Source organism: Peromyscus leucopus, chromosome 2 (genome assembly GCF_004664715.2).
Source record: "Peromyscus leucopus breed LL Stock chromosome 2, UCI_PerLeu_2.1, whole genome shotgun sequence".
Lineage (NCBI taxonomy): Eukaryota > Metazoa > Chordata > Mammalia > Rodentia > Cricetidae > Peromyscus > Peromyscus leucopus.
This window is the reverse complement of record NC_051064.1, coordinates 30,899,084-30,971,172: the sequence shown is the minus strand read 5'-3', so window position 1 is coordinate 30,971,172 and position 72,089 is coordinate 30,899,084. Positions and strand designations below refer to the sequence as shown.

General features: G+C 39.6%; 1 protein-coding gene across 1 annotated transcript; it reads right to left on the bottom strand.

Moving 5' to 3' along the window:
- Positions 1–28,064: 28,064 nt before the first annotated feature.
- Alkal1 (ALK and LTK ligand 1) lies at positions 28,065–51,740 on the bottom strand. The gene is made up of 4 exons (XM_028858467.1): positions 51,557–51,740; positions 31,225–31,278; positions 29,646–29,726; positions 28,065–28,129 (listed from the first exon to the last, which is right to left on the bottom strand). Exons 1-4 carry the CDS (start codon positions 51,738–51,740, stop codon positions 28,065–28,067), a joined length of 384 nt encoding a protein of 127 aa, XP_028714300.1.
- Between the last annotated feature and the right edge of the window lie 20,349 nt (positions 51,741–72,089).

Below are 72,089 nucleotides of genomic sequence, written 5' to 3'. Positions count from 1 at the left end.
GAGCCCAGGACCTGGCACCAATGCACAGCTGCCTCCCAAACAGATCAAGCCAAATGACTGTCTCACCCGTTCAGGGGGCCTGATCCAGTTGGGGGCCCCTCAGCCTTTGGTTCATAGATCCTGTGCTTCCATTCATTTGGTTATTTGTCCCGGTGCTTTATCCAACCTTGGCTTCAACAATTCTCGCTCATATAAACCCTCTTCTTTCTCACTAATTAGACTCCCAGTGCTCCACCAGGGGCCCAGCCGTGGATGTCTGCCTTCAGATTCCTCAGTCCTTGGATGGGGTTTATGGCACCACTATCTGGGTGTCTGGCCATCCCATCACCAGAGTAGGTCAGTTCCTGCCATCTCTCGGCCATTGCCAGCAGTCTTTTGCGGGGGTATCTTTGTGGATCTCCGTGGGTCTCCCTAGCTCTCTGCTTCCTCCCCTTCTCACCTTTTCATGTGGTCTTCATTTACCATGGTCTCCTATTCCTTGTTCTCCCTCTCTTTTCTTGATCGAGTTAGGATCTCCCACTCTCTTTCCCTCGACTGTCGCCCTTCATTGTTCCCACTCATGACCAGGCTGTTCATGTAGATCTCGTCCATTTCTCCTTGTCTTTTTTTGGGGTCCCGTTTTCCAGGTAGCCTCACTGGTGATGTGAGTAGCAGTCCAGTCATCCTTGTTCCACATCTAGCATCTTCCTATGAGTGAGTACATACCATATTTGTCTTTCTGAGTCTGGGTTACCTCACTCAGGATGATTTTTTCTAGATCCATCCATTTGCCTGCAAACCATGTGATGTTATTGTTTTTCTCCGCTGAGTAGTATTCCATTGTGTATATGTGCCACAATTTATTTATCCATTCTTCAGTTGAAGGGCATCTAGGTTGTTTCCAGGTTTTGGCTATTACAAACAATGCTGATATGAACATAGCTGAGCAAGTGCTCTTGTGGTATGATTGAGCATTTCTTGGGTATATGCCCAGGAGTGGTATAGCTGGATCTTGGGGGAGATTGATTCCCAATTTTCTAAGAAAACACCATATTGATTTCCAAAGTGGTTGTACAAGCTTGCATTCCCACCAGCAGTGGAGGAGAGTTCCCCTAGTTCCACATCCTTTCCAGCATAAAGTGTCTTCAGTGTTTTTGATCTTAGCCACTCTGACAGGCGTAAGGTGGTATCTCAGAGTTGTCTTGATTTGCATTTCCCTGATGATTAGGGAAGTTGAGCAATTCCTTAAATGTCTTTCAGCCATTTGGGATTCCTCTGTTGAGAATTCTCTGTTTAGTTCTAAAGCCCATTTCTCAATTGGACTGTTGGTCCTTTTGATGTCTAATTTCTTGAGTTCCTTATATATTCTGGATATCAGTCCTCTGTCAGATGTGGGGTTGGTGAAGATCTTTTCCCATTCTGTAGGCTGTCGCTTTGCCTTGTTGACCGTATCCTTTGCTCTACAAAAGCTTCTCAGTTTCAAGAGGTCCCATTGATTGATTGTTTGTCTCAGTGTCTGCGCTACTGGTGTTATATTTAGGAAGTGATCTCCTATGCCAAGGCGTTCAAGACTATTTCCTACTTTCTCTTCTAGCAGGTTCAGAGTAGCTGGATTTATGTTGAGGTCTTTGATCCACTTGGACTTAAGTTTTGTGCACGGTGACAGATATGGATCTATTTGCAGCCTTCTACACGCTGATATCCAGTTATGCCAGCACCATTTGTTGAAGATGCTTTCTTTTTTCCATTGTACACTTTTGGCTTCTTTGTCAAAAATTATATATGTCCATAGGTGTGTGGGTTAATGTCAGGGTCTTCAATTCGATTCCATTGGTCCACATGTCGGTTTTTATGCCAATACCAGGCTGTTTTTATTACTGTAGCTCTATAGTAGAGCTTGAAGTCGGGGATTGTGATGCCTCCAGAAGTTGTTTTATTGTACAGGTTTCTTTTAGCTATCCTGGGTTTTTTGTTTTTCCATATGAAGTTGAGTATTGTTCTTTCCAGGTCTGTGAAGAATTGTGTTGGTATTTTGATGGGGATTGCATTGAATCTGTAAATTGCTTTTGGTAAGATTGCCATTTTTACTATGTTAACCCTGCCTATCCATGAACATGGGAGATCTTTCCATTTTCTGAGATCTTCTTCAATTTCTTTTTTCAGGGACTTAAAGTTCTTGTCATATAGGTCCTTCACTTGCTTGGTTAGTGTTACCCCAAGGTATTTTATGTCATTTTTGGCTATTGTAAAGGGTGATGTATCTCTAATTGCCTTCTCAGCTTCTTTGTCCATTGTATATAGGAGGGCTACTGATTTTTTTGAGTTGATCTTGTATCCTGCTATGTTGCTGAAGGTGTTTATAAGCTTTATCAATTCCTGGGTGGAATCTTTGGGGTCACTCAAGTATACTATCATGTCGTCTGCAAATAGGGAAAGCTTGACTTCTTCCTTTCCAATTTGAATCCCCTTAATCTCCTTATGTTGTCTTATTGCTCTGGCTAGCACTTCAAGTACTATATTGAATAAGTATGGGGAGAGTGGACGGCCTTGTCTCGTTCCTGATTTTAGTGGAATTGCTTTGAGTTTCTCTCCATTTAATTTGATGTTGGCTGTTGGTTTGCTATATATTGCCTTTATTATGTTAAGGTATGTTCCCTGTATTCCTGATCGCTCCAAGACTTTTATCATGAAGGGGTGTTGGATTTTGTCAAATGCCTTTTCTGCATCTAGTGAGATGATCATGTGGTTTTTTTCTTTGAGTTTGTTTATATGGTGTATTACATTGATGGACTTTCGTATGTTGAACCACCCTTGCATCCCTGGGATGAAGCCTACTTGATCATGGTGGATAATTGTTCTGATGTGTTCTTGGAGTCTGTTTGCCAGTATTTTATTGAGTATTTTTGCATCAATGTTCATGAGGGAGATCGGTCTGTAGTTGTCTTTCTTTGTTGCATCCTTGTTTGGTTTAGGAATCAGGGTAATTGTAGCCTCATAGAAGGAGTTTGGTAATGTTCCTTCTGTTTCTATTATGTGGAACAATTTAGAGAGTATTGGTATTAACTCTTCTTTGAAGATCTGGTAGAATTCTGCGCTGAAACCATCTGGTCCTGGGCTTTTTTTGGTTGGGAGACCTTTAATGACTGTTTCTATTTCCTTAGGGGTTATTGGACTATTTAAATAGTTTATCTGGTCTTGATTTAACTTAGGTATATAGTATCTATCCAGAAAAATGTCCATTTCTTTTAGGTTTTCCAGTTTTGTGGAGTAGAGGTTTTTGAAATATGACCTTATAATTCTCTGGATTTCCTCAATGTCTGTTGTTATGTCTCCCTTTTCATTTCTGATTTTGTTGATTTGGATTCTCTCTCTGTGTCTTTTGGTTAGTTTGGATAAGGGCTTGTCTATCTTGTTGATTTTCTCAAAGAACCAACTCTTTGTTTCATTAATTTTTTGTATTATTCTCTTAGTTTCTAATTTATTAATTTCACCTCTCACTTTGATAATTTCCTGGCGTCTATTCTTCCTGGGAGACTTTGCTTCTTCTTGTTCTAGAGCTTTCAGATGTGCTGTTAATTCACTAGTGTGGGATTTCTCCAACTTCTTTATGTGGGCATTTAGTGCTATGAATTTCCCTCTTAACACTGCTTTCATAGTGTCCCATGAGTTTGGGTATGTGGTGTCTTCATTTTCATTGATCTCTAGGAAGTCTTTAATTTCTTTATTTCTTCCTTAACCCATTGGTGATTCAGTTGAGCATTATTCAGTTTCCATGAGATTGTAGGTTTTCTGTAGTTTTTGTTGTTGTTGAAATCTAGCTTTAAACCATGGTGGTCTGATAGAACACAGGAGGTTATTCTGATTGTTTTGTATCTGTTGAGATTTGCTTTGTGGCCAAGTATGTGGTTGATTTTAGAGAAAGTTCCATGGGGTGCTGAGAAGAAAGTATATTCTTTCTTGTTAGGATGGAATGTTCTGTAGATATCTACTAGGTCCAATTGGGTCATGACATCAGTTAAGTCCTTTATTTCTCTGTTAAGTTTCGATTTGGGAGATCTGTCCAGTGGTGAAAGTGGGGTGTTGAGATCTCCCACTATTAATGTGTGGGGTTTTATATGTGGTTTAAGCTTTAGTAATGTTTCTTTTACATATGTGGGTGCCCTTGTGTTTGGGGCATATATGTTCAGAATTGAAACTTCATCTTGGTCGATCTTTCCTGTGACGAGGATGTAATGTCCTTCTTGATCTCTTTTGATTGATTTTAGTTTGAAGTCTATTTTGTTGGATATCAGGATGGCTACCCCTGCTTGTTTCTTAAGACCATTTGATTGAAAAGTCTTTTCCCAGCCTTTTATTCTTAGGTAGTGTCTGTCTTTGAATTTGAGATGTGTTTCTTGCATGCAGCAGAAAGATGGGTCCTGCTTTCGTATCCATTCTGTAAGTCTATGTCTTTTTATAGGTGAATTAAGTCCGTTGATATTAAGGGATATTAATGACCAGTGATTCTTCATCCCTGTTATTTTTGGTGGTAGTGTGTGTGTACTTCTCTTCTTTGGGGATTGCTGTTGTGGCTTTATCTATTGCCTGTGTTTTCAAGTGTGTATCTGACTTCCCTCGGTTGGAGTTTTCCTTCTAGTGCTTTCTGTAGGGCTGGGTTTGTGGATAGGTATTGTTTAAATCTGGCTTTGTCTTCGAATGTCTTGTTCCTTCCGTCTATGATGATTGAAAGTTTTGCTGGGTATATTACTCTGGGCTGACATCCATGGTCTCTTAGTGTCTGCATTACATCTGTCCAGGTCCTTCTGGCTTTCAAAGTCTCCATTGAGAAGTCAGGTGTTATTCTGATGGGTTTACCTTTATAGGTCACTTGGCCTTTTTCCTTTGCTGCTCTTAATATTCTTTCTTTATTCTGTACATTTAGTTGTTTAATTATTATGTGTCGAGGGGACTTTTTTTGGGGTCTAGTCTGTTTGGTGTTCTATAGGCTTCTTGTATCTTCATAGGCATTTCCTTCTTTAAGTTGGGAAAGTTTTCATCTATAATTTTGTTGAATATATTTTCTGTACCTTTGAGTTGGTATTCTTCACCTTCTTCTATCCCTATAATTCGTAGGTTTGGTCTTTTCATGGTGTCCCAAATTTCTTGGACATTTTGGTTCATGACTTTGTTGGCTTTAGTGTTTCCTTCGACTGATGAAACTATTTCTTCTACTGTGTCTTCAATGCCAGAAATCCTCTTTTCCATCTCTTGCATTCTGTTGGTTATACTTGCATCTGAAGTTCCCGATCTTTTACTCGGGTTTTCTATTTCCAGCATTCCCTCTGTTTGTGTCTTCTTTATTTTTTTCAATTTCCCTTTTCAGTTCTTGGACTGTTTCCTTTGTTTGTTTCATTACTTTTTCATGATTTTCTTTCAGTGCTTTATTGTTTTCTTGCAGGACTTTATTGTTTTCTTCCAGGAATTTATTGTTTTCTTGGAGGGCTTTATTGTTTTCTTGGAGGGCTTTATTGTTTTCTTGGAGGGCTTTATTGTTTTCTTCTAATTTGTTTGCCCTTTCCTCTAGTTGTTTACAGCGTTCTTCCAATTTTCTTGTCTTTTCCTCTACACAAGCCTCTACCTTCTTCATGAAGTTACTCATAAGGCTATTTTCTTCTGCTTCTTCCAATTTTTGGTGTTCAGGTCTAGATGTTGGAGGCGGGCTAGGTTCTGGTGATGCTGTATTGCTCTTCATTTTGTTGTATGTACTTCTGCCTTGACGTCTGCCCATCTCCTTGTGGTTCCTTCTTGGTCTTATCAGTGTACTTGTTTCACAAAGAGCTGACAGATTCAGGAAGACTCTCTCTCTTGTCCAAAAGGGAGTTCTCTTGTCCAACTCTCTGGTCCAGAAGGGAAGTCCGGGGCAGGCTCTGGTCCAGAATGGCAGTCGGGGACAGGCTGGGAGCTGGGGGCTGGTCTCTAAGTCTCAGGAAGTGGCTGTGGTCTCAGGCAGATGGGTGTGGGGGCAGGGGGCGGAGATTGCAGGGGCTGCCGGGGGCTTGGAAAAGGGGATCCCTCCCGGTGAGGCTAGAAGGGGAGCTGCCCGGTGGCCAGAACTTGGTGCCCAGTTGGGCAGGTCTTCGCGGAGTGGCTAGTGCCCAGGGATGGGGTCCGGGTTGGACCCAGGTACTCACCCCTGGTCCAGAAGAGAAGTCAGGGGCAGGCTGGGAGCTGGGGGCTGGTCTCTAAGTCTCAGGAAGTGGCTGTGGTCTCAGGCAGATGGGTGTGGGGGCAGGGCATGGAGATTGCAGGGGCTGCCGGGGGGGGGGGGCTTGGAAAAGGGGATCCCTCCTGGTGGGGCTAGAAGGGGAGCTGCCCGGTGGCCAGAACCTGGTGCCAAGTTGGGCAGGTCTTCCTGGAGTGGCTGGTGCCCAGGGATGGGGTCCGGGTTGGACCCAGGTACTCACCTCTGGACCAGAAGGGAAGTCAGCATAAATCTCCTTTTAACTACGTGGAGTGGCCTTAATAATTTCACCAATAGAGTTTTCCTATGTTAAAAAATGAAAAACACTATAATGATGGAAGGAGTTAAGTTTCTGTATGATTACACAATGGATGGTTTAAAAATGGAACAATTAAATGAAAGGATAATCAACCTACTGGGGTTGGCATAATGCTAATTATCATTTTCATAATTCTTGTTTTATCCCTAAAAGAGTTGGTTGATATGAATGCAAAGATACAAGTCTTAGAAAAACTTATTATTTAATCCCAGCACTCGGGAGGCAGAGGCAGGCGGATCTCTGTGAGTTCGAGGCCAGCCTGGGCTACCAAGTGAGTTCCAGGAAAGGCGCAAAGCTACATAGAGAAACCCTGTCTCGAAAAACCAAAAAAAAAAAAAAAAAGAAAAAGAAAAAGAAAAACTTATTAAAACATATCATTGAGATATTCAGACTCAGACAGGAATTTAAAGGAGAATCAACCTCACCATTACATTATAAAATTAGAGAGGAACAGCCCAAGGTTATCAAACAACCAACCTTAATTTATCCAGTCATGATATGGGAACAACTTACTGCCAAACAACAGGTATCCCCAAGGCTATATAAGAACTGATTGGACTCCTATGGAAATGTTAGATTTGAGGCGATTTAAGGAAATGATAGTCTCATGGTATGCATTCCCCTTTTGTGAAGCAGACGTTAAATTCATGGCAACTAATAACAGAATTGTCCCACAAGACTGGAGAGACGTGGTTACAGCAGTATTGGAACCTAGTCCTCAATTACAGTGGAGGGCCTGGTGGAAAGATGAGGCTGGGACCATTGAACAATGAAGTAGGACTAAAAATACTGAAATCTCCCAAGACCAACTTCTGAGAGAGGGTGACTTTGTGGATGTACAAAGACAGTCTCTACATGATGACCACACCCTGGCTCTATGCTGTGCAGCAGCTTTGAATGCTTGGGACAGAATTGAAGAAGTTAAAAAGAGAACTGAGTTATTTACTAAAGTTATACAGGGCCCAAAATAAACTTTCACTGATTTTTTTTTTTTTTACAAAGATTGACTTCAGCTGTAAATAAAATGATACCAAATTCAGAAGCTAGGCAAATAATAATTGAGCCTTCGGCTTTTGAAAATGCTAATTCACAATGCAAAGTGGCAATTAGGCCTTTAAAGTCAAGATCAGCACCCATAGAGGAATGGATCTTAGATATAGTCAATATTGAATCTCATAACCGTGATGATGCTTGGATAGGAGAGGTGATTTCCAGAGGCTTGAAAAAAAATCAAAATGTCAGGTGTTTTAATTGTGATAAACAAGGTCACCTAAAAATGGATTGTAGATAAGGCATTTCTAGAAACAATGTTTTTTCTAGGAATAATTCAGACAGAAGGTCCTTGCCTTCTGCAGTATGCAAAAGGTGCTGCAAATGTTGACATTGGACCAATGAATGCAAATCAACAAAGGACAGACAAGGTAATCCTTTGTCATTGGGTAATGCCTTGGGGGGGGGGGCTCTCACAGGTCCCCATGTCAAATTTGCTTCAGTCATTCCCTGTTACATTGGGGGAAATACCTTACCAGAACAATTAGAGGTCCTAATGCAAATTGTAAAAAACCATACTGCTCTGGATGGTAGAAGAGCTTTAAAAGATAAAACAAAAATTTCAGGAGAAACCATAAAGCAAATATTATAAAGACTAGATTTGAACAAGAGAGACTTCTTGATTAGAAGAGGTGATAGATCATCAACCAATGTGACCATTCCATCTAAACTAACTTATAAGACTAACAAATGCTTTTAATTTGATCAGATATAGCTCTCCAAAAGGGAAACCCCCCAAAGTTAGGGTTGGGACAGGGTTTTATTTTTGTTTTTCCAGGAGAATGAAGGCATTTGACTAAGGAATCTGAAGACCATAGGACAAATGAGACATTTGAAGAAAAAGGACAAATTATCCAGAGAAAATGTCCCAAGAAAAAGAGTAAATTGGCCTATTGGTCTATCACATTTCCAACAGGATAAAATTTCATTAGTCTTCCCAATGTTTGTTTCTGCTGTTCTCTACAGATACTTAACACAAATGGTCTTTAGGTAACACAAACCAAGAAAAAGAGTAAATTGGCCTATTGGTCTATCACATTTCCAACAGAATAAAATTTCATAAGTCTTCCCAATGTTTGTTTCTGCTGTTCTCTACAGATACTTAACACAAATGGTCTTTAGGTAGTCCCAGTTCAATTAAAAATTAAAGCTGGTTTTGGAGTTGGAGTATGGTTCTCTCCTTCTCTAAACCCAAGCATGCTTGTTAAAAGGAAAATCCAAGATCTCTTTCTTATGTCAGAAGAGCCACTTGATATGGGACTGAATGAAAACCAAAATTAAGGGACTATTCTATTGCTACTAATCTCATGATTCTTTAGTTTTATTTGAACTCTATAAAATTTTTGTTAAAGTATAGATATTATATCAAAATTTATAAGACTAATATGTATTATATATATTTTAAATTTTTTGTAAGGATATTAATGGTCATATAGAGATGTAATTTGATAAAAACGGCTTCATCTAGCTTCCTATACATGATTTTGGGTGTGAGTCTCTATCAGGGAACTAAGAATTAAGTTTTTTGTACTCTGGATGTACATAACAAATTATGGTCTTTTAACCTCTTTGAGATCTGTTGCATATGACATTTAAAATGTTTAAGTTTTTTGAAGTGAAACATGACCATGACTAAGAGCAACCTTTGAAGTCTCCAAAGAGAGGATGGGTTCCTATAATGACAATTCCACCTGGACTATGGTAATGCCATTAAGCTGACAAATACCACCTAAATATTGGTTTGGACTAGAAACTGCTAGAACAATTTCAAGGTGGCTGGCTGAGATGATCCAGCCTCATAGACCACTCTAGCCAGGACTTAAGACAAGTCCTGCACTTTCCCATTACACAGAGATTAGACGATAAATGATATATAGCTAGTTCTACAAGGATTTGATAATTATTCCAATTTTTTCAGGTTTCCCTAAAAATGCCATCACCCCAGACAGCAGGAAGTAATTTTAAGAACATGATGTCCATATTTCTAAGAGGTGGGGTGGATAGTTTTTGTTCATTCAGTGGGTTATAGATATTTATCATCATTTAAGGGGGTTGGTTACAAGTTGTTGTTGGTAATGGTCAAGAAAAAAGCCGAACAACGAATATTAGATTCAAGGATTTCATTCTAAAAAGAAAAGAGGGGAAAATGAAGAAGGATAAAAGGGTAGATTATTGAATCTACTTTTAAACCCAAAAAGCAACTACTAGTTTTAAATATTTTTAATTGATATAAATTTTTATATATCGATAAAAATTTAAGGTTATTTTGTTTAGAATATACTATACATACATTTCCACTCTTGTTCAAGGTATTGTATCTATACAGTTCATTTAACAATATAATGTAAATTTCTAGTCTTTGAAAGTTATTATTATAAACTATTTAGGAAAATAAAGAAATGCTAGTGAGTAGTTAGTCACCTATTACAATCAAACTTGTAGTCATGTTTGTAGTTAGGTATGTTTTCAAAGTCAAACAAAGATATAGTTTAGATAGACAGGTGGTCTTCAAACACTTCAGAGAGCTACAGAATATGGCATTTAAGATGTTTTAGTAACATAAAGTTCTTTTTTTTTTTTTTATGACAATGAGACATGTCTGCTCCTGGCAGCACAAATCTACTTCATAGAAGATGATGGGCATTGAATAAACTTCACATGGAGTTTACTTTCTTTGTGGCAAAAGTTAGTCACTGGGCAAGGACATGGCCTTGCCTCAACTGCTGAGAGTATGCTGTCCAAATTAGACAAGCAGGTCACAGAAGAAAGTGACTGCAGTACTTTGCCATGAAAAGGTGGGAAAGTCTTTCAGAAATTCTGCTTTGCAAATAAGTCAGATATTCTAGGCCTGAAGGCCAAGGATGGATGCCCCAACATTACAGAGCAACCTTGGGTGACTCTCCAGGCAGCCAGCTGTTTCTGTCATTTCTTATTTTTGGAAGTTGTTTGCTCTACACTTCCTGTTTACTCAGGTAATATTATATCCTTCTCAGATCTCTGAAGGAGTTGGAGACTAGCTAGTTATAGCTTTTCTTTTTAAGAAATTCAGAAGAGACGCTCACAAAAGAGGTATAAAGTACATGTTTGAGAAACATAAAAATTAGTTTGGGGCTGGCAATGCAAGTTAATATAGAAAGTGAATTAGGTACACTTTGGACTCACCAAGATAGGATAGATAATGGAGCATTTTCTCTGAATTTGTCAAGTTCTAATGGACTAGACATTGTTAATGTATTTATTGTCTGTATATATTTATGTATGTTATTGAACTTATTATATATAGTTTTTCTATGTTAGTTAAAAACCTTCACTTTTTATTTAGACAAAAGAGGAAAATTTTGTGTGATATTTTGACAAATAAAGCTTGCTTGGAGTCAGAAGGAAGAGCTAGCTACTAGTTAACCATAGAGATCTGGAGTCTGTACAGACAGGAGACAGGAAGTTTTAAGGCAGGGTAGAGACAGGATCTTGGCTCTTTTTGGTTGGAGGATCTGGAGAGGTAGGAAGTGACTGTGGCTGCTCCCTTGTTTCTCTTATCTTTCAGGCTTTACCCTGATATCTGACTCCTGGTTTTTACTGGTAGGATTAATTATATTTATACTTCATTTTCCTTTATAAGAGTGGCTGTGGTCATGATGTCTCTCCACAGCAATAGATACCTTGAATAAAATATTGCTCTTGAAGTATGACCTGACCAGTGCCCTCTTCAACTGTCTGCAGCTGTGACTATCTGCAGGACCTGCACAGGATCCTGCCCTCAACCTTCTGCCCAGGAGGGGAATGGGGCTTACAAGGCTCCACCTTCACAAAAGATTTATAGATGGGTAATGATTACTGATAGGAATTATTTTTTTCCTGTGCTGTCTATGCCCATGTTCCTGTAAGTGACCCCAATTAAATTTGTTGGTTCACTGAGCTACACTTGAGTTGAATCTTTATTTCTGTTTATGCCTTATATAGGGTGAATATCCATTTGTTCACCTTTACCCAGAAAGGGTTCATGCAACAAATGCTTTCAGCTTTCTGTGCTACGTGAGCCTGATTCAGTGGGGAGGACAGTACTGAGCTTGACAGGAACTCAGTCTTTAGCTAATCTGTGGAGTCCTTTTGGGTTTGCCAACTGATATTTTCTTTCCTAAACAAACATTTGGAAGAAGTCAGATTATCCTGTTCCGAAGTGCTTTGGAGCAGAAGAGGCTTGTTGTTCATATCTTTTCTAATTTGGAAGTACTTGCATACACATAATGCAAAACCTTGCAAATGAGATGATTTGTATACTTGATGTCAATAGTCTGAAAGCAATTTCATATGATAGTTTAGTCTGACTACATTTTGACTGTGACCCACAGGCTAGGTATGGAATTACTTGTGATCATGTCCATGTTGGAAAAGTATTAGCTTTGGGGAGTGTTTAAAGTTTCCAGTTTTCAGATCAGATTGAGCAAGCCTGAGTGACTCACTTCCAGCATTGCTAGTTATTGTTTGAATCTTAGATGGTCTTTTAATTAAAAAAAAAAAAAAAAAAAAAAAAAAAAAAAAAAAAAAAAAAAACCGAGAGCCAGATATCAGGGTGAGTGCTGAAAGATCAGAGAAGCAGAACAGCCAGTCACTAGTTCTTACCTCTATAAAACCATCAGCCTAAAGAGAGTGAGTTCCTGTTTACTCACACTTTATATACCTTTATCTGCCCTGCCATATTACTTTCTCGGATTAAAGGCATATGTGCTTTCCAAGCAAAGGCATGACATCTCAAATGCTGAGATTAAAGGTGTGTGCCACCACTACCTGGCTCTGTTTTTCTCCTATACTGGATCAATCTCATGTAGTCCATTGTGGCCTTAAATGCACAGAAATCCAGACAAATATCTGTTTCCTGAGTGATAGGATTAAAGGTGTGTGCCACCACTGCCTGTCCAATCCAGGGCTGTCTCTGTCCTCTGATCCTCAGGCAAGCTTATTAAGGTATACAATAATCACCACATTTCCTCTTTTTTGTCTAAAATAATAAAAGGTTATAATTAATATAAGAAAAACTATATACAATAAGTATATACAATATATACAGTCAAGAATTATATTAACAATGTCCAGTCCATTTGACAGATTCAGAGAAAATACTCCATTATTTATCCTATTTTGGTGAGTCAAAAATGTTGTACATAATTCACTTTCTATCCTAACTTGAATTACCAACAAAAAACTATCTTTTGATGTCTTCCAAACTTATACACTTTTTACATCTTTAGTGAATTTCTTTTCTGAATTTGTTAACAAGAAAAATTATAACTATCTAATCTTCAACTCCCTCAGAGACCTGAGAAGGAAATAATATTACCCAAGTACGCAGTAAGTGCAAACAAGCAACTTCCAAAAAAATGTGAGAAATGACAGAAACACCTGACTGCCTGGTCAGTCACTCAAGATTTCTCTGTAACATTGGGGCCAGGACATTTTCTTGCCCAGTGCCTAACTTGCCACAAAGAAAGTAAACACCATATGGAGTTTCTTTGATGCCCATAATATTCTCTGAAGTATATTGGTGCTGCCAAGAGTAGACATGTCTCATTGTCATTAAAAAAAGAATCTGTGTTATTAAAACATCTTAAATGCTATAATCTGCAGATCTCTGAAGTGTTTGGAGATGACCTGTTTATCTAAATATATTTCTGTTTGACATTGAAAACATACCTAATATGACTACAAGTTAGATTGTAATAACTAACTACTAACTTTCATTTCTTTATATCCTCATTAGTTAGTAATAATAACTTTTAAGAATGAGCAATTTTCATTATATTGTTAAATGAGCTATATAGGTACAATAACTTGAACAATATTAAAAAAGTATGTACAGTATGATCTACAAAAATAATCTCAAATTTGTATTAATATACAAAATTTGTATACAATATATAAAAATCCAATCCAACACAAAATATTTAAAACTAGTAGTTGTGTTTTAAAAGTAGATTCAATGATCTACCTTTTTATCTTATCATATTCATACTCTCCCATTTTTATTTTCAGAGTAGATTCAGTAATCTACCCATTTATCCTATCATTTCTATTTTTTTCAGAGTAGATTCAAAAATCTACTTTTTAATCTTATCATATCTTTATTCTCTTTTTTCTTTTTCTCTTTTTTCAATAAAGAGCCATGAATCTAATCTCCTTTGTTTGGCTTTTTCCCTGACCATTATCAATCAACAACTTGTAAACAACCATCCTAAACAATGACAATTGTCCATAACCTTTTGAAAGGCCCAAAACCACTCACCACATTTTTGGGCATGTGGGCATCTTGCTCTTAAAATTACTTCCTTCTGTTTAAGGGTGAAGTCATTTTTAGAGGATCCTGAAAAAAAAAAAATTGGGGGATAATTGTCAAGACCTGGGAGAGGTAGTTGTATCATTTGCTGTCCAGTCTCTGCATAATGGGAAAGTGAAAGGCTTGTTTCAAGTCCTTGCTTAAGTAGTCTGTTAGGCTGGATCATCTCAGCTAGCCACCTCAAAATTGTCCTGAGCAGTTTGTAGTCCAAAGCCAATCTTTGGGTGGTTTTTGTCATCTTTGTGGTATTATCATCATCCTGATGGAATTGTTGTTGTGGGGCCCCACCATCTTTTGTGAGACCTCAAAGTTGCTTTTAGGCATGATTCATTGCAGAAAACTGATAGAGACTCAAACTTGAAATTATGTACAGGAAACTAAATAAAATTTTTTTCTTCTGGAATTAGTTATTACTCTACATGACCATTAATAGCATGACAAATATTTAAAATATATGTATAAATCTTATGAATTTTTATATAAATTCATACCTTAAGAAAAGTTTTAAAGAATCAAAATAAAACCAAAGAATTATGAGATTAGTGGCAATAGAACAGTCCCTTAATTTTGGTTTTTATTTTGTCCCATATCAGATGGCTTTTTTGACATGACACAGAGATTTTTCATTTTCTTTTAACAACCATGCTTGGATTTAGAGAAAGAGGGAAGCATGCTCCAACTCCAAAGCCAGCTTTAATTTTTAATTGAGCTGGGACTACATAAAGACTACTTGCATTATGTATCTGTATAAAACAAAAGAAACAAACATTTAAGAAGATTTATTGCCATGGACTGGCCCACCAGGGGTACCACGACTGTAGGGGAACCAGGGCTTGGGTAGTCAGGAAGGCAAGGATTCGGCGAATGACAGACAGACAACACACTCAAAAGTGGTTTGAATCTGTTGTAATTTTACTTTTGTAAATCAGTAGCTTATATACAGAAAAGAAAACTAACAAGTCATACAAGGAACAACAAGAGTTTGGCAATAATTTAATTACATCATCTTTAAAAAAACAGCAAGCACACAATTATTAATTGGCGTTAGACATATCCCTTCACCCACAAGAACTTTATGACCCAAAGAGTAGTTTGTGTTTTTTAAACTTAGTACAGCCCCTAGACTTGTATAGACTTTTTTTGTGGTTGTAGTTGTATCCTTTATCTTATTTAGTTTATTATGTACTTTTATATTTTTTGGTTTTCATGACCCACTTAACCAATTTGGATGTTGTAGACCCTCTCTAAGTTTTTTTTTTTTTTTTTTTTTTTTTTAGTTTTTTTTTTTTATCACATATCTCTTTTAATATAAAACCTTTTTTACCTCTTAAAATATGGACTCTTGCACTTTTACGCCTATAAGGGAAAGGGGTTCTGTTGTAGTCCTTAAGTTTTTTATGCTGAACTGTCTCAATGGAGGGGCCCACCATCTGCCTCCTATGAGATAATGTCTTTTGTCATAAATCACTTTAGTTGGGATTCCTAAAGGATTCCTAGTGGGTGAGTGTTCATTCCCTAAAAGTGTCTAGACCTTTATACTTTTTTTATCCAACAACTTGGGGTCTTAAAAAATAGCTCATTCTGTTATATCTGATTAAGATCCAAGTCTCTCTTCCATAGTTTACAGCCCAAACTTCTATTAATTTTGACTGTGTTTCATAGATTAATTAAAATATTATAAAAAAACAGTTATACAAAACCTATAGCCCAGGGAGGTCATGATCTGTAAAGTACATCTTAAAAAAAAAAAAAAAATAACACAGACACTCTTTCAGGGACCTCCAGGGAGCTTAGTCCCATGGGACACGTATTTCCAGTCCACTATTATAGACATAATTGTTCATGTCACACGGATGACACTAAATTTGGTGTGACAACTTATGAAAATTTATCCTGTTGGAAATGTGATAGACCAATAAGCCAATTTGCTCTTTTTCCTGGGACAATTTCTGTTGATGTTTTGTCTTTTTTCTTCAGATGTCTCATTTCTCCAGTGTTCTTCAGATTCCTTAGCCTCCATTCTCCTAAAATACAAAAATAAAAACACTTCCCCAACCATAACATTAGGGAGGTTACCTTTTGGCAAATTATATCTGATTAAATGAGAAGCATTTGCTAGTTGTACAAGTTAATTTAAACAGAATGGTCATGCTGGTTGATGAACTATCACCTCTTCTAATTAAGAGGTCTCCCTTGTTTAAATCAAACCTTTATCAATTTTGATGGTATCCTTAGCTTTTCTTCTCCTGTGGAAACAAAAGCAAAACCTCTTCCCAAATGTAACACATATCCTGGTTTCCATTTTGAGGTCAGCACATCCTTAAAGTATATAGGCTGATTTAATTCTGTAGTTTTTTCTATTATCTGATGTCTCTCTGCAGCTGTTGTTCCTTTCTCATTAGCACTGAGAAAATTCAAAGTTAATAAAGCATTATGTAATCTATTTCTTGGGGGTTTGTTACCCCTTTCTGTTTATTTAGCATATCCTTTAGAGTTTGATTTGCTCTTTCTATGACTGCTTGGCCTGTAGGATTGTGTGGTATACCTGTAATATGCTTTATATTGTAATAAGTAAAAAAAACTTTTTCATTTTACCAGAGATATACACTGGAGTATTGTCAGTTTTAATTTGTACAGGTATACCTATGATGATCCTAACTTCTAGCAAATGCATGATTACCAAATCAGCCTTTTCAGAACTTAGAGTAGTTGCCCATTGAAATGTTGAATAGACATCAATGGTGTGGTGTACATATTTCAATTTTCCAAATTCTTCAAAATGAAACACATCCATCTGCCACATTTTATTCCTCTCAGTACCCTTTAGGATACATCCTGCTAATAGTGGAGTTTTATTATAAAAATAACAAGTAGGAAATATTCTTATAATTTCCTTGGCTTTTTGCCAGGTAATGGAACAATCCTTTTTTAAACACTTACTATTAACATGATTTTTTTTTTATGAAACTCCGAGGTCTCTAGTGCATTTCCTATCAAGAGTTGATTGATCTCATCATTTCTTTGTGCTAGAGGACCTGTCAGACCTGTATAAGATCAGATGTGAGTTGTATGTAAGGGGTGGTTTCTATTCCTAATTATTTCTTGTCACTGAATAAATAACGAAGTTAGTTCTGATTCAGCAAGGATAAATTCAGCAGTTTCAACATGTAAGATCACTCTTTCAGCACACAGAGTCAGTAACTATGTTAAGAGGTTCTGGAAAATTCAATACCATCAGAATAGCATTTAGTTCTGATTTTTGGACTGAAATATAAGGCCTTTTATAGGCGGGACTAACAGAGAGGAGAAATAAAAGAACAGGAAGGCAGAAGGGGTTACTGCCAGCCAACCTCCAGGAAAAGCAGCATGAAAAAATACTGGTAAGCTGTGTGGCAAGGTATAGATTTATGGGAATGGATTAATTTAAGCTATAAGAACAGTTAGCAAGAAGCCTGCCACGGCCATACAGTTTGTAAGCAATATAAGTCTCTGTGTTTACTTGGTTGGGTCTGAGTGGCTGTGGGACTGGCGGGAGACAAAGATTTGTCCTGACTGTGGGCAAGGCAGGAAAACTTTACTTAAATTTTCTGATTTGTAACCTGCCTTTCCTTAAATTTTATACAGTTTGCATCTGTATAAAATGTAGGGGTTCCAGATATTGGTCTTTCCCATACAATGTGAGGCAGGATCCAGTTAGCTCTCTTTGTGGCTTGAATTCTATCACTTTTGGGATATTTATTGTTAATCTCTCCCAAAAAATTACTGCAAGCTCTTTGCCCAAGTTCACATTCTGCCTATAATTTGTCAAATTTCATCATTAGCTAAAGGTGCGACAATTTCTGCTGTGTCTATGCTTGCAAATTGATGAAGTCTCAATTTTCCTTTTAAAATCAACTCAGAGATGTTTTTCCACATAAGTTTTAAATTTTTTACTCTGTTTATTTGGTATAAATATCCATTCTAACATCATATCTTCCCTTTGCATTAAAATTCCTGTAGAAGAATGCTGAGAGAATAAAATAACCAAAATTCAATCAAGCTCTGGATCCAAATGAACCACATGTGCATCCTGTATTTTCTTTCTTTCTTTCTTTCTCTCTTTCTTTCTTTCTTTCTTTCTTTCTTTCTTTCTTTCTTTCTTTCTTTCCTTCCTTCCTTCCTTCCTTCCTTCTTTCTTTCTTTCTTTCTTTCTTTCTTTCTTCCTTCCTTCCTTCCTTCCTTCCTTCCTTCCTTCCTTCCTTTCTTTCTTTCTTTTTTAAATTACACTCATAATATTAATCACATTTGTGGTATTCATAGATTACATTTGCAGTATTCATTCAAATATACATATATAATTTTAAATGTTGAATGTCATTTCTTGAAGAGGGTAGGAGGTCTTAAATACAGGCTTACAGCACAATGGGAGGACCCTGGAGGGCAGAAGTTTGCTACTGATGTTTCACAATCTTGCATCTAAGCTGTTAATGCCCATTATTCAGGATACACAGACAAGGAACTTCCCTTAAGCATTCAGGAGGGTGAAACCTGGCAGGGAATTAGCATTGGGAGGATATCAAGGTCAAGGTCTGCAAGCAAGGCAACAGTTACCCAAAATGGGGGCCAGGACCCTGCAGGTCCCCCTTTTATTAAAAAATGAGCTTCTGACTTGGGTTGCATGGGACGTCAGCAGGTCACCTTACCCGTCATGGAGACACCTGCCAAGGCCACACAGCATCCTGCATTTTCTTTTCAACCAAAGCAAATTCTCTCTCAGCTTCAGCTGATAATTCTCTTGGACTATTTAAGTCCTTGTCACCCTCTATAGTTTTGAACAAATTACTCAGTTCATCATTTTTTACCCCAATAGTGGTCCATAGACTGGAAATGTCTCCTAATGCTCCTTGAAAGTCATTAAGAGTCCATAATCAGTCTCTATTAGTTTGAACCTTTTAGGGTTGAATTTTTTTAGACCCACTTTATATTCTAAATAATTAATAGAATCTCCTCTTTTTATCTTTTCAGGAGCAATTTGTAACCTCCAAGAAGGCAATTTTTTTTTTTTTTTTACTTCTTCAAACATTCTTTCTAAAGTATCTACAGTTGAATCAGCTAGTAAAATGTCATCCATGGAATGGTAAATTATAGATTTAGGGAATTGTTTATATATTACTTCCAATGGCTATAGTACAAAAAATCAACATTGACACAGGGTTGGGCTATTTAACATTCCCTGTGAGAAAACCATTCATTGATATGTCTTGACTGGCTGGGAATTTTATAAGTAGATACTGAGAAGGCAAAGTTTTCTCTGTCTCTTTCTTGCAAGGGTATTGAGTAGAAACAATCTTTGAAATTGATAACTATAAGAGGCTGTCCTTTAAGTAACATAGTAGGCAAAGAAATTCCAGATTGTAAAGAGCCCATTGGCTGAATTACCTTGTTAATTGCTATTATCTCTGTTACCATTCTCCAGTTACCAGATTTCTTTTTAATAACAAATATAGGAGAATCCCAAGGGCTGGTTGATTCTTCAATATGCTGAGCATTTAACTGCTCTTGTACCAGCTGTTCTAAGGCCTGTAGTTTCTCTGTTGTTAAAGGCCATTGCTGAACCCATACAGACTTGCCTGTTAACCATTTTAAAGGTAGAGCTGTTGGTGTTTTTGGAAGATCAGTAGCTGTTGTGCCCTGTTCTTGTGCAATCTGGGTGGTTGGTGATTGTTCTTTATAATACATTACATTCTATTATTTTTCTCAGAAACATATGTTAGGTTATGGTTTGTTTCTGAGATTGGAGGAATGTTAATCTGGGTATTCCATTGTTTTAATAAATCATGTCCCCATAGATTCATAGTTATGTTAGTCACATATGGCTTTAATTTTCCTCTCTCTCCTTCTGGCCCTATACAATTGACCTATTTTGTTTCACTTGAGATAATGTTCCAGTCCCTAAAAGCTGAACATTTACCTCCTGAAGAGGCCAATTTGGATGCCAAGATTCTGGTGCAATTATTGTTATGTCTTCACCTGTGTCTACAAGACCTTCAATGAGAATGCCATTTGTTCATATTTTTTAAGTTTGGTCTTTCTTCATTTATAGAAGTTTGCTCAAAAAATTCGCTTTATGGTTTCTCCCAATTTTTTTGTTCTGACTTCTATATCTATTCTATCACCTGGAGCAGTATGGTTTTTTACAATAGGCATAAGGTTCTCTAATTGCTCTGAAAAGGGATTCTTCTATGATTGCAGGAAAGGATTGAACCAAATTTTTCATGGGGGCCTGCAAGAGGCTCCTCAAGGAGTTTCCCAATGGCAAAGGCAAAGGATTACCTTGTCTCTCCCTTGTTGATCCACATTCATTAGACCAATGTTTGCCTTTACCACACCTTCTGCATATTCCAGACGGGAGGAGTGTTCTGTTGGGATTATTCCTTGAAAATACATTGTTTCTAGGAATGCCATGTTTACAGTCCCTTTTTAGGTGACCTTGTTTACCACAAGTGAAACACCTGACATTTCTTTTTTTTTTTTTTTTCAAACCTCTGGAAATCACCTCTCCTATCCAAGTATCATCATGGTCATGAGATTCAATATTAAATATATCTGGGATCCATTCCTCCAGTGGTGCTGATCTTGCCTTTAACAGCCTATTTATCCTTTTGCACGGTGTATTAGTATTTTCAAAAGACAGAGATTCAATTACTATTATATTCAATTAGGTTGTAAATTTGCTATCATTCTATTTACTGCTGAAGTCAGCCTCTGTAAGAAATCTGTGAAGGTTTCTTTTGGGCCCTGTATAACTTTTTTAAATCACTCAATTTCTTTTCCTACTTCTTCAATTCTGTCCCAAGCCTTCAAGGCTGGCATTCAGCATAAAATTAAGGTGTGGTCATCATATAAAGATTGCCTTTGTATATTAGCATAATTACCTTCTCTAAGAAGTTGATCTTGGGAAATTCCATAATTTAGTCCTACATCATTGTTCAATTGTGTTAGCCTCATCTTTCTACCAGGTTCTCCATTGTGTCTGAGGAACAGCTTCTAGGACAGCTGTGACCAAATTTTACCAGTCTTGAGGGATAATACAAGTTGACCACGAGTCTGCTTTGCAAATAGAGAATGCATACTATACGAGACTATAGCTTTCTTGATCTCCTCAAATCTAACATATGCACAGGAGTCCATTCAGCTCATACACAGCCTTGAGCATTTGGCAGTTCCTGTGCTGGATAGATTAAGGTTGGCTGTTAGACAGACTTAGGCTGTTTCTCTATAACTGTAAAATGCAATGCTGAGATAAGTTCATCTTTAAATTTCTCTGTCTGGATCTGAATCCCTCTATGATCTGTTTTAACACATTTTTTCTAAAACTTTTATCTTGGCATTCTTATTAACCAACGTTTTAGTGATAAAACAAAAATTATCAGACAAATAATATTTATAATTAGCATTATGTAAATCCCATCAACATTAATTATCCTTTCATTTAATTGTTCCCTTTTCAGACTGCCTAATGTGTTATCAAACAGACACCAAATTCCCTCCACTGTAAAAATGTTTCCTGTTTTTTAATGTGCGAAAAAATTCTCTTTTAACTAATTCCTCCCTTTAAGAAATCTTTATTGACTCACCAAATTTGCTGATAATGTCGATTCAGATTATGGTGTGGCAGCAGCCTGAAGAGGGGGCCCAAGGAAAGCTAGAACCCACCAGGAGAGGAAAGAACCAAATAAAGTCAGCTAATGTGTGAAAGCAGCTAATTCTGGGGTGTTTGGGGCTTAAGCCTGGGGAGTTTGCTGCAGAGAGGCTGCAACAGAAACTTAGCTGGGTTTAGGTACTCCCAGCCCAGGTGGAGTGGAGATTCCAGCAAGCAGCCTTTTCCCGAATTTGTGCCACAAACTTTAGGGTGCCAAGTGTAACATGAATCTTAAAAGGTCTTATTAATAAAATAAAAACCTGGAGCCAGATATTTGGGTGAAAGTTGAAAGATCAGAGAAACAGAACAAGCCAGCCATGTTCTTACCTCTATAAAATCCTCAGCCTCAAGAGAGAGACTTCCTGTTTACTCATACCTTATATACCTTTCTGTGCCCTGCCATCTCACTTCCTTTCTAGTGCTGGGACTAAAGGCATGTGCCAGACAGACTTTCCTGGCTCTGTTCCCAGTGGGGCCTTAAACTCGTAGATCTGGATGGATCTCTGCCTCCATAATACTAGGATTAAAGGCATGTGCTACCACTGCCTGATCTCTATGTTTAATATAGTGGCTCTCATTGTCCTTTGATCCCCAGGCATGCTTTATTGGGGTACACAATATATCACCACAGTAATTTGTCTATGAAATCAAGTCTTTTTAAAAAATTGCTCCCAAATTTAATATTGTTGACATGCAAATTTGTTTTTACTAATTCAGATACCTAAGATGAATCTGCGTTTTTTCATCCTTGTTCTAGAATCCATCCCTCTCTACTCCTCAGAAAAAATGCCTCAACTGCTTTGTATTTCTCTCATTAGTACCAACAAATCTACCAAGATGTCCCTGAGCTGTGCCTTTAGCTCAGCCCCACAGTCTCCTCTCTATCTTATTTACTTAGTTCCTACTTCCTAACCAACAACCTGTGCCCACAACCCACTTCTTATCCCTACTCATTCCTCAGCTCCACTACCCTGGAACCCTTGCTAAACTCACTGTAATTGCTTGCTCCCAATCTGTCTATGTTGAAGTCCATACAATGAGAAACTGTGTATTATGAAGTAAAATAAACAGCATCTTAACAGGTGTTTTTAATTACCTGCGTAGATTTTTTTAATTATATAGCTTAGAATAAATTTTTGAAGTAAACTAGTCATCTATGAGAATGTTCAAAATCTAATCTCATAGACTAACATCTCAAGTAACTTACCACTTGAAAATATACTAATCACAAAGCCCTTTAGACTGCTTTCTGTCTCTGTCAGTTACATCCCACCAATGAACTCCTATTTTTCATTATCGAATAGCCTCTTCATTTCTCTAGCTAGTAATATGCTGCGGGCCGCAGGATTATATCATAAAGACTCAGCTGGTTATGGTAAAGTCACAACCTGGAGGGATCAAGGATTTCCTCCAGAGGAAGCCAAATTCCAAAAAGCTTTTGGTGTTATTTGGCTTGTTATATATCAGCTGTCTTCTGTTATGAAAATCATGTGTGCCTTCATAGTTTTCCCAATTGACTTTTCCTTAAGAAGGGCTAACAGCGTGGACTGATCACTCTCTGGACATACACATTTCAGGTATTTGGAGAACAGCCTCGGGAAAGGCTTTCTCTGGAATCAGGTATCTCCCTTAGCCACTTTCAAGGACTAGCAGTAACAACAGTCCACATGAAAGTCTGATTTAAGGTAAATTCCACAAGGAGACACCACCTAGGTCAGGTGGATGTTAAGTAATAGCTTTACACAATTTAGCTCAGATCCTCCTTTCTTACAGCCTTACTAACGTTATAGACCTTTAACTCCTTACCATTAACCACTTCTAGGAATATTTAGATAACTTTCTGTGCTCAGCCAGAACCCCAGTTCATCATTGGCAGCATCCAGCTAGGTCTATCCCCATATGGAAGAAAGTATCTTATCAGAGATAACTCTACTCTCTAAGAACAGACTTAAGCATCCAGGTTACCTGTTTGAGAAGGCCTGACAGATGTGCCAATTAAGCTTTACTTCCTCCTTTTCCAAACCTTACTTCTAGTTCCAGATCTCCCTTTAACTATCACCAGAGGCATCTAGCTGTACACAGGTTGCCAAGCAACAAAGCACACTTTCCCCCACCCTGCAGAAAAAACAGCAGATAGATTGGACAGATAGGAGCCACAGGAAAAAAGAAGGCAGTTTTATTTTCTCCCATTGGCCTAGCAACTTATAGATTCTTAACATTTTTTACCAATTACCTTTAAGACTATAGTTGAGTACATAAGATCCCTCTTCTTAGATATTACCCAAATTTAGTTTTTATTTAATTCATTTCCCCATTGGTCATGGGGTTGCAAATGATAATTAATGGTTACTGCCCCTCTGTGATTCTTATCACCCCTCCACTTGACCCTGGAAGCCTAGCTTTGCACTGCCAAAGAATTTACTGTTTGTAAGTGTATATATACCAGGACTTCCAGGGCACAAGGGACAGAAAGAGAAAAGAGAATGGAAGAACTAGATGGGTAAGAACTTGAGAGGAACAAACTGAGATGGGGAAGAACTAGACTGAAGGGCTAGAACAGAGTACTAGAGGAATGAGATGGAAGATGAGGAAGAAGAGCCAGTTGGGAAAGAACAATATGAGGAAGAACAAGATGAGAGAGAAGGAGATGAGAGAGGAGCTAATATGGGAAAGAACTAGATGGATGAGAAACTAGAAGGGGCAGAACTAGTTGAAGGAATTAAGATAGAACCTGGAGGGGACAACAGATAAATGTAAAGAGAAACTGGGCAAGAAAGGAGCTAAAACTGAGAGCAGAGTATAAGCTTGTAGAGGGAGAACTGACAGAATAATAAAGTGTATGGACTAAGGAATTTCATGTACAGAGATTCATTTCTTTTCTTCAAAGATTAATTATCAGCTGGCTGTAGATTCTTCTTGGACCCTGGGAGGGGACTATCCAGGAGCTGGACCCCCATAATCTTGATAGTTATATGCAAAAATACTTCATTTTCCAAAAGTAGTACATATAATTACTGTGATAAATATAATTAAATTGAAAGCATAATATTCTTTACCATCTATGTTATATAGCATTAGTGCAGATATAATGTCCACTCACATCTCTCACTTTTGAGACTGTGTGTGATGGCTATGCTTGGTTTTCAACCTGAGACACCTAAGAGGGATCCCCAGTTGGGTAATTGCCTCCATCAGATTGGCGTGTGGGCATTTTCTTGATTGCTAAGGAAGACCCAGGCCATTGTACACTGTACCATCCCTAGACAGGTGGGCCTGTGCTATATAAGAAAAGTAGAGAGGGGTCTGCAGAGATGGCACAGCATCAAGAACAGCACTTGTTACTCTTGCAGAGGACCAGGATTGGTTCCCAGCATGTACATGGCAGTTCACAATCATCCATAACTCCAGTTACAGGGAATCCTTCACATTCTTCTAGTATTTGCAGGCACCAGCCATGCATGCAGTGCACTTACATACGTGCAGGCAAAATATTCATGCTGTCTTAGTTAGGGTTTCTATTGCTGTGAAGAGACACCATAACTATGGCAACTCTTATAAAGGAAGACATTTAATTGTGGCTTGCTTACAGTTCAGAGGTTCAGCCCACTATCATCATGGTGGAACATGGAGGCATCCAGGCAGACATGGTGCTGAAGAAGTAGCTATGAGTCCTACATCTTAAAGGCAACAGGAGGTGGTTTGAGACACTGGGTGGTATCTTGAGCATATGTGAGACCTCAAAGCCCACCTCCACAGTGACACACTTCCTCCAATGAGACCACACCTACTCCATGAAGGCCACACCTCTGAATAGTGCCACTCCCTTTGGGGGACATTCCTTTCAAACCACTACATATGCATAAAATAAAAACAAAAATCTTTCAGAAAGAAAGAGGTGGGGGGGGGCGGAGAAAATCAGTTGGCTGAATGTGAGCCTAGGAGCAAGACATGCAGTGTTCCTCCATGGTCTCTCTTTCAGTTTCTGCTTCAAGTTCCTGCCTTGGCTTCCCTTAGTGATCACAAGTAAGAAGAAATAATCCCTTCCTTCCCCCAGTTGTTTTAGGTCAGTGTTTTATTACGTCAAAAGGGAAATAAACTAGGACAATGGGTCTTGCTATATAGTCTACTCTGGTCTTGGACTTATGACACTCTTTCCTCAGCTTCCAAGGGATGGTACTTCACATATGACTGCCATGCCTGGCTTCTCTGGGGTTTCTTGAATATGATTATTTGTAAATATTTGCCTATAGGTCAAAGAAAATAAAGGTTAAAATTTATAATGTATTTCCATAATATTTTTGAAACCAAAGGCACATGTGATTGTGCCTTTCTCTGATGGACAAAGGAGTGTGCACATAAACACACAAATACATACCAAATACTCAGTGATAGACAAAGCCAAAGGTGCTAGAAAGTGGGAGTGGGACCTCTCATGTGACATAGACCGACAGATTTTTGTGACACAATATAAACTATTGAAAGGTGATTAAAACAACTTCCAATATTTGTGCTGAGTGTGGCATGGTGGTTCACACTTATAATATCAGCACTCAGGAAGAAGAGGTAGGAGAATCTGGGTTAGAGGTCATCTCTGGCTACAAAGTAAGTTCAAGGCTGTCTTGGGCTACCTGAGATGGTTTCTCAAAACAAAAATACTCAGCATTTGTACTGTTGGTGCATCACTAAGAAACTCAGGTTTTGTCTGTTCTCTGAAAAGATAGAGCTTTTGAAGTGTTTTGTTGTGGATTTTTCTTGTTGTAATTAAGTGAAGGTAACTGAACTCATTCAAGTATGTTTTTTTCTCCTGTTCAAAGAGTGAATCCAGAAAGCACATAATCATCTCCCTCCTTGACATACATATCCACTGTCCAAGAACACCTGGATTTTATTCTAAGTTAAGATGTCAAAACCATGAGATTTATCTCTCAAAACAAAAGCTATCTCAGTATACTTGTTACTGATAAATATGTGTGTGTGTGTGTGGTTGCAATAGTACTGCTTTACTCAAATACCTTTCATTAAAAGAAATGACATTTTTTCATATACCTGTTTTAATAAAATTCACAGTTCAAATTAATGCAATAAAGACAACAAATTATCAATAAAGGCTTTTAAATATTAAATAAGAATTACAAAACTGAACACAGTATACAAATATCACTAAAATCATATACAATAAAGTTATTATTTTTCACCAGTACTGAGATATAATTTTCACAATTAAATGTTTCCTATGCAATGTTAACCATATAAAAATAATATTTCTAGCAAAATATGACATAGTTTTAAATATTCTATTTAAAAATATATTATTTAAAGTCTCTTTTAAAAAAATACTATGAATTTTTGTTTACATAAAGGTAAGCGAAGAAAGCCTCCATTCTCCACAGAACACCACTCATCAGTTAAATCAAGAAAGCTTCCATCCTGCTGCAGGAAGCCACTCATCATTTACTCCTGGGAAGTTACTATATGTAGATTCATATGAAACTAAACATTAAATATGATTCCAGATACTTTTTCTTCAAATTAGATTTGCATCTTATAAAATGTCTGAAGGAAAAAAAAAGAGAATAAAAATAGTAAGAACATGGTTTTAAACACACATAAAATATTTTGACATAGTTACATTTTATGATATCTTTTTTGAAATATAACCCTGAGAAAGCAGGCTCATGTGCCGACAGAAAGGAGAGAATTTTGTGCAGAAGAAAAATGATGCTCTTCCTATTGACAGCAAACAAATAACTCACAAAATATTCCTAAAACATATTTAACCATAATATTGTGATGATAATCTCTTGATAAATAATCTGAAACAGGCCTGGAGAGAGGACTCATCAGCTAAAAGTACTGGCTGCTCTTCCAGGGAGTCCGGCTCTATTTCTAGCCCCCACATGGCTGCTCACAGCTCCAGTGGTAGGCATACACAAGGGTAAAAAAACCCATACACGTAAAAGTAAATATAATCTCAAATATATAATAATCTGAAACAGATATTTACACAGAATATTATCTTACTTGATGTAACTGCTTAGAGGACATTTTAAATTAACTGAGCAGAATAGCACATTTAGAATCAAGTTTGAAGCAGAGTAAAAAAGCCCATTAGTAAGTGCCACAGATATTGTGTTATGCTAAGGTTAGCTCCTGGGCTTTTGGACTTTTCAAAATTTTCTCTTTAATTTTTTTTTTGTTTAAGTTCTTAGTTTTTGAGACAGGGTCTCACTAATAATGTAATGAGGTCACTCTCAGACTCCCCTGACTTAGTCTCTTGAGTGCCAGAATTTGGAATTTGGGATTGCAGGAAAATTTTTCTTAAGACAGAGTATTAGGGCTGGTGGTACAACTTAGCATTTGTCTCCTGTGTGCACATCCTGAATTTGATCCCCAACACCATGGGGGTGGGTGAAAGGACAGGAAATAGGAAACAAAACACTCTGAGGATAAGAAAAATAAGTAAATAGATACTCACAGGGTAAGTTTCCTAGGTCTGGGAGCACAGTGGACTCACAGCTAATCTCATCAGCAATCTAGCACATCTTTTATAATCTAGAAAAGCCATTTAAAGGTAGTAAAACATTAGTTAATCATCTCAAATGAGAAAGAAATAATGTTATTGTCATTGATTAACCATAGCTTTAAAAGCACCTAACATTTTAAGTGCTTAACATGGGTTTTGTTCTTTCATCCCTCTGAAAAGATATGGAAATTTGATGCCTTCACTTTATAGATGAGAAACCACCTTCAAATGTGACTTATCTCATAATAGTTAAGTGGTTTACTTCTCAAAACTGACTTTTCTCCACCAAACTATGCTGTCATCCAGTGTCATGGCCTTGAATCTCTTGCTGGCAAGTTGAGTTGGTTTTTTTTGTTTGTTTGTTTCTGTTTTTGTCAATGTGATACAGACTAGAGTCAACTGGGAAGAGGAAACCTTAGCTGAGAGATCACCTCCATTAGGTTGTCCTGTAGGTAAATCTGTGGCGCATTTTCTTGATTAATGATTGACAAGGGAGGGCCTAGACCACTGGGGTAGGTGTCAACCCTGGAAAGGTGTTTCTGGGATGTAGAAGAAAGCAGCAAGCCAATGCATCAAACCAGGAAGCAGCATTCCTCCATTGCCTTTGCTTCAATTTTGGCCTTGATTTCCTGTTGGCTTCCGTCAGTGATAAAGTGTGATGTGGAAGTGTAAGCTGAAATAAATCCATCCCCACATCACTCTTTATCAGTGTTCTATCACAGCAACAGAAAAGCAAACTAGAATCAATCTAGTGTGCTTAATTTTCCCTAGTCACTAAATGTAAGAGTGTTTTCGTTTTGTTTTGTTTTGGGTTTTTTTTTTTTGTGGAAAAAAAATAAAAATCTGACTCAACATTCTAAGTAAAGTTAAATACTCCTCAAGGTCATCTAGATGACTAGAAACAAAATGTTCAGAAGTCACTCACTTTAAAAGGAAATTTTAGATTTAGAAAGGAATTGGAAACAGGCGACTCAACTACCATACATTATCATAACTGGGTATTTTGAATAATAGCTCTTTCATGCTATGTTTGGAATTATTATTAACTCCATTAACTTAAGTATTCAAAAGAACTCATTGCCCAACAGGCTATCATCATTCAGGGAAACCCAGCACACACTGTACAAATGACATTATATAAAAACATTTACTTCAAAATAACTTCAGAGGAGATGTTGACTTGCACTTTATAGTCAGCTTACTTTTTATTTTTTTTTCATTTATATGAGAAGTCACTTTATTTATACCAAGGAATTTGAATAATGATAAAAGGTTTCTGTCCTGACAAACATTCTAGTCTTTAAGAAAACTTTGCTATTTTCAGATTTGGAAATGCTCCCAACCAGAATCTGATCTCTCCTTATAGTTTCAACAGTACATACAACCTTGAGTGCTGAAAAGTTATAAATAGCATCCAATGCAATGTTTAGTCTATTGTGTCCCACCCAAAGACAGTTGAAGCTTGAAATTATATGCATTCATTTTTGGATCAGTTTTTTTTTTTGTTTTTGTTTTTGTTTTCTAAAATCTGCCCAGGTAACTTACAAGTTGGCATTGAGCAATCCCTGGTATTGTGATAAAGTCGATGGAAGTGTTTGCTACATTCAGCTGAAAATGTAACAGGCCCTAGAGAAAGGGAAAGAATGCTTATTATAAACACAGGCGTGTTTCCCAAACAAGTTTCTAGCACTCTATGGACTGAGATGGTGTAACTGTAGATTCCATCCTTCCTGCCCTTTAAAGAACTGGCCTGAGAATTCCTTCCTTTACCCAGACTCTATGGGAGGCACTGAACTTTGATCTAAGTTCACTCCACATTCTCAGTATCTCACATCATGGAACCTTCTGGACTAGTAGAGCTCTGGAGGAACTGAAAGGGGGCACTCCAGACAGAAGGGGAATGCAGAGAGCAAACCAAGAGGGATGGCTTTCTGATCCCTTGATTTTTTTTTTCTACTTAATGGGAAGTAATGTTTCTAGTGATGACATTTGTTTTTAATTGAAGAAATGTGTGTTCTTTAGTGGAAGGAATTACTGTGAAGGGGGTAGGGCCTTGAAACTGCAGCAAAACTTTCCTCCTTCTACCTGGTCTGCAGGCAGCTCCCTAAAACTCAGTGCTGCCTTTCTCATCAGCAGGTGTCTCTGTGTGATACTCAGAAACACCATTTGAAAGTTACCAGCTGGGTATAGTTGTGTTGGACTGTAATTCTAGAACTTGGCATGGGAAGGTAGACCATGAGGTTTCAACAAAGAAATGCAGGCAACTGAGGAAAGCTGTGAATAGGAAATGTGGCCCTCCCCAGGGAAGAACATACCAATTGGTTGTTCAATGCCAAACGATTAGCCCCCAAAACATGCACACAGATAACATTATATGGACTCAATAGGTTATATTTAAGAATGTATATATACATACATATATGCATTCAATAGCAATTGATGAAAAAGGGGGTGATTGATTTAAAGAAGAGTGGGTAGAGGTATATGAGAGGGTTTGAAGGGAGGATAGGAAAGGGAGAAATGTTATAATTAAACTGCAATTTAAAAAGTAAACAAACAAACAAACAAAAAAAGCATCCAAGATGTGTGTGTGTGTGTAACATAAGCTCATCTGTCTCCTGTTTATAAAGCCTCGATCACTGGCTGAAGCACCGTCTAAATTCTTCAGCATGCTCCAGGTTATTTGCCATCTGGTTTTGTTCACACACCTTCCTAGCACACTAGCCAAATGCACCTCCTTTTTAAGTTTACCCTTCATACCTAGTCCATCCACACCATCTGCCTGTCCTCTCCCACTATAGCCTTTAAGTCTTGCTCAGTAGGTTCCTCATGACCAGACTCTCCTACTTTAAAGTCAAACTTAGAAAGCATGTCCCACTGCAAGCCCTCATAGTCAGAACTCAGTAAATTATCCTTTATACTTTTCTTTAAAATATCTTTTATGTTCTATTGCTTATCACATTCTAGTGCATATTACAGATCATACAAGTTAGTAGTTGACTGAAAACCCAGTTGAACTTAAGCCTCTTCTAGACATTAATCTCCATAGTTTCATTGTCTTATGGATTCATTCTATATAAAACCTTTCATTTGTAACTGAGTCACTGAAATAGTATATGCTTACCTGTGAAATGCTTTATGAATTTGTCTTTCAAGGTCAAGTCTCTTGGGAATATTTCTGAAAAGAAAGAAAACTTCGTAATTTCCAGGGTAGATTTCCACTATTAAAACATAATTATAGCACTAAATACATAGATCCATGCAGTATGCACAGCAGATCTCAAATCCCTGGGGTCTGGCCCTAACCATTCTCCAGCGCTCTAGAGCTATAGCAGAACTTATTGCTTCTCTACACCTCTCCCATAGAACCCTATAGACCTCTCACCAATGTAGAGATACTTCTGAATATCTGATTTTGGGGCTTCCCAGAGCTTCCCCAACCTGTGTTCTCCGGCCTCAGTGAATGGTATCATTCTTTAACCCTTGCTTAGCTGTGATGATTTGAATGATAATTGCCCCAATAGGCCCCCATAGCATGAAATAATGCTCATTGGAAGTGGCATTATTTCAACGTGTGACCTTATTGGAGCAGGTGTGGTGTTGTTGGAAAAACTGCATCACTAGAGGGTGGGCTTTGAGGTCTCAGACGCTCAAGCCGGGCCCAGTGGCTCACTTGCTCTTCCTGCTGCCTGCCACTCCAAGTGTAGACTCCCAGCTACCTCTCCAGCACCATGTCTGCCCACATGCCACCATGCTTCCTGCCATGACAATAATGGACTAAACCTCTGAACTATAAGCCAGTCCCAATGAAATGTTTTCCTTTATAAGGGTTATAATGGTCATAGTGTATCATCACAGCAATAAAACCCAAACTAAAATAATAGCCCACCTCACCGAGTTATGCTTGACTGCCCCTTTTCTTCTCCACTTCATCTAATTGAGTTAGTTTATGTACTCCATCTCCAAACATTCTTCTGGGGTCTTGCATTTCTATCATCTACTAACTGTGGCTGGCCCAGCTATCATACTTCTGTGAGTATGCTTGGAAAACAGCCTCCTAACCTGTCTTGTCCTCTCTATAATGCTTTCTCCAGAACAGCAGGTAGAGCAAGTGAGCTGAGATACTCTTTAGGTCATTTATGAGATGGACCCATTTACAAGCTTTAGCTTGGAGTGAAACACAACTCAAAGGTCAGGCTTCACTTCAGACTTCACTGGTACTTGCTAAAACATGCCATCCAGAAAATGCAGTTTATAATGCATTAGGAGCACACACAATGAATGTAGTAAAGGAGAAAATAAACTTAATAAATACTTGAACCTCAGGGTTTGTTGCCAGTTGTCTATTTACTTTTTCTTAAGGATATGATTTGCACTTACTGTCTTAGTTAGGGTTTCTATTACTGTGAAGAGATGCCATGACCACAGCAACTCTTATGAAGGAAAACATTTAATTGAGGTGGCTTAGAGTTCAGAGGTTTAGTCCATTATCATCATGGTGGCATGCAGGCGGACATGGTGCTGGAGAAGTTGAGAATTCTACATCTTTGATCCATAGGCAACGGGAAGTGAACTGAGACACGGAATATGGCTTGATTATATATGAGACTTCAAAACGTGCCTCCATGGTAACACAGTGCCTCCAACAAGGCCACACTACCCCAACAAAGCCACGGTTCCTAATAGTGCCACTTCCTTTGAGCTTGTGGGGGCCAATTACATTCAAACTATCACATTCAACTCCTTGGCCCTCATTAGCTTGTAAAAATATCATAATGCAAAATTCATTTAGTCCAACTTCAAATGTCCCCATAGTCTATCACATTCTCAACAATGTTTTAAGGTCCAAAGTTCAAAGTTTCTTCTGAGATTCATTCAGTCTCCTAAATGTAATACCATAAAAAATAAAAATAAAAAATAGATCACATTCTTCTAATATATAATAGCACAGGATATATATATATATATTACAGTTCCAAAATGTAGAGAAGGGAGCATAGTGAGGAAAGACTGGACCAAAGCAAGACTAAAAACCAGCTGGGCAAACTCTAAACTCTGCATGTCCATGTCTGATGTGAAAATACTCTTCAGATGTCCAATTCCTTTCAGCTTTGTTGACTGCAGCATACTTATTTCTCTTGGGCTTGTTCCACTCCTTGTTAGCAGTTTTCTTCAGCAGATACCCCTCGACTCTGGCATCTCTAACATCTTGGGTTCTCCAAGGCAATCCAGGCTTCAACTTCACAGTTTCATACAATGGTCTCTCTGGCCTCCATTCAGGGACACCCCTGACACATACCTGACCTCAATGGCTTTCCTTAGTTGAGGAAGTAAATTCCATAGTCCCTTTCTTCTATCCTTAACACCAGAACTATGTGGCCAAAGCTACCAAGTTCTACTGCTTACTGGAGCTGGAACATATTCCTCTTGTTCACTTATATCTTCACCAACTTTTTTTGCTGCCTAAACTTGGCTGTCCTTGAACTTGCTCTGTAGACCAGACTGGCCTCAAACTCAGAGATTCACCAGCCTCCACCTTCTGAGTGCTAGGATTAAAGGCATGCACCACCACACCCTATTTTAAGCTTTTCTTTAATTCCCTTTCGCAAATTGGAAAGTTAGTTGGGTGGGATCTTACTCTGAGGTCACCATTCCCTTCATTTCATTTCTTAATCTGTTTACCTCCTTGAATACTTAGCTCCATTCCACTTCCTGGTGCTCATTTTCTACTCAAATTGTACATTTTGTGTTTTTCCTTGCTGAACTTGCTCCTTTTCATTATAAATCTGTATAAGAGTGACCAATAATAACAACACAACAGAGTCAATACTAGGCTGTTTTGAGATATCCTCTGCTAACAGAATTAATTCAAAATTCTTCACTTTAGCTGGGTGGTGGTGGCACAAGCCTTTAATCTCAGTATTTGGAAGGCAGAACCAGGCAGATCTCTGGGACTTTGAGGCTAGCCTGGTTTACAGAGCAAGATCCAGGACAGGCACTAAAACTACACAGAGTAATCCTGTCTCGAAAAAAACAACTCTCCACTTTAGCCTCAAGAAGACTCTTCTGAAAAGGATAACGGGTAGCCACTTTCTTTACCAAATATTACAAGAATGATCTCTAGGCCACTTATTTATATCCTTTTTTTCTGAAACCTCTTGAATCAGGCCCCCACAGTTCATCAAATCACACTCAGCACCACTGTCTTTCATGTTGTTACTAGGATGGCCCATTAAGCAGCATTTGAAGTATTCACAACTGTTTTTCTAATCCATAGACCCATGGTTCATATTCCTTAAAACAAAAGCATATCACAGCAATGCCCCAAGCCCTGGTTCCAAATTCTGTCTCAGTTAGAATTTCTATTGCCTCAAAGTGAAGATACCATGACCATGGCACCTCTTATAAAAGGAAAAAAAATTAATTGAGGTGACTTACAGTTCAAAGGTTCATTTCATTATTATCATGGTGGATCATGGTGGCATGCAGGCAGACATGGTGCTGGAAAAGGAGCTGAGAATTTTACATCTTTGATCCATAGGCAATAGGAAGTGAACTGAGACACTGGGTGTGGCTTGGGCATATATGAGACCACAAAGCCCACCCCCGACAGTGACACACATCCTCCAACAAGGCCTTACCTACTCTAACAAAGTCACAGCTCCTAATAGTGCCACTCCTTATCAGCTAATGGGGGTGGCAATTACATTCAAACTACTACACTTGTGTATGCTTGATATAGCATGCATATGGAGGTCAGAGAACAACTTTCAGGTGTTTGGTTCTCTCCTTCCAGCATCTGGGTCCCAGATATTAATCTCAAGTTATCAGGCTTGACAGCAAGCACCCTTACTCACTGAACCATCTCACTGGCCCCCACCAATTGTACATTTAGACTTATGACTTCTTTATAAACCACACATAACATGAATACAGCATGGAAGACACTTTTGTCACCTGTAGATGACAGAGTTCATGGAGATGGAGCAATGTTGATTGAGTCTCAGGGGGACTATGACAGCCCTTTATATCCCAGGAGGGGTGAGGGGTGGATGAGACCCTTTCTGATAGAATAGCTACTATTGCCAGAAGTGTATAAGTTCAGAGCATGAGTGAGTGAAGCAAGAGGAGGCAAGAGTTCAGGGATCCAAGCTTTGCTTCTATGTGACAACAAAAACCTACATTTTAGAAATAATCAAAAACTAGTTGTTTGGAGCTGGAGACATGGATGAATGGGTAAGAGCACTTGCTGTGCAAGCATTAAGATTGAGTTCAAATCTCCAGTTCCCATGGAAAAAAACTAAGCACTGGTGTTTAAACCTATAACCCCATTACTGGGGCAAGAGATGGGCAAATCATTGGTACTCACTAGCTGACAGACCATCCTAACCAAAAAAACATGCTTCTGATTGAGACCCTATGTCAAGGAAATGAGGCAGAGAATGATAGAGGGAGATACTCAATATCCTCCTCTGGCTTATACATGTATACACATGGATGCACACACCTGCACAACCACATGCATACACAAGACACACTGATACAACAGTGCTATCTACATAGTCTGCAAATTACATATATGATAGCAAATGGATTGCTTCTTATCACACAAAGTTTTACTTATTTCTACATGTCCCATTGACCAATCAGAGCATTTAGGAGTTTCTTATAAGTACATCAGATTTTGTTTTTCAATGGAACATGGTATGCTTGAAGCAGTTCCTATGTTGTATACAATGACAATGTCTGCTTGGGAGCTACAGAGGAAGAGTAGAATAGTTGTAGCCACTTTCTCAGATACTACATATAGATAAAAATAGATGCATTTCCCCTTAGAAATGACACAATCCAGTTAAACGTACACATCTGTGATTCTTGCATCTTGAGACTTAACCACTGTATACTGAATATTTGGGAGAAACTGTGTCTGTACCAAGTGTGTGCAGACCTTCCCCTTGTCATTATTCCATAGACAATATATAATAATACCTATTTACATAGTATTTAAATGGTTTTCAATGTTATAAGTAATCTAGAGATAATTCAAATAGTCAGGGAGCACATATATGTAATATGTAAACACTTATACAACAGACTTGACCATCTGTGGCTTGTGGTATCCACAGAGGATTTTTGAACCAGTACCCCATAGATACCTAGGAGAAACTGTACTGTTTTAGTTTCCCAGAGCTACCATAACAAAATTCCACAAATGGGACGTGACACATTTCCAGGAACTTATTGTCTCATAATTCTGGAGTCTAAATGTCTGAGATCAGGGTATGAGCTAGGCAAGTCTCAGTGAAGGCTCAAGATAAAGCTCTCTCCAGTCTGTTTTCAGTTTCTGTTGTTGTTAGAGCTCCTCGCATTCTGTGGTGCCACTCCAGTCTTGTTATTGTTTCCATGAGGTAACCTCCTATGGCTTCATATGGCCATCATCTTAAAAGGATTCCTATGAAGTTGAACTAACAGTCCTCTCTACCACACTCTGACCTCATTTTAACTAATTGCCTATACAGTTACCCTACTTCCCAATAAAGTCATTTTCCAAAGCAGGCTTAGAACATATTTTGGGAGGACATACAATTCAATTCATATGGAAATCTGAGCCCACTAAACAAACTGAAGTTTTATGATGTGAAGTTCTATTACCATTCTTTGTAAAAAGAAACTATCATTGGTCAAGTTGGCTACTCTGTGCTGTACAGAATCACCCACCTGCAAATATTTACCCAGTGAAAGACTCCTTTTAATAGAACATGGTCTATGATCATCATTATTGTTTTACCATTTGACAGTTCTGTACATTTACATAATGTAGAACATATTCCAGGTCACTTAGAGTACTTTAGAGTGTTTCAGTCACAATGTTTAGGTTTGTACTAGGTTTCTAAAAGCCTTCACAACTACCTTTAAAGAGACAGAATTATTAATACTATGAAAAACAAAATGTTGAAGATCTCAATCAATTTTAAAAGAGTTTTTTTTTTCATTTTTGATACTCCTTGACAAAGTCACATACAAATACAATGTATTTAGATTAAATCCACTTCATTTCCTCTCTCCAACTGATAAAGAATCTCCCCCATCCTCCCAACATCAAGTGCTATATTTTTATTTTTAAATTTATTTGTTCATTTTTATGTGTATAGGTATTTTGCCTACATACTGCATCATTCCTTATGCCCAAGGAGACCAGAAGAGAAAGTCAGATGCCCTGTAACTGTAATTATAGGGAGTTGTGAGTTTTCATGCTAGTGCTTGGAATCCAACCCAGGTTGTGTGCAAAAGCAGCCAGTTTTATTTATCACTGAGCCATTTCTCCAGCTCGAAACTGCTATATTTTTAAATAAACTTTTGTAGAGATCCACGGCTAGGCCTCAGGTGGAGCTCCGGGCAAGAAAAAGAAGGGTTTATATGAGCGAGAATTGTTGAGACCAAGGTTGAATAAAGCACAGGGACAAATAGCCAAACGAATGGAAACACATGAACTATGAACCAATGGCTGAGGGGCCCCCAACTGGATCAGGCCCTGTGAATAGGTGAGACAGTTGATTGGCTTGATCTGTTTGGGAGGCATCCAGGCAGTGGGACTGGGTCCTGTGTTCATTGCATGAGTTGGCTGTTTGAAACCTGGGGCTTATGCAAGGACGCTTGGCTCGGCCTGGGAGGAGGGGACTGGACCTACCTGGACTGAGTCTACCAGGTTGATCTCAGTCCTCGGGGGGGGGGGGGAGGCTTTGCCCTGGAGGAGATGGGAATGGGGGTGGGCTGGGGGAGCTGAGGGGGGCGGGAGGGGGGAAGAACAAGGAAATCCGTGGCTGATATGAAGAATTAAATTATATTGTAAAATTAAATTAAATTAAATTAAAAAACCTTTTTATTATTGAGCAGTTTTAGAGGTACATAAAATTTTACACTGTTTGGTATTCCTAAGCACTCTACACCAAATGTGGATACAGTACATTCTTGCAGTTAGTGAACGCATATAGATAAGATACTGGATCACTCATTAAGGTCCTTATTCTCTGAATTTTCAGGTATGCTTACTTTTCACTCAGGGTCTTATTTCCATCCTAGAGTCTCATGTTACAATCATCATGTCTTCTTGGATTCTTCTAGCTCTGATTTTTCAGTTTTTCCTTTTGCTGTTGTTACTGTTTGAACAGGATGATCAGCTGATCTAGAAGTTGTTATGCAGGCTAGGTTACCCTTCTACTTGTGATCTTTGTACTTTAGGCCCTGAGATCTCAGGTTGTTGATATCACAATCTGATATTTCCAGAATCTGGATGACTTCAACAATTTCATGTAGTCCTGGTAAAGAATGTAGCAGAATGCCCATTTTTATTTGTGTTTTTCTAATGATTAGACTGGAGCTATGAGTTTAAGGAATATCTCACAGGTAACATATAATTTTAATCGAATCATGGGTACAGATAGCATAACTATGGTTGTTGATGTTAGCCTTGTTTATCTAGTATATGTATCATTGGTCAGGCGTGTTTCCATGGTAAAGTTTCTGCTTGCCCTTCTCTAAAAGGATATCACTATATTATGTATACTTGTTGGGGAGATAGGTTCTTATTTCCTTTGAGTATGCTTTATATGAACAATTTAGAATCCTGTGTGGAACATTTCTCCCTCAGTCAGTCATTTATTTATACCAATGTTGACCAGTAGATGTTTATTTTTTACATTGGGTTACAATCTATCATTATTTTCTTTATTCTGTTGCTGAAATAAAATAGATGCAGTTTGGGCCATTCTGGTTTTTGACATGTTTGACATTGTAGGAGTTATTGTTATTGTTTTGTATATACTACTTTCTATTTTATTGCTCTCTTGGAGGCTCTAGGCTCATCCAGCACAACTAACTACCTGCCCTGTGGTTTCCCTATTCCTGGAATCAGGTTTGTTGACAGGGAAACCTGGTTCCTCTAATTGTAAATGGTTCTAAAACTCAAGAGCTGGATGCTTAGGTGCTCCTCACTGCTGGAATATGTAATTCTGTACCCTCTCAGCTGATACAAGGGAGCATGTAGTGTGAAGGAGTGATCTGATTTTATGGTATTCAGTGTTTAAATAACGTCTACAGTTCCATTAGGGTTGTAGATAGGATATACTTTTAAGATGTATAGAATTTGCAACATTTCACTGGTAATATTACAAAGACCATATAAAATAACTTAAAATGGTCTAACCCCAAGTACACAGTCATATTTGTGCAATGTTGAGCCAGCACTCTGTACCCAGCAGTGTCCTCCCTAAGACCCACAGGCAAATTTTCTTCTTCAGTCAAATTAAAGTTCTCATCAAAGTTTTCTTCTATGCATTGAGATTGATAAACTTGATCATCTTCAAGTCCTTCCAAGTCTTATGTTACAACATATGAGGACAAAATGCTAATCATAGTGCACATAGACCAGACTACTTAAAAAAATGCACAATGAAGTTTCAATGTAAATTTTCTTGTTTATAAATTACAGGAAAATTCATATGTAATGTAAACTTTAGCTGTTTAATTAGAAGACTGATTTCATGAAAACAACTTTTTAGTAACTAATTTAACATAGTTAGACCCCTCTTGATTAAAAATTATCATCTCCATAGACTCATGAAAATAATATTTTTATAAAAATGTTAAACACTTCAGACCAAAAGGAATTACAAATAAGTGAGTGACAATAGAAAGCTGTGCGTTAGAAACCACAGAACCAGGCTAGATGTGGTGGCACATACCTTTAATGTCAGCACTTTCGAGGCAGAGGCAAGTGAACCTCTGTGAGTTCAAGGTTACCCTAGCCTACATAGTGAGTTTCAGGACAAACAGAACTACATATTGAGATCCTGTCTCAAAAAAGAGGAGGAGGAGGGAAGAAAGGGAGGGAGGGAGAGAGGGAAAGGGAAGGGAAGGGAAGGGAAGGGAAGGGAAGGGAAGGGAAGGAAGGGAAGGGAAGGGAAGGGAAGGGAAGGGAAGGGAAAAGAAACCACATAACCTACTGACTGCTGAGGATGCTTTTATTAGTCCTGGTAGGTAGAAGCCTTAGGAATAGACTTAGCCACTGGAAACCAGAAGAGGCTACTGATCCAGCAGGAAATAGATGTGCAGTCTAGGACCACTGTGTGGATTAATGAAAATGGCCCCCATGGGCTTATATATATGAATGTTTGGTCCCCAGTTGGTGGAACTGTTTGGGAAGGGTTAGAAGATGTGGCTTTGTTGGGGAAGGTACATCATCAGGGATCTGCTTTAAGGACTCAAAAGACCACACACATAGCTCCCAGCTCTCAGTCTTGTGTTTGTAGATCAGATTGTAAGCTCTCAAGTCCAGCACCATGCCTACCAGCCTGCTGCCATGCTCCCCACCATGATGGTCATGGACTCACCCTCTGAAACTACAAACCCTATTAAATGCTTTCTTTTACAAGTTGCCTTGGTTGTGGTGATTTTTTTTTTGTTACAGCAATTGAAAAGGAACTAAGACAACCACAGTGTCTAAGAAGCAAAATTTTGGGTTTACTGGGCTCAGAAACAAAGAATAGAGAATGAAGGTTACTGTGAGAAAAGGTCAGGTATAAGGTTCCTGTATTGAAGACACAAAGCATGTAGTTATGCAAATGTAGAGAAAGGGAGGAAAGAGGAAAGGAAGTATCCCTTAGAGGCAACAGGTAAAACTAGAGAGGTGTACCTGGTTATACAGAGGAATGCTCTGAGAAGCCTGGATGACTGAAAGCTTGTCAGAAAGGCAAGTAGGAATAGGCACTGAAATTAGGGGTTCACTTAATGAAAGCAAGGAGGGGTCAAAAGTACCAAAGCTTTCTGGAGGCCAAATGAGATAGAGATCAACTGCTCACTGCCCACCAGGAGTGCTGCCATGCCCACTCTGTGAAGAATATTTCTACTTCACAGGCAGGCACAGGTTGGGAAGGATAGATTTGTGGGATAATCTCTTTGTACACTCTGAAGATGTGTGTCTGCCAAAGCACCTTCTTATTGGTTTAATAAGGAGCTGAATGGCCAATAGCTAGGCAGAAGAGGATAGGTGGGACTTCCCAGGAGAGAGAGGAACTTGGGAGAAGAAACTAAGAGGTAGAATTTTACCAGTGAGATGCAGAGCAAGTTGGATGTACAGTTTGGAGGAGGAAGGAGAGGTAAGGAGCCACATGACAGAACATAGATTAATATCAACGGGTTAAGTTACAAGAGCTAATTGGGAACAAGCCTAAGCTAAGGCTGAGCTTTCATAATTAATAAGAAGTCTCCATGTCATTGTTTGGGAGCTGGTGGTTTAAAGAAAGTCTGGCTACATAGACTCACAAGTGAAAATAGCAAAGAATATCAGATTTTTGTCCTGTGAAAGGTTTAATCATGTTTTTTTCTTTTCTAGATTTCCTTTTTTAAATTTTTTTTTAATTTAGATGAAAGTAGAGTTAGTTCACATTTGTCTGTAACATACTAAGTACATTTTGTGGCATAACAATACATCTTTTGGGAGTTTAAACACACACACACACACACACACACACACACACACACACACATCTCTATTTTTTAAGTAAGTGGCCTAGACAATCAAACATAATGGTTATGCCATCTAGAATAAAATAAACTACTTATTAGATTCATGTTTAATCATCTTTATTTATAAATCACCATCCTAGTAATTGCAATTGCATTAGCTTGGCCACGGCCAAGAATATAACCACCTATGACTGCAATTACTCACTGAAAATGGGAGAGGAGTCAAAATTACTTCTGAAGAGAGTCAAATGCTGTCAGATTTCTAGCTGTCATTCTGAAGGTTCCAATTCCTTTGGAGATGGAATCCACCCTGAATGGAATACAGATCAGGAAGGAAAGGCCCCCCCAAGAAGGGCAGGAGGAAACCTCATAGTGAGCAGATTCCACTGCACACTTGAGGTGGTCCACAGAAATTTCTTGGTGAGAAGCCATCTCTAGAAGCTTCGTACATGTTTCCTATGGGAGGGGGAGGGAAAAGAGGATCCCAGTTCATCAAAAGTGTCCTTGGATCTATTGGAAACCATGGACCAGAGATGGGATGAAGAGCTGAGTTGGCAGAACAAGACCAGGACTAGGTACTTTGATTCAGCATGGAGAGGGCCATAAGGACATGCGACTACCTAGGTCACTCTTGTTATCAGTGCTCCTGGATTCCTCCTCTAAAGACACTGGCTCATGACTTATCCAAAGGAGGCCTAGGAAAGCTTCTGCCAGAATTAGAATAAAATGCGCTGTGTTTTTATAGGGTAGAGCTGGAATGGGATGTGATTGGTCTGGTGGAGGGGTCATTGTCTGGCTTTGTTCCCACAGAGGTAATGGAGGTGCAATGTCAGCAGGTGCTGTCCGAGGATGAGCCAGCCCATCACAGGTGAGATCTCCTTGGTTGCTAATCAAGTGGTGCAGAGCATCTGCTGTTCCTCCACCTCTTCCTCCTTCCTGGAGCAAAGCTAGAGAGAAAAGTTCTTGTTGCTGAAAGTCTGTTCCACAAGGCAGGACTGCATGCAGGGTGAGCAGCCAAGTGCAAAAATCACTCTGACATATGCCATATTTAGAGCATCAAGGGTGTAAAGATCTTTGCCTAAACATTCAAATCTAAAGACCATTTCAGTCAATTTTTGTCTGGTGTGAGAATTTTCTCTTCTTAGAACAATGAAGTTTTTAGCACCCAAGCTGCTAATGGTGATGTATCTTTTCCCCTCTTTGATGTCACCTGCCCTTGAAAAGAAGAAATGGTTCTCTCCAATTTCTTAAGATCATGACTTTCACTTTCTGTGGCTCTCCAGCTCTTCAGATGCTTGGTGCTCTGTTCTACATTGTAAATTTTCTCTTCTGATCTGGTACTTTCCTCTCTTAATTTGCTGTGGGATTTTGTTTTGTGTCCGGAAAGACTTCAGCTTTACTTTATTTCTGGCTAAGCCTCTGACCCTCACTGTGCATTTCTGCTGCGAAGATGCCTCTTCAGTCTGAAAGGTTTTACTGTTCTCCATAAGGTAACACTTCACTCTAGCTCCTTCAGATACCTGCATGAAACTTGCCTTCTTCCTCCTTCTGGGGATTTTAAAGAAGCATCTAACTCTGTTGCATGACTCTGTTCCTTCTGAGTTCCTTTTGGCATTGAACTGAGCACAATTTTGTGATTCACTCTACATTCGATTCCAGTTTGCCGTCAGAAGCCACACCTTATTCAAATGTGGCAGCCCAATCCTTATCATTGGCCAGCTAACACAGAATGACTGGAGGTTGCTTTCTTTATCGTGACAGCTTTTCTGCACATTATTTGAACTCTTAGTGTGCTTTCTATCTATTCAGATCACCTGTTCTCATATTTCAGCTTTTTGTAGAAGCCTTTTCTGGCTTTCTTGAAGTTGGTAACTCTCATTCATGGTCACATTCACTGATTCTTTAGGTCATTCTTCATTTATTTAAACTACCCTGAGCATCATTTTGGATCCAGCTATTTATGATCTGGGAGCTTCAGCCTATCTACTAGTGACAGCATCCTTTTTAAAGTACCAGCCATCAATTCATCCTGTGTAGAATGTTCAGACATCTTTTCTCTAGAAATTGAATTTCATCATATTTCAGTGTGGACTTCTCTTTCCAGCTTCTCTCCATTTGCCTCCAACTTCCTACTTCTGTTGACTCCTTCCTGGGTGCCTCTCAGCCTTCTTGTTCTTTTCAAGCAATCCTACCTTTCTCAAGCAGTTCATATTTTTCTTCACATTTTCTTCAATGAGTCCTAAAAGCTCTAGAACAAGTGTTCTCCTTCCACATGAAGCAGCCTATTATGGAAAGCCTCTCCATACAACCAAGGGAGCAGTAAACAATAATGACATACAGCATCAATTGCTGTGAGAAATGTTAGGGACTGTGGTTTTGTCTTCACACAGTAGTGCCACACCCTGCACAGTTCTCCTAGGACCAGCACCAGTAGGGTTCTGGGGGAGCCCTGGGCTCCTGTGTGGGGCCAAGCAGCTGCATAGATTGCCTGGGCTGCCAGTGCCCACCAGGATACAATAGAGAGCACAGAACATATAACATTACCATCAGAACTCTGGGTGATGCTGGGGTAAGGGGCTCTCTGTCTGTGAAAACTAAGATTAGGGATACGTATTACTGTGCCTGTCTGTAAGTGGGTTCTGGGGATTTAAAGGAGTAACTTCTAATGCTTGCACCCACTGAACAATATCTCTAGTGACTACTGCTGTAATTTTCCATCCATCTTTTTTTAAATTTTCATTTATTTATTTTATGTGTATGGGTGTTATCCCTGCATATATATCTGTATACCATGTGCACATAGTGCCATCAGATACCAGAAGAGGGCACTGGATCACCTGGAACTAAAATTTCAGACAGCGTGAATCACCATGTGGGTGCTGAGAATCAATCCTGTGTCCTAAGATCAGCCTGTACTTTTAACCATTGAGCTACCTCTCCAGTCCCCTGTAATACTTTTAAATCCTGATTGACCATAGGTATCAGAACACTTTAAAAGTGACACTAAGCATAAGGCCAGGTCTACTGTACTTTACATCCACAGTGGTTCATGCTGCTACAGAGACAGGAGGGAAACATCATTTGCCTATCTGTCTCCTAACAGCAACCTTAGAAATCTGCACCTAAACATTTGAGAGTTTACTTACAACCATAAAAATGAAAAGCAAAGAGGAAAAAGTATAATTAAAATGGGATTTTAGGGCTAGCAAGATGGCTCAGTAGGTAAAGGTACTTGCTGCCAAGCGTGATGACCAAGTTCAATCCCTAGGACCTACATGGTAGAACTGACACATACAAGTTGTTCTTTGACCTCCATGTGCATACACATATGAGCACACATAAATAAAAATAAATAAATAAATAATGAATGAATGAAAGAAATAAAAATTTTTAAAGGAATTTGAAATTTTGTAGCTTCCTTAGATGATCTCTGATAAAAAAAAAAAAAGTAATGTTCTAGGAGAAGGAAGCAATACTGGGTGATTCTATTAACTCCCTGCATGGACTTTCTCAACTTTCCAGTGAGATAAATGGACCCTTCAAGCAGATAACTGTTACTGCCAGAAGTACTGTGAATGGGGAGAAATCCATTCATGTAAGTGAGCTCTGGCCACTCATAATGAGTGTTTATGATTGGAGTACCTGGCTACTGAGCCCAACAGACAGCAGACATCTGGTTAAAGCACCTGCCAAATACAAAAGTAGAACAAAGTCATATGTGTCCTTTCCACCTTGACTGCTTCCCACACTCACAGTTTTCAGTCAAACAAATAACTCTAAGCAATTCTACAAACATTAACATGTGTTAAAACCAAAGGGGATGGACATGCTTGTTTGACTACAGTAATCATTTCCCTCTGTAGATGTATAATAACTATCAGGCTATGAACCTTAATTATGTTTAATAAAAATGTTTTAGGAAAGAACCCACAAAACTAGGCATGATGGCATGTGTCAATAATCCTGGCACTCAGGAAGCTGAGGCAGAAGGATTGGAGTTTAAGGTTTGCCTGGACTATAACAAGACTGTCTGAAAAAAACAAAGCAACAACAACAACAACAACAAAAAACCCAACAAATTATACATTCTATCTTGGTAATATGCAAAGCAGCAAAAAAAAAAATGTTTTCATTATTTCCCATTTGGAAGAAATTGTTAGGCACCAGGTATTAAAGTAAGACTGCCTAATTGGGCAGAGGGAATCCTCACAGATTTACAACAAAGGTAATTTAAATTGTACAAATAGAATTCCATTATTATGCAAGTGCCAGCAGTATCCAAATACATCTAGGTTTTTTGAGATTTTTTTTATGAATATAACTATGGTACATGTTTAGCTATTTTTGAAAACAGAGATATCATAAAGGAAGAGAGATGTGATACTAGGAAATACATACTGTCTCTTCAGACCTGCTTCCTGATATACAATCCTAGGAATCTCTAAGATGACACTGTCTTTTACATGCTAATGATTTGATCAAGGACTAGTAGCCTTTAGAGTACTCCAGGATGGGAAGTGGTCACCAGAAACAAGAAGGCAACATAGAGGACTGGTCCCAGGGAAGTGGGGAGAGCTGAAAGTTTAGTTGAACACCAACATTCAGTAATTCAATCATTCCTACCTATGTAATGAAACTGTCACTAAATCCATGAGATGGTGGGATTTTAGAGTTTCCAGAGAGCTGGGCATATGGAGACCAGGGAAGGGTCACTTCCACTCAGAGGGCATGGAGGTCAGTGGCTTCCCCAGCCTTCATCTCTTCAACCCTTTTCATAACAAATGAAGGTGGATAGAGTGTTTCCCTGAACTCTGTTAATTGCTCTAGCAAATTAAACCATTTAGAGCCCAGTTTGTAGCTGATTGTCAGGAAAGTCAGACTGGAGTTAGCAGTTGTGCAAAGCACTTGAAGTGGAGCTGGGAGGTCATGGTTAATCACATCTCAGATAGGTGCATGCCTGAACCTTAGAATTGAATTAGGCTGCAGACATTGTGCTATCCTGTCTTCTACCCCACTCCCCCACAGAATGTCACATCACACACACACACACACACACACACACACACACACACACACACACACACTGGCCAAACCCCAAACCAGTTTCCTGAAATAGTTAATTCCTGACTTTGTACTATGGCTTCTTTCTCTTAGACCAGTTGCTTTCTTGTATGGCAAATTCTGCCAGCTCAGGCCATAAATGCCTAACAAATGACCCATTTAGAGTTAAATAAATAAACTATTTTGTAAAACTTTGGGGCACATTTTCAAGATGTCTTGATTTTGTATTTTCCCATATTACAATCCTAATTAGCCTCAAATTAATTTAATTTTCTGTTTGTGAGTAGGTTGACTTCACTCACATTCAATAGTCAGAATGTCAGATTCTGAGAGTTGAGACTGGGTGTGAAAAGGAATCACTCTTGAAGTTGGATCCTCCACATAGAGAGCATCAGGATTGAGTTGGATTCAAAGACACCAGCTGGTGTCGACTGCAGAGTAGACTGCTTGTGGGGAGAAAACCCTATGCCTTTTAATGTCACAGAAGTCTTCCATTTTGGTTGCTTGGGCAGAAGAGAGTGAAAAGGTAGTTGTTTTTACCTCAGAATCCAAAATGTGCAAACAGAATTCCATCAGGCAAAGGTAAGAGAAGCACATTTGGGGACACTGAACAGCTGAGGTGGAATAGGGACAGCATCTGTACGGAGTCAGCACTGAGCCTGAGACTGCCACAACCATGGAAAGAGAAAGAAAATCAGTCAGAAAGGATAGGAATGTCCTGGAGAGAGAGCAGAATCCATCTTCACTCTTCTTAAATGTTTAAATGAAATGTACATCAATCTTCCTAGAGCCTCCTTTCCCTTTCTGTTGCCTGAAGGAGATCTGTCTGATTCCCAGTCTCTCATTGCCTTTGAGAGGACTTAAGACTTCTTGGAAAAATCAAGAGAAGCCAGTGCAGATTTATGACTGGAGAGGGACCACATCCCACACTACTTAATACAGACTGTCATTTGTAATTGTTTAGAATAACTTTCCCAATGGGATCTTCAGTTTCTCTGGAGGCTCCACCATCATCCTGGTCTTACATTTAAACAACCCCTATGAGACTCCAGCCTTAGAAATTCTGTAGAAATAATGGAAGTGTGTATAAGTCATAAAGCGGGGGGGGGGGGGCATAATAAAGTCAAAACTTCCCTTTTTTATTTCTTTTCCCCATATTTCATGTCAATTTCCTTCTGATCTCAAAATCTTCCAAATCCATTGCCTATTTTCAGCTTTCTGATCTTGTCTACATGTCCATGGAGAACCCCCTTTTCCTGGCAAAGTTTGGGGTAGGGTTCCATTATGTTCCTTTCTACTACTGTGATGATGGACAAAAGAGCTGGTTTCAGAGGGCAGGAAGAGAGGCTATGAAAATGGGACACTGAAAGGGCTTGGAGACAATCTGGAAAGTCACTGCAACATAATGGCTTGGACACGAGTGGTGGGAAAGACAATAAAATGAAGCAGCAGGGTCTAGGCATTTGAGGCACCAGTTATTAGCTGACTGAGCTGAAGAATGACAACCAAAAAAACTCACAATCAAAAGTCTATCAAATTGATCTCAAACATTGTTGAATGGCTAATTCAATTGACAAGTACATTCACGAGTGGCAGACATAAGGATGAAGATAATACCACAGGTGGTTAATCACCAGTGTTCCCAGGAGCCTAATACCCCTCCCCCTTACTCAAACAACAATTCTAGGGAGGGAATCCTGGTTGGCAACCCTTGTCCCAGGCTTTGGATTTACTGTCCCTTCTGCCTAGGAATGGCCCTCCCACCTCCAGCCTTGCTTCTGACTTGGGGAAGCTGGCCAACTTACTGAAAAGGAATGATATATAACTCAATGTCATGATACTGTGTAATACAAGAGTTGGCCTTCCTGGCATAAACCATAAACCCCTTGGAATCTCAGAAATGATAGTGTGTTAAGAAGTTGACTAAGGGTTGGCAGTTTCTAAATAGCTTCAGAATGGGTCTAGATCACCACTGCCAGTGATTCAGTCTTATCTATGTAATGAATCTTCCACAAAAACTCAAAAGCACTGACTTCAGAGTTCCTGGATAGTTGAACACACAGATTCAAGGAGTTGGGGCTGGAGTGGGGTGGGGTATTTGCTCACACATGCCCCTTTCCCTATACCTCATCTTATGCATCTCTTCCTCAGTATCTTTTTATAATACCATTTATGAGCTACTCCAGCAAATTAGTTCAAATCTGAGGAGAGAGTATGGGAAACATGATTCTTAGCTAGAGACTCAGAACCACAGGCATGAACACCTAGGATCTACATTTGGCACTGGAGGAATTCTCAACTTGTGGGTTCTGAGGCTCATCTTCAGGAGATAGTAAGTGCCAGAACTCCAGAACTAAGGTAAATTAGAACCCCAGCTGGTATTTACTGCAGAACTGCTACTGCAGTGTCAAGGCACAGGTCAAGGCACAGGAGGAGAAACTGGGTCTGAGATAGTTTTTTCTACTTTCATGGACAGCAAGGATTCCTAGACTTAGGCCTGAGAACACACGGGTGGGGTGTGGGGGAAGAGGAGAGAAAGTGAAATGTGGAGCACAAATGTGGAGACTTCTGCTACCCTCACATGAGAGTCCAGTCGGATTTCCAAGGTATTCTCAAACAACCCCTGGGCTTCGTCCTCTCTCTTCAGAATCACAGTGGGAAAATCCAGGCTCATCCGCAGGGATGACAGTCCTTGGCCTCTAGGACCTAGGAGATGTTTCCTTCTGCATGAATTATGATCCCTGCTGCTCCTCTGAGAATATCCACATGGGAACTCGTCTTCTCTGTATTTATGTCCTTGTTTTTCCCTGATCCATGTCAAGAGTTCCATTCACAGATAGCTTAGATGTAACCAGCCACCCTCTCTCCCCATGTAAACAAAATACAGTAATCAAAATATTAGGTCACATCAAACAGCTATAGAAAGCAATAGATTTTGAGGATGAGCCATAGCTCCTCTTTTTTCCCCCAACTACATTGTTTTAAGTCTTCTCTGTCATTTGAGTGAGTACTTCGGGTTAAACATAGGGTCTCACATCTGCTAAGAAAATGTTCTACCACTGAGCTACATCTCCCAATTCCCTTCACTGTCTTTAACTAGAGAAAACATGTTAAACTAAATAAAATAATAAAATAAAACAGGTAAAGTTCATGTGTTAACCATAAATGATTTTGCAATTTGAGATTTCCTCACATTTTTTTTCATTTTCCAAAGTGACACTGGATCCTGACTTAAATACTTTTGTTAGCAATAATTTTTAAGTCAAAGTGTATAACCAATGCCATCGTATCATGGTACACTCCCTCCTGTGGTGACCACCCCTATATCCTCTTCTGGAAGGCTCTCAGATGAGTGGGCTTGGCCTAGAGACACACATTCACCTCCCATGCCTTCCCATCACTTTCGTCTGCTGCTCTCCTCACCTGGCTTACTCAGTTTGTTCATGTCCACTGCTCTCCCTGAAATGTGCATGAAGGGCAGATGCGCACCCAGCTTCCTGCCAGTCTGCATAGACTCAGCTCTCTGCATGATGGGTAGTTCTTAGTAGAAGCTGTAGAGTGACTAAGTATCCCCTTATGCCAAAACTGTTAAGAGACATATGATTCATCTGTTACCTTAGCACTTGGAAGACCGAGGCAGGAAGATTTCTGCAAACTCTAGGCCAGAGTAAGTTCCAAGCAGCCTGCGCTGTACAGTGAGACTATTGACAGAGAGAGAGAGAGAGAGAGAGAGAGAGAGAGAGAGAGAGAGAGAGAGAGAGAGAGAACCAGAAAAGAAACTAAGAATCTCCCCACCCCCTGTGTTTTCTTAAAATGAAGCCTACACTACCTAGGGTGGTATGTGCCTGTGACGCTAAAGCTGAGCCAGGAGGGTGAGGAGTTCAAGGCTACAAAGTGAGACCCTGCTTCAGACAAAAGGGGAAAAAAATGAAATGGAGGGAAGGGAGACACGAGGAAGGAAGGAAGGAAGGAAGGTGGGCAGGAGGGAGGGAGTCAAGGAAAGAAGGAAAGTAGGGAGGCAGGGAGGGAGGCAAGGAGAGAAGGTGGGAGGCAGGGAGGGAAGTATGGAGAAGAGGCCTTGGCTGTAGGAAGAACTCCAGGGCATTCCTATGCTTTGTCCTCTCAACAAGCTCAGTGCAGGCCAGGGAGACAGGTCTCTGCCTTGCTCTGTGTCTACAGACTTAAGCAGAGACACCCCAGTGGCTCCTCTCTTCCTCACCACCTTGTTTCTTTCCAGCACCTTGCACGCTCTCCCCATTAGTCCATAGCGCTTCCTGTTCCAGGCTTTCTCTTTCCTTCTCATCACACATCTCTGTGTGTAGGTGTCCCATGGTCCTCTGTCCTGACTTTTCCTACCTTCTTCCTATGCATCTTAGCAGCAGGAATGTCCAGAGCTGGCATGGGTGCTTCTAACTGACCCAGGAAGAATGTAAGCCAGCATCAGCCATGATAGCTTACAGAATTCGCATGCCAGTCACCCATTCCCTGAGGCTAGCTTGAAAAGGGAAAAGGGGGACATTCTAGAATGTTCAAGTGACTAATAACGGCCATGTTAGTTAAACTCCAAAAGACTCAGAGCTGAGGTGTTGACAAATGCGTAGGTTGTCCGGCATCCTGGCAGGTGAGGCTGCAGCCCAGGTCTAGCAAGGAGCATATAAAGCTGATTTCTTTGCCAGCCAGGTTTTGTTATTGACATCTCAACCAAGGCAAATCTAGTAAGCTGTTTACTTCATTCCCAGGGAAGATTCCTGAGAATCTACAGGTGTCCACCCTCTGCTGTGCTGAATTCCACCTTACCAGCACCAGCTTGGCCAGCTGTAAGAGTGATGAGGCTCAGGAAAGGGCAGGTCAAGAGGGTGGACTGGGCTTACCTGAGCTCCGGGAGGCTCTGGGAGCCTGGTGAGTCCCAGTCACCGGGAGGAAAAGCTGTGGCTTAAGCTCGGCTAGACGTATGGCTCTGCGTCCCCGGGGCCGTCCCTGGGTCCCGGGTGGGGACAAAGCCAGCGCCAACAGCAGCAGTGCGGGCAGCGGGGCGCTGGGCTTAGCGAGCCGCATAGCCTTGGCATCCAGAGCGGAGAGCGGCAGGCTGGTGCGGCACTGGGACTTAGAGGAGCGCGAAACAAGATCTATACGCTCTGGGGCGCGGGGCGGGGACCGGAGGCGGGGCGGTGCTGGGGACCCGGCGAGCGAGGGCGGGTCAAGGCACAGGACCCTCAGAAGCACAGGCCGCTTCCCTTGGGACCCTTTCCTTGTCTCCAGGGTTTGGGTCAGGGATGGCACCAAAGTCTCACAACGAGTCCCAGGGTTTCTCCCGGGTCCTAGACCTAGATTGTGGGTCTCTGGGTCATGGCCTCCGCTGACCCTCCGGATTGAAAGAACCCACAACTTCTAGTTCTGGACAGGAGAAAGGAGGATGAGGTATCTCCTGGCAGAGGCAAGATGAAGAGGTCTTTGGCCAGGAGCCCTGCTCTGCCCCAGAGCTGGCCAGGTGGGCACACCTGCTGTCCCTGCTCAGGTACCAGAGTCCCCATCTCTACATGGGCCCAGAGGAGCCAGAACCGGGGTACCCCCAGAAGATCTAACGAATAGCACTCAGGACAACAAAAGCCAAGAGATGCCAAACCAGGGTACACCAGGGTCCCTCTGGACAGGTGACCAGAGACCCACATGACTGGCATTTTCAGGTTATGGAACTCGTACCACAAAGTTCTGGTGCTTAACATCGATAACAGGAGGCAGGGCCCATTCCTTTAAAATGAGAGCATTTCTGTTGAAGCAGTTGCGATTTGAGCCATTTCGTCTGCCTGTCTTACTGCGTTGTATTAAGTATATATGTGGACATGCCCGTGGCTTGATTGCTAATTATCTTCTCATAACTAAAGGCAATAGAAGGCTCTGTGGTTCCTTAGTCATTGACTGACTCAAAATTTCTCTTCAAAGATATCTTGTCTGTCTCAAACTGAAAAAAATAATCTCAATTTACTCATTCAGTTGGCCTAAGCATTGTTTTCAAACATGAGCAGGAAATCGGGGTGGGAAGCACAAAGAGCACTTTTCTAAGAGCTTTATAGAGTCATATCTTTGACTGGAACTCTTTCAAGAAAATTGTTGCACAAAGACTCAGGATGCTTGAGGAAGCACAAACCCCCATGTTTCCTAAGCAGGCACCATGGAGTGTAAAAATGGCTTCCAATTCCCAGGCAGCCTTAGAGAGTCCTTAAGAGACCTTAGTAGAAGACATAAACTTTCTCACGTCTCATCACAAGTGAAATGATGAAACATTACAAGTTCACAGGCATGAAAAAAATTCACACTTAAATTTAATTAGAAGTATCGGAAGTTGGGTATTACTCTGGAAAAAAGTCACGAAAAGCAGGGACTGGGGTGCCAGAGTGTGAAATAATGCTGGAGAAAATACAGAAGTGACAGACATGCACCTCAAGTCACTACACGTGAAGAAGGCTGATGACTTTTTTTTTCTTCTCCATGCCAAACGCAAAGGAAGGCAGCAAACCAAGGAACTTCACAGAACTTAACAGTTGGTGAGGCTTGTTGCTCAGTTTGGGCAGTATGAGGCAGAGCAAGCCCCATGTTTTCTCTCAGGCTGAACTTTAGTGGCCTTCTATACCACATGTGAAAGAGGGCAGATTCCAGAGCTCCATGTGGTGGCACAGGACGGTGGTATCATGTTGGAGTCTGAGAAGGCAGGATTTCTTGATCTTGGGGGTTTGGAACCATAATGGGCAACATAGTCAAAACTCCTCAGAAAATTTAAAGATATTTTAAAAAGCAGACTTCCACTCTTCTTGGCATTCAGTTCTGCTTGAGGGACTGGTAGGCAGGGTAGGTTTAAAGCAAACAGGCTTTCAGTTTGGTAGAAATTACTTGACTACAAGCCATTGGCCAGGCAGGGTCGGAGCCACTGCAGTAAATTAGACAAAAAATCCTTGTCTCTGTGAAGCGTTAGCTTCATGGATTTAGCTGCCCAGCATTAATGGTTTTGACATGAATAAGCAGAATGCCCACAGTGAAGTAACTCTGTTTCAAGACTTGACTTGGTGACTTACAGCCATCTATTTAGAACAGGACACATAGTAACCAGAATGGTCCCAATATGCTCATATATTTGAATGTTTGTTCCCGTTAGTGGACTGTTTAGTGATGATTAGGAGGTGTGGCCTTGCTAGAGGAAGTGTGACACTGGGGGTGGATTAGAGATTTTAAAAAGCCCACACCAGGCCCCCCCTCTCTCTTTCCTCTCTCTGTCTATCTCTCTCTGCCTTTCTGCCTGCTGCTTATGGATGATGTGAACTCTCAGTTACTGCTCCACTACCACGCCTGCCTGCTTCTGCTGTGCTCATGGACTAACTATCTGAAACTGTAAGCTAGACCCAATTAAATGCTTTCCTTTAAAAGTTGTCTTGGTCAGGGCATCTCCTCACAGAAATAGAACAGTAACCAAGACAATAACTCATGTTTTAATAATTCTATCTGATTGTTTTGTAGGCAGGGTCTCACTCTGTAGCTCTGGATAGACTGGAACTCAATAGGTAGACTAGGGTGGCCTTGGAGTCATGGAAATACTCACATGTCAGCCCACTGGGTTTTAGAACTACAGAAATTCTGCACCCAGCTAAATAATTCAAACTTGGAAGTGTACATTTATAAATATACTTTTTAATCCTCAATGCTCAAGGTTTCTTCTTTGTTCCAACAGACTCACACTAAGTAATAAGGGTCAGTATAGAATTTGCAATTCTCCTACCTCACACCCTTAGTGCTAGTGTTATAAGTGTGCACCACAAAACCCAGCCATTTATTTTCTTTTAAATTATCTAATAAATAAAACAAGTTACATTCCTCTACATTATTGGCACCAATGCTTTCTGGGCTGGGACCTGATTGGCACAATATGACAAAACACAGCAAAGGGCCAAATCATTCATAAATGCTAGGCCAGCTCTGGTGCCTCTCCCCTGCCCCCCAAAAAGGCAGAAGGAAATTGGTGAATTCAGTCAACATAATAAGTACATTTTCTCCCTGTGTGTTAAATCAAGATGAAAAAGACAGTCTGTGGCTCCTTCGAGGCAACAGAAGTCAGTGGTACCTGAATCACTTTGCTATTGTGGTCAAGTGCTCATCAGAAGACTGATGTAGAAGACAAGTAGAATCCTGTGTAACAACTAAAACATACCTAATGAAGTACTACACAAACCTTATTCACCATTGCAAATTATGGTCACAAATTTAATACATCGAATTTGACAGGTCAAAATAAAAAAATTTAAAAGAAAATTAGAGAGAAAAATATATTCTTAGGAATTTCCATAGTTTTTCTTCCTTTTCAATTTTCTTTCCTGTGCTTAAGATCAAACCTAGGGCCTTTTACATGCTAGACAAATACTCTATACACAGCACTACCAAAAAGTAATAGTAATATTAACAAATATTCTTAATATCACATTTTCTTATTGAAAATTTTACACATGTATACAATGCAACATAATCATATCCACTCCACATTTCCCTTCCCCAACTCCCCCCAAATCCCCACAAGTCCCCTCAAGCTTCATGTCTTTTCAGTTGACAACACACTAAATCCAAGTAGTGATGGAGATGGAAGTGTGGCTATCCACTGGAGTTCAAGATATATACCAATGGCTGGGGACAGGAAGAACTGAATGACTCTCCTTCCCCAACAGCTATCAGCTGCCACTACCACTTTCCCAGATTTTGGCTAGATTGATCATATTTGCAAGTCATGTGCAGGCTGCTATGAGTTTATGAGTATGGTAACCAGGCCAAGTTCCAAAGTTTGTATTTCACAGCACTCCTCTCCATCATCTGGCTCTTACCTACTTTCTGCCTCATCTTCTGTGATGTCTGCTGAGTTGTGGTGGTGACAATGGGGAGTGGGCTTTGTTGAGAAGGGTGTCTTATTTAGAACTGAGCACTTAGTCTCTTTTTCTCAGCAAATTGACCAGTATGCTTCTCAGCATTGACTCCTACCAACTGCGGAAGAAGTGTCTCTGACTAAGGTTGAGAACACTCCAAGTCTATGGATAGGAATGTGGATATTTAAAGGCAATTTGACAGTAAGGACCACTTAGCAAAATAACAATAACATTATGGCCTATGACATCCTGGGACAGCCATGAAAATTTTACTAGGATTATAGTTCTAGGCATGAAATTACCTCCTGTGGAGAAGGGCTCAGATCCAATCAGTGCATGGCTAATCACTCTATAGTGGTTGTACCACTATTGCACCATTCAGTGGGCACTTCTTGCCTGACAGGTTGGTTTGAAGCACACAGATGCAGTGACAGATAAGGCCATTGATGTCTCTTCTCCACAACTGTCTGTAGACCATCTTCTGGCACTATGAAAGAAAGCCAGTTGTGCTGGTTAGTTTGTCAGCGCAACACAAGCTAGAGTCACCAGGGAAGATGGAAGTCAATTGAGCAATTACTCCATTAGATTGACATGTAGACAAGTCTGTTGTTAGTTGTTTTTGCTCTTTGGGCTCTTTGGGGGGGGCACCACCCAACTCCCAAATAAATCACACACAGAGGCTTATTCTTAATTATAAATGCCTGACCTTTGCTTGGCTTCTTTCTTCCCAGGTTTTCGTAACTTTAAATTATCCCATCTACCTTTTGCCTCTGGGCTTTTTACTTTTCCTACTTCTGCATATCTTACTTTCACATTTACTCTATGGTTGGCAATATGGCTGGGTGGCTGGCTCCTAGCATCCTTCTCTCCCTGTTCTCTTGCTCATTCTTCTTTTTCTCCCAGATTTCTACTTTCATTTATTCTCTCTGCCTGCCAGCCCTGCCTATCCTTTCTCCTGCCTCACTATTGGCCATTCAGCTCTTTATTAGATTATTGGGTGTTTTAGACAGGCAAAGTAACACAGCTTCACATGGTTAAACAAATGCAACACAAAAGAATACAACACATCTTTGCATCGTTAAACAGATGTTCCACAGCATAAACAAATGTAACATGTCTTAGAATACTATTCTTTTTTATTTAAAAAAATGTATTTATTTTGTATACCAGCCACAGATGCCCCTCTCATCCCTCCTCCCATTTCCCTCACTCTCGTTTAGGCCCCCCCAATCAACGTACCCCTAATTCCCTCCTCCAAAAGGGTGAGTTTTCCCATGTGGGGGACAACAAAGCCTGGTACATTCAGTTGAGGCAGGACCAAACCCCTTCCCCCTGCCTCAAGGGTGAGCAAGGTGTCCCACCATAGGTAATGGGATCCAGAAAGTTGGCTCATGCACCAGAGATACATCCTGATCACACTGCCAGGGGCCCCTCAAACAGACCCAGTAATACAACTGTCTCCCATATGCAGAGGGTCTAGTCTGGTCCCATGCAGTTTCCACAGCTGTTGGTCTAAAGTTCATGAGTTTCTATGCACTTTGTTCAGTTGTTTCTGTAGATTTCCACACCATGATCCTAACTCCCCTGGAACCCCTCTTCCCTCTCTTTGACTGGACTCCTGGAGCTCAGCCTGGTGCTTGGCTGTGGATCTCTGCATCTGTTTCTATCAGTTACTGGATGAAGGCTCTATGATGACAGTTAGGGTATTTACCAATCTGATTACCATGGTAGGCCAATTCTGGTACTCTTATCAATACTGATAGTATTTTAATCTGGGGTCATCCTTATGGATTCCTGGGAATTTCCCTAGCACCAGGTTTCTCCCCTACCCCATGATGTCTCCCCCTATCAAGATATCTCTTTCATTGCTCTCCAACTCCATCCCTCCCCCAGCTCGACCATCCCATTCCCTCATGTTATCATCCCCTATCCCCAACCCTGTATTGCACCCCCGTCATTCCCAGTTTACTCATGGAGCTCTCCTCTGTTTCTCCTTCCCAAGGTGATTCGTACATCTTTCTTAGGGTCTTCCTTGTTTCCTAGCTTCTCTGGAGCTGTGGGTTGTTGTCTGATTATCATTTGCTTTACTTTTAGTATCCACTTATGAGTGAGTACATACCATGTTTGTCTTTCTGAGTCTGGGTTACCTCACTCAGGATGATATTTTCTAGTTATATCCATTTGCCTGCAAATTTAATGTCATTGTTTTTTACAGCTAAGTAGTACTCCATTGTGTCTCAGAGGTTAAGAGCACTGGCTGCTCTTCCAGGGGTCCTGAGTTCAATTCTCAGCAACAACATGGTAGCTTGCAACCATCTATAATTAGATTTGGGGCCCTCTTCTGGCATGTAGGCATACATGCAGGCAGAACATTGTATACGTAATAAATAAATCTTTGGAATAATATTCTACAGCACAAGTCTGTGGGTCATTTTCCGGATTACTGATTGTTGTGGGAGGTCCCAGTCCAGTGTAGATAGTTCCAACCCTGGACAAGTGGTCCTGGGTTGAATAAGGAAGACAGCTGAACAAGCCTGTGAGCTGTGTTCCTCCATGGCTTCTGCTTCAATGCCTGCCTCCAGGTTCCTGTGCTGGCTTTCCTCAAAGGTCTGTGACTTGAGAGATCAAATCATGTAATCTAAATGAACCTATTCTTTCCCAAGTTGCTTTTGGTCATGGTCTTTATTACAACAATAGAAGCAAACTAAAACAACGGTTTCTTGGTCTAACTAAAATTTTTAAAAATATATGGTCATCTCCCTGTATCTTCCAAAGTCAGTTTCCTGAGCAAGATGAATGGAGGTCCTGTTCTAGGCAAGCTAGCAGTATTGACTTGAGGTTATCTGTTAGAATTTCATAGCTTAATTTCATTGCTAATTTGGGGAACAGGCCAGTAAAACAAAAGCTTAGGAGAACTTCCAAGAAGATAAAATCCTATTATAAAGTTTATAGAAGCAGGCTCTTTTAACAGCAATAAAACTGCAATACCCACATCTGCTCTCATGGTATGCTACATTTCACTGTGGCCTTCTTTTTAATTGAAATCTCTTACTTATGTTTTAAGATAATGTCCTTCACAGTTTTTGTCATGCCTTTGTGCTGCATGCACACACACACATGCACACACACTAAGTTGCAAGATTGTTTGCTAACTAACTTGAATGTCACTTAATACATATGTGCAAACAGAACTATATGACTGTAGGGAGCAGATGAAGCCCTGAATAAATGAATATTGTTGACGTGAGCAAAGTCATGTCAAGGACCCCAATATTTCTGACCCATATGAATGGTAAAGCCTTCCCTAAGTCAGGCTCAGGGCAATGACAAGGACCTCACCTAGGAGTATGGATGTGATGAACAATTGACCTTTAGCTGAAACTAGTACATGCAGAAACTATCAACCATAGCCACCTCCTCCTTGTTCAGCTGTATACCATAAACCTGCCTCCTCCATCAGCTGTGCTGGCATGTCTCTATCAGAGAACACAGCACATACAATCCGAGCTTTTCTGCATATGTGTCTGTGTCTGTCCTTTCTTCAATCCTTCATTACCCTAGTCAGGTGAATCCCAAAGCCATGCAGGGCATGGCATGTAACATTTTTTCATAAGTACAATTTTAAAATATTATCTCTTTCCTTTATTATATCATAGGCTTCCCCCCTGCTTTTTGTTGTTCTGGGTTTTGAACCCAGAGCCTCTCACATGTCAAACAAGGGCTTATCACTGTGCTACATCCAGATCCTACTTCCCATTTTAATATAATTAAAAATGCATAATATTCTTAAAAAGAATAATTTATCTTTTTTTAATGCTTATAGTTTTTACCTTGAACATACTACAAAGCCCATGTGTTGAAGACAATTTCTGCTTTGTATAAAATTAGGAAGTGGTAGAAATGCTAAGAGATGGGTCCCAATAGAAGGATGTGGGCCACTAGATCCGTGCTCAAGAGGGGAATATTGACACTCTGAATCCTCTTCCTCTCTCTCAGGCCTCCATGGGCAGGAAATAAGCAGCTTCCATGGCCACATGCTTTTTCTGTAATGCACTGACCCACTGCAGGTCTAATAGCAATAGTTCAGACATTTCCAGTGCTCAGGTAAATAGACCTGTCCTCTTTCAGGTGGATTACCTAAGTTACGTGGGCACAGTAATAGAAAAAAGCATATTCAAGCCAAGATGGTCAGATGGAACCCCCATTGTACATCCCTGCTCTTCAGCAGCCCACATCACCAGTGGAGGGGTCTAGGTAGTTTTTGCATCACCTGGCTCTTCTCTAGGAGATATCAGTAGGGATCAGTGTCAGACCATTTCACATGAAGTAGTATAGCAGTGTGTACACATTACGAGTAGTTTGTTTGTATTGTTATTTACAGTTTAACTTTGAATTGCAAAGGTCTTTAAATTTTAAGAAATACATTTAATTTTTCCTCTTTTTTCATCTATCAACTCCAAGGAGTTTGCAATGTATGGTGTAGATGTGATTTAAATATTTATATAATAGTTAAAAAAGAAAAGTAAGGTGAAAAGTAAGAAATGTCATTTATAACAAGGTATTGACATATTTATATGACATATTTATAAATTATCATATTTTGTTTAGCAAACTAGTGTTAATGCTGCATAGTTTCATAGATAACATGAGTCTTTTGCTTGGTGTACTGAATGATAGATAATATCTACTTTTAGGATTATTTATGTTTTAATTAATTTATTTATTTGTTTTTTTTGAGACAGAGTTTCTCTGTAGAACCTTGGCTGCCCTGGAACTCACTTTGTAGACTTGGGTGTCCTTGAACTCAGAGATCCACCTTCCTATGCCTACTGTGTGTTCTAACTAAAGGTGTGCACCACCACCCAGCTCTCTGTAGCCAGTAGTAATGAGTAATCTGAAGTAAACTCACACCTGTCTGCAACACCTGGAAGGGGCACAATTCCATGTTTTTGTAGAAACGGAGGTCATATGACTCTGGGTTTCTTGGAAATTTCTCACAAACACTCAGAAATCTCCTAGCATGACTTTATCCTTGGACCATTTTCTGCCACCCAATAAACTAGAATTTGAGGAAAATGTGCCTAAAAGAACACAAGGCCCCACTACCATTTGAATAGTAGCTACTTATTTTAATATTTTTCAATTCAGTCACTGAATCTGGCTTTCTCTCTGAATTCCACACAGAGCAAACACAATTCTGTCATAAAATACCTGGTTTCTACACACAAGTTAGGACAAACTACACCAAAAAGAAGTCAGTACAAAGCCAGCAGGGGCTGTGTGATGTGCAGTGGGCAACATGTACTTTGCAAAACTCTGCTAAACAAAGGAATTGAATACATGGTGGGCTGGAGAGATGGCTCAGAGGTTAAGAGCACTGGCTGCTCTTCTAGAGGTCCTGAGTTTAATTCCCAGCAACCACATGGTGGCTCACAACCATCTGTAATGAGATCTGAATACACGGACAAAACAAATGAGGGACAATTAAGGAATGAAATATCTTAAATATTATTAATCAAGAAATGGTACTGTACTTTCTAAGAAAAAAATTACCATTACATGATCTAGTTAACACAGTAATGAATTTAATGAAGGTTAGTGCATTGGAAAAGTATTCAGATAACAGCTGAGAGCTAGGAACACCAGATGCCAAAAGCACCCCCACCTTGTAGATTCCACAGTGATGGTAGCTTTTGTAGGCTACTTCCTTTGTCAGAAGTCTTCTGTCAGACCTTTTCCTGTTGCTGTGATGAAATCCCTTGGCAAAAGCAACTTTAGAGAGAGAGCATTTGTTTGAGTTCATAGTTCATGGATTCAGTCCATCATAGCAGGGAAGTCAAGAAAAGAGCTTTCAAGAGCTGATCACACCACATCTACAATCAGGAAGCAGAGAGAGCTGAATGTCTATGCTCTTTTTTTCCCCACTTTTATAGTCTAAGATCTAAGCCCAAGGCATGGCACAGCATCTTTGATTACCTATGTAAGACCTGTACAAGCTTGGTCCCATCAACATTTTATCATAAATTAAAAAGGGGCATATGAAATTTCTGTTCCCCAAGGAGCTATTGGAAGTTGATGGTTATTGGTACAGAGGGAGACAGTTCTTCAGTGATGTACCCACTGGTAATTTGCCCATGTTCCTGTAACTACCCCTTATCCACAGTCATATAAGTAACCCTAATTAAACTCATTGGTTTTCAAAACAAAATATTTGAGGGTAGAATGAAGACTAGTTTAGAAGAGGAAGGGGGTCAGCAGGAGTGATGGGAGGACAAGTGAGAGGAAATGGAGGGAAAATATATATGTATGAAAATGTTATAATGAAGCATATTTTCATGTATAATTAATATATGCCTCCCCCCTTTTTTTCCTAGGCTCTAAATCCAGAACCATGTGGCCAATGGCCAGAGCTGCCAAATTCTGCTGTTTGCTGGGACTGAAACTTGGCTCCTGCTTTCAATTACATTTGCATCAGTTTTCTGTTGTTAATGGTTACCTTTCCTGCTTAAGCTTTCCTTTAACTCCTTTTCACATGCTGAGCTAGGTGGGGTCTTGCCCTGAGGTCATCACTCCCTAAAGTCCATTTAGCATCTGACTTTTCTTTAAGGTTTTTAATCTCTCTCTTTTTCTCCTCACAATGTACATTTATATTTCTCCTTGCCTCACTTGCTCCTTTTCACTGTACAGCTGTATAAGAATGACTAATAACCACATGACACAGTCGATACTAGTCTGTCTTGAAATCTCCTCTGCCAATGGCATTAACCTAAAACTTTTTAATTAACCTCAGGTAGATTTTTAGGACAGGTAAAGAAAATAGCCACATTGCCAATATATCACAAGAATGGTCTCTAGGACACTTGCTTATATTCTTTGCCTCTAAAATTTCCAGATCTGAACCCCCAACTTAAAATCTCCCTCAGACTGCCTTCTATGCTCCTACTACGATGGCCAATTAAGTACCCTCTTAAAATGCCCAGCTGATTTTCTAGTACAAAATTCCAAAATCTTATGTATTACTCCAGCAAGCAGCATGGTCAGGCCTATGGAGCAGTACCCCACTCCCAGTATCAACTTCTGTCTCAGCCACTGTTCTAGTGCTGTGAAGGATGCTATGACTAGAAACTACTAAAAAAGAAAGTAAGTATTCATTCTTTTTCAAATCACCACACTTGACCATGTCTAGCAATTACAAGGTCACCAACTTTTTCATCATAGTTTGTATTAAAGCTTTTGAACTTCAGAATGAAATCAAACTTGTCCTGAAACTTTCCTATGCCAGCTTATCCACAGGAATTACTTTGCTAGCCCCATCTTCTTAAGACCTGCATGTATTTTGTCATTTTGGATATAATCATGTTCTACCTTAGCATGAATTTTACTTTCTTCAAGGCAGTAGAAATAAATGGAACATCCTGTGTCCATAAATTGACAGTAGGTAGCCCTGAGCAGACAGAATGGTTCCTTCTCTGTAGACTCAGCTGCAGACAGTCACTGATCCAGGCCAGCACAGTAGAGTGGCTCGGGTTGTCATTGGTGATTGATGTTGAACACACATCAGTCTTTGTTCTTGTCTTGAGGAAAAGAATCTGGTCAAAACAGGTTAAGTGGGAGTTTATTTAATAAAGTGATTCCCAAGCAAAGCAAGCACTGCACAGAGACTGGATGAGATGCTCTGAAGACAGCAGGGCACACATAACAGTGAGTTCTTACTTTTACTGAAGTTTTCATCAATGTTCAGGAAGTAGGTAGCACATTCACTGGGGTAAGGTAACTGTTTTCCCTTCCCAAATCATGATGAAACACATCTCCCTTTAGAGAAATCCTTTCCATGATTCTCTAATGAAGCCTACAAAGTGAGAGGGAAGACAGCAAGACTACAATATAAATATGATAATGAAGGTGAGGTCTTCTGCAGATGTAAGTCATGTTTCTGCACAAGTGGGGGAAAATGCTCTGGTGCCTTAGGTTGTTTTCTGTTGTTGTTGTTGTTGGTTTCTTGGTTTGAGACAGAATCTCAAACCAGGCTGGCCTGGAACTTGCAGACTGGCCTTGAATGCACAGAGATTTGCCTCCATCTGTATCTGGCAAACTAGGATTGAAGGCATGCATCACCATGCCTGATCTCACATTGGCTACTTTTTTAATAAAAGTATAGACTCATGGGTATTTATTTAATACATAAGAGTTATAATCCAAAACTATTTTATTTTATTTTATTTTGTTGCCTGACCTGTTCCCACCTTGGCTGTAGGGGTTTGCCCTTGATTTTTGTGTCGTTTTGTAAATATCTATCAGTGTAGTGTTTTGCTTCTTAGCCATCTTTTAAATTTTTTTAAATTTATTTTTTAAATTACACTCATGGTATTCATTACTTACACTCATGATATTAATCACATTTGTGGTATTCATAGATTACATTTGCAGTATTCATTCAAATATATATATATATATATATATATATATATATATATATATATATATATATATGCATAGGAGGTCTTAAATACAGGCTTACAGCACAATGGGAGGACCCCCGAGGGCAGACGTTCACTACTGATGTTTTACAATCTTGCATCTAAGCTGTTAACGCCCATTATTCAGGATACACAGACAAGGAACTTCCCTTAAGCATTCAGGAGGGTGGAACCTGGCAGGGAATTAGCATAGGAAGGATATCAAGGTCAAGGTCCACAAGCAAGGCAACAGTTACCTAAAATGGGGGCCAGGGCCCTGCAGGTCCCCCTTTTATTAAAAAATGAGCTTCTGACTTGGGTTGCATGGGACATCAGCAGGTCATCTTACCTGTCATGGAGACACCTGCCCAGTCCACACAGGTGCTCTGTCTTAGGTTGGTGAATGCCCCCCAGGCATTACCCGTCTCTGAATACTCATTATCATACCAGCTCAATCATGTGTGAGCTGCATAGTTAATTGCTGCCAAAGATCTCAAAGTGGCACTGGGCTTGCAATCTGTGTGTTCAATGCAGAAAAGACCAACAGAGATCCTATCTCATCCATAGCCAGTAGGCTAAAGGCAACTGAGATATTCCCTTCCTTAACGAGCCATACTGTACATTGGAGTCCTTGTAAGATAGTATCCCAAAAGCAACTAGAACTTGAGTTTATAAATTTATAATTTTCAAAGCCAATCGAGATGTATATAACTACTGAATTAAATTTATCATGCCCAATAGAATGAAAGATTAACTAAATGTGGTAGCTAATTTTTATTGCTAGGGTCTCCACAGTGCTAGCTGTAGTAAGCAATTATGAAATGGTAATCCTAGAAACAGTAGCAGCGGTGTGTACCATTCCTATAACAGCAACAGCAGCAGCAGCAATGTCAAATTCTCTTCTGGATTGTGTGGACATCCACTGGCATGGATACAACTCCAGTAACACGAACTGCCAAGGCCCGTTTTTCTTGATCCCAGCATGACTTTGGCTGGCAGCTCTTCTGGAGAATCAAATCTCATGGCTACAGTTCCTAGGCTTACATTAATGCTTGCCAAAGCTGGCCATATTAGGCTTTCAATCTCCATTGGCATCAGAAGGGTAGATTTTTTCATGAAGACCCATTAGGTCTCTGTCATGTTGGGCTTCAGCAGGAGCCACAGGGAGCGTTCAGTGCTCAGGAATCCAAAGAGAAACCTCATTGTCCTGAGGAAAGACATAAACCAAACACTGGGGCCACATCAACACTAGATTGGGTCTCCTCCATGTGCTAGTAGAAAGATCCTTCCATCACTCCAGAGGGTGATTTGCAACAGGAGCCCTCCAGTGCTTATCTGCATCGGATCCTCCAGCAGAATCCACCAATAAATTCCAGCAGAATCCACCAATTAAAAAAACTTTAAAATATATAAAACAAGGGAAAGAATAGAATGTGGAGAGGAATGATGAGTCCCTAGTTCTCCCTTTTTTAACTTTAGTAAAATGTTTGTTATTTAATATTTCAAATTTTTCTTTTATTTTTATTGTTTAAAAATGATTAATTTATTTTTCTTTTCTCAGCTTGATAAAGAGTATGCATTCTTATCTTAATAGTGAGATGTTTCATTGAGGCTTGTTTCATTGAGTAAAACTGAAATTTATTATAGGCCACAGTTATCTTAGGGACCTCCATGCTATATATATAGCCTCCATGGTTCTGTGGGTTGTAGTCTGATTATTCTTTATTTTATATCTAGAATCCACTTATGAGTGAGTACATACCAAGATTGTATTTCTGGGTTTGGGTTACCTCACTCAGGATGATTTTTTTTCTAGTTCCATCCATTTTCCTGCAAATTTCATGCTTTCATTGTTTTTCTCTGCTGAGTAGTATTCCATTGTGTATATGTACCACATTTTTTTCATTCATTCTTCAGGTAACAGGCATCTAGGTTGTTTCCAGGTTCTAGATATTACAAATAGTGCTGCTTTGAACATAGCTGAGCATGTATCTTTATGGTATGAATCAGCATTCCTTGGGTATATGCCCAAGAGTGAGATGGCTGGGTCTTGAGGTAGTTTGATTCCTAATTTTCTGAGAAACCACCATACTGATTTCCACAGTGGTTGTACAAGCTTATATTCCCACCAACAGTGGAGGAGTGTTCCCTTTGCTCCACATCCTCTCCAACATTGGCTGTCATTGGTGTTTTGATTGTAGCCATTCTGACAGGTGTAAGGTGGTATCTCAGAGTCGTTTTGATTTGCATTTCTCTGATGATTAAGGATGTTGAGCATTTCTTTAAATGTCTTTCAGCCATTTGTGATTCTTGTTTTGTGAATTCTCTGTTTAGCTCTTTAGCCCATTTTTTAATTGGACTGTTTAGTATTTTGATGTCTAGTTTCTTGAGTTCTTTATATACTGTGGAGATCAATCCTCTGTCAGATGTGGGGTTGGTGAAGATCTTTTCCCATTCTGCTGGCGGTCTTTTTGTCTTATTGACTGTGTCTTTTGCCCTGCAAAAGCTTTTCAATTTCGAGAGGTCCCATTTATTAATTGTTGTGCTCAGGGTCTGTGCTGTTGGTGTTTTATTTAGGAAATGGTCTTCGGTGCCAATGCGTTCAAGAGTGCTTCCTACTTTCTTTTCTATTAAGTTTAGTGTAACTGGATTTACGTTGAGGTCTTTGAACCACTTGGACTTGAGTTTTGTGCATGGTGACAGATATGGATCTATTTGTAATCTTTTACATATTGAGATCCAGTTATGCCAGCACCATTTGTTGAACATGCTTTCTTTTTTCCATTGTACAGTTTTGGCTTCTTTGTCAAAAACCAGGGGTTCGTATGTGCATGGATTAATGTCAGGGTCTTCAATTCGATTCCATTGGTCCATATGTCAGTTTTTATACTAGTACCAAGCTGTTTTTATTACTATAGCTCCATAGTAGAGTTTGAGGTCAGGGATGGTGATGCCTCCAAAGGTTGCTTTATCGTATAGGATTCTTTTAGCTATCCTGGGTCTTTTGTTTTTCCATATGAAGTTGAGTATTTTTCTTTCCAAGTCTGTGAAGAATTGTGTTGGGATTTTGATGGGGATTACATTGAATCTGTAGATTGCTTTGGTAAGATTGCCATTTTTACTATGTTAATCCTACCTATCCATGAGCATGGGAGATCCTTCCATTTTCTGATATCTTCTTCAATTTCTTTTAGAGATTTAAAGTTCTTATCAAAAAGGTCCTTCACTTGTTTAGTTAGTGTTATCCCAAGGCATTTTATATTATTTGTGGCTATTGTAAAGGGTGATGTTTCTCTGACTTCTTTCTCAGCCCTTTTATCATTTGTGTATAGGAGGGCTACTGATTTTTTTGAGTTGATCTTGTATCCTGCCACTTTACTGAAGGAGTTTATCAGCTGTAGGAGTTCCCTGGTAGAGTTTTTGGGGTCACTTATGTACACTATCATATCATCTGCAAATAGTGAAAGTTTGACTTCTTCCTTGCCAATTTGTATCCCTTTGATCTCCTTTTGTTATCTTATTGCTCTAGCTAGAACTTCTAGTACTATATTGAATAAATATGGGGAGAGTGGACAGCCTTGTCTTGTTCCTGAATTTAGTTTCTCTCCATTTAATTTGATGTTGGCTTGCTATAAATTGCCTTTATTATGTTTAGGAATGTTCTTTGTATTCCTGATCTTTTTAAGACCTTAATCATGAAGGGGTGTTGGATTTTGTCAAAGGCTTTTTCAGCATCTAAGGAGATGATCATGTGGTTTTTTTCTTTCAGTTTGTTTATATGGTGTATTACATTGACAGATTTTATTTTGTTGAACCATCCTTGCATCCCTGGGATGAATCCTACTTGGTCATGATGGATAATTGTTTTGATGTATTCTAGGATTCGATTTGCCAATATTTTGTTGAGTAATTTTGCATCAATGTTCATGAGGGAGATTGGTCTGTAGTTCTCTTTCTTTGTTGCATCTTTGTGTGGTTTGGGTATCAGGGTAATTGTAGCCTCATAAAAAGAGTTTGGTAGTGTTCCTTCTGTTTCTATTGTGTGGAACACTTTGAAGAGTATTGGCATTATTTCTTCTTTGAAAGTCTGGTAGAATTCTGCACTGAAAGCATCTGGTCCTGGGCTTTTTTTTGGTTGGGAGATTTTGGTGACTGTTTCTATTTCTTTAGGGGTTATTGGTCTATTTAAATGGTTTATCTGGTCTTGATTTAATTTTGGTATGTGGTATTTATCCAGAAAATTGTCCATTTCTTCCTGGTTTTCCATTTTTGTGGAGTACAAGCTTATGAATATGATCTGATGATTCTCTGGATTTCCTCGTTGTCTGTTGTTATGTCTCCATTTTCATTTCTGTTTTTGTTAATTTGGGTGCTCTATCTTTGCCTTTTGGTTAATTTGGCTAGAGGTTTGTCTATCTTGTTGATTTTTTCAAAGAACCAACTCTTTGTTTCATTGATTTTTTTTTGTATTGTTCTCTTGTTTTCTATTTTGTTGATTTCAGCCCTCAATTTGATTATTTCCTGGCATCTATTTCTCCTGGGTGAGTTTGTTTCTTTTTATTCTAGAGCTTTGAGTTGTGCTGTTAATTCATTGGTATGGGATTGCTCCATCTTCTTTATGTGTGCATTTAGAGCTATGAATTTTCCTCTTAGCACTGCTTTCATGGTGTCCCATAAGTTTGGGTATGTTGTACTTTCATTTTCATTGAATTCTAGGAAATCTTTAATTTCTTTCTTTATTTCTTCCTTGACCCATTGATGTTTCAGGTGGGCATTATTCAGTTTCCATGAGTTTGTAGGTTTTCTATAATTTTTGTTGTTGTTGAGGTCTAACTTTAAGGCATGGTGGTCTGATAAGATACAGGAGGTTATTCCAATTTTTTTGTATCTGTTGAGATTTGTTTTATGGTCAAGCATGTGGTCAATTTTTAAGAAGGTTCCAGGGGGTGCTGAGAAGAAGGTATATTCTTTTGTGTTAGGATGGAATGTTCTGCAGATACCTACTAAGTCCATTTGAGTCATAACATCTGTTAGGTCCTTTATTTCTTTGTTAAGTTTCAGTCTCATAGATCTGTCTTTTGGTGAGTGTGTTAAAATCTCCCACTACTAATGTGTGGGGTTTGATGTACGTTTTAAGCTTTGATAGTGTTTCTTTTATAAATGTGGGTGCTTTTGTATTTGGGGCATAAATGTTTAAAATCGAGACTTCATCTTGGTGGGTTTTTCCTGTGATAAATATGTAATGTCCATCCTAATCTATTTTGATTGATTTTAGTTTGAAGTCTATTTTATTAGATATTAGGATAGCTACACCAGCTTGTTTCTTGGGTCCATTTGCTTGGAAAGCCTTTTCCCAGCCCTTTACTTGGAGGTGGTGTCTGTCTTTGAAGTTAAGGTGTATTTCTTGTATGCAGCAGATGGATGGGTCCTGTTTTCTGATCCATTCTGTTAGCCTGTGTCTTTTTATAGATGAGTTGAGACCATTGATATTGATGGATATTAATGACAATGATTGTTAATTCCTGTTTTTTTTTGTGGTTGTGTTGCATTGTCCTTCTTTGGTGTATGTTGGTGTGGGATTATCTATTGCTTGATTTTTCATGGATGTATTTAGCTTCTTGGGGTTGGATTTTCCCTTCTAGTGCTTTCTGTAGGGCTGGGTTTGTGGACAGGTATTGATTAAATCTGGTTTTATCCTGGAATATTTTGTTTACTCTTCCTATGATGATTGAGAGTTTTGCTGGTTATAATAGTACGGGTTGGCATCCGTGGTCTCTTAGTGTCTGCATAAGATTTGTCCATGACCTTCTAGCTTTCATATTCTCTATTGGGAAGTCTGGTGTTATTCTGATGGGTTTGCCTTTATATGTCACTTGGTCTTTTTCCTTTGTGGCTCTTAATATTTTTTCTTTGTTCTGTGTGTTTAGTGTTTTGATTATTATGTGGCGAGGGGACTTTTTTTGGGACCAGCCTATTTGGTGTTCTGTAAGCTTCTTGTATCTTCATAGGTATTACCTTCTTTAGGTTGGGAAAGTTTTCTTCTATGATTTTGTTGAATATATTTTCTGTGCCTTTGAGTTGGTATTCTTCTCTTTCTTCTATCCCTATTATTCTTAGGTTTGGTCTTTTCATGGTGTCCCAAATTTCTTGGACATTTTGGGTCATGACTTTTTTGTCTTTAGTGTTTTCTTTGACTGACGAATCTATTTTCTCTATTGTGTCTTCAGTGTCAGAGATTCTCTGTTCCATCTCTTGCAATCAGTTGGTTATGCTTGTTTCTGTAATTCCTGTTTGTTTAGTCAGGTTTTCTATTTCCAGCATTCCCTCAGCATGTGTTTTCTTTATTGTCTCAAATTCATTTTTCAGATCTTGGAATGTTTCTTTCATCTGTTTAATTGCTTTTTCTTGGCTTTCTTTGATTTCTTCCCATTTTTGTTCATTTTTTTTCTTCCATTTCTTTAAGGGAGTTTTTTATTTCCTCTTTAATGGAGTTTTTCATTTCCTCTTTAATGGAGTTTTTCATTTCCTCTTTAAGGAAAGTTTTTATTTCCTCTTTGAGGGAATGCTTTATTTCTTCTTTAATGGCCTCTATCATCTTCTTAAAGTCATTTTTAGGATTGATTTCTTCTGTTTCTTCTGTCTTGGTATGTTCAGGTCTTGCAGGTGTAGAATCACTAGGTTCTGATGTTGACATATAGGTCTTTATGTTGTTGCCTGTATTTTTGCACTGGTGTCTACTCATCTCTTCCTCTGCTCGGTGCAGGCAGTGTCTGTGTCTGAGAGTGCCTCCCTTGTTCTAATTTTTAGTCTTGGTTCACTAGGAGTTCTTGGTTAAATTGGTGCTGTTGGGCTGTTTCTTCAGGAGCAGCTAATCTCAGTCGGTGAAGTATATACTTATAATTCTGGTGATCTGGTTTGTTGGCTGGGTGGCACCTTCTTCTGTGTTCTCAGGTCATGTTTTGTTCATTTGTCAACTCCTCAGCTGATCTTGTTTCCTCAAACTTCAAACTGGAGGGGTCTGAATCCTCTCCCAGATGGATTTCAGCTGAGCAGTGTAGTCTCACCAACACCTCCAAGTTGTTGGTTTCACAGGATCAGCAGCTGTGCCCTGGGTTGGCCTCAGTCGGAGTGTTCAGATTTGTTCTGGTTCCATCCCATGGAGATGGCTTTTTCCCTGGGTGTTGGGATTAAAGGCATCCCTGTTCCAAGCTCTTGATTAAGCGCTTGTTTTCACTTCAGTGGGTAATAGCTCAGTTTTTGGTCTTTATTGCAACTGTGTTTCGGCCACCACTTGCTGGGCCTGCCTGCCTCTGTGCCAGGCCTGTCTGTCTCTGCTGGCCACCACCGGGCCCTCCTGCCTCTGCCTGCCACCACCGCCGCCGGGCCTGTCTACCTCTGCGGGCTGCCACTGGGCCTATCTGTCTTTGCTGGCTGCCGCCGCCAGGCCTACCTTCACCTTGGCTATTTATATAGCAAGAAAAGCCATCTGCCTCCTGGAGAACTTTTAGCCACAAAAAAGCATTCTGACCATTAGAAAGCAGAGCTGCCAAGTTATAAGTGTAATTTTTGTCATTAGCCCCATGGCTGTGTGTCAGTTAAGAAAACAAACTTTATCATGACAGTGGGCCAGGGTTTACCAATGGCTTGCCAGGCTGCACAAACAGGAAACAGGACTTAGGCTGTAGGACTCTCCTTCCTAGGAGCTGCTCTGCTGCCCTCCCACCTCTGTCCTCCCACTGGTCTCCCGTCTGTCTCTGTCCCATTTAAACTACCCATCTGTGCCTTCCCAAGCCTTCAGATGTGCTTCATGTAAACACTCTTTCTCTCTGCCCCCCTCTCCCTCCAAACTGATTTAGGAAAAAGAAGACATCCTGTTCATAAGATCTGAATGAAATGCATTTGGTGGCAAAGATATCAAATTGCTGTCTCCTTTGCAGCACTCCTTATTCATATTCCCTCTCTAATTGAGGGCAGGCAAGAAGGGATCTTCCAGTATATAAATGCTACACTTTTCTCCTTAGGTGAACTGTATTTATTGATTGCATGTTGATTTC

Coding starts and splice junctions, on each gene's coding strand:
- Alkal1 (XM_028858467.1), bottom strand. CDS start 51,740: ATGCGGCTCGCTAAGCCCAGCGCCCCGCTGCCCGCACTGCTGCTGTTG. Junction 29,727..31,224: donor ATTCATAAAGCATTTCACAG/GTAAGCATATAC, acceptor CCCTTTCTCTAG/GGCCTGTTACATTTTCAGCT. Junction 28,130..29,645: donor GGATTGCTCAATGCCAACTT/GTAAGTTACCTG, acceptor TGGCTTTTCTAG/ATTATAAAAGATGTGCTAGA.